Here is a 60,948-nt window from a genome sequence, read left to right as displayed (position 1 = left end):
AGGAAAAGACATGCTAAAATCATATCTTGAAATTAATGAGACTTAAAGCGGACCGTGCACCTTGTAATAAAAGGTTGGATGGCCATCGGTCATAGATGATCTAATTGCATGATGTTGTTAAGGACAGGAGAGCGCTACAGGCAAAAAGAAGCAAGCAAGCAAGATGCAATAACAGTCATGAGATTCCTGCATTGCAGGGGGTTGGGCTGGATGACCCTTGGGGGCCCCAACTCTATAATTCTGTGTTAACTCTACAACTGTGCAGTTTGCTTTTGTGGTGTGGAGAAACACACTCTCCCCGCACTCAGGGACGTTCTCCTCTTCACTGTGGCTTCACTGTGGTAACAACAACTAAGAGCCTCGGAAAAAGCCTAGCTAAATCGGGTCGAGAAGCCCAAGAAGGAAAAGGACTGCCCTCATTTCATATCTGAACTGACGAGGACCACCCAACACCTTTCGGAGCTAAGCGCGGAGTAAACAGCCCACGGCTTCCCTGCCCTCTCGGGATTTCGCGCCTTTTCGATAATTGCCTCTCGGTTGCCAAGCCAACGCGCGGGGCTGGGCTTCGACCTGCTAGGGCTGCTGCTGCTGCTGCTGCTGCAGCAGCCGCCACTTCCCCTCCGGATGCGTCCCCGCCCGCCCCCCACCCTCCGGCCGCGCTGCCTCGCAGCTCATCCTCCTCCGCGCGAGGGACGTTTCCCCCCAGCGCCTCGCCTCCGTGCACAATGACCAGCGGCCAGGAGTGCGGGCAGGTGCAGGCCAGGTGAGCCCGGGGCCCAGCGCGCGGGAAGCAGGCGGCGACGGCGAGGCGAGGGTACCTCGGCGAGGCTCGAGTGGCACCAGCGCCGAGCCCTCGCTCGTTCGTTTCGGCGCCTAAGGTCGCCGACCCCGCGCGCGAGGAGAGCGGCTTGGAGCGCGCGCGCGCTTCCTCACGTCTCCGGCCCCTGGACGCGGCGGCTGAGGGAGCACGCGGCGCTCGGCGCGATAACAACAACAACAATGAAGGGCGCCATTGCATAAGCCGAGGAGGATAATAAGTCCTGGCACTGAGGGGAAGGGAGGATGGCGGGAACGTTTCCACACCGTCGCCAAGGATGGGGGAAATGAGGCGTGGGGGGCATGAATCGATCCCTTCACTCGAGGGGCGGTGTTCTGTGGTTCTTTGTGCCTTTCCCTCTTCTTCACGGAGGCAAGGGAAGTCTCTCCCCCCCGACCCCATGCTCGGCTCCCCTCTCCCCACAACCGCGGGGCGCGTCTCTTTCTTCTGAGGGAAGGCGCTGGCGGGGCGCGCGCGCCCTTGAAGCGCCTTTGGGAGAGGCAGAGTGGAAGATGGAGACGAAGGCTGCGCGCAATGGTCGTCCCCGGGGCCGGTGATTTCGCCTTGTTCCTCCGTGATCCGGAGGCAGGGCTGGGCACGGGGAGAGGGCCGCGTTTGCTGACTGGTAGGTAGTCAAAGCGAGGGTAGGGTAGTCAAACCGAAACGGAATACAGAAGAGCTCGCCAGGGGCAATGGAGAGTGAGATGATAAACCAGAGCCTGGAGAGCTCAGTTGGTTAGAGCGTGGTGCTGAGAACAGCAAGGTTGCGGGTTCGATTCCTTGCAGATTACTGAAGTTGCACTGACTAGAGGATCCTCGGGGACCCTTCCAACTCTATGATTGTATGGTACTACTCACCTATGATTCTAAGTGTGTTGTGGTGTAAGTAGGTTTCAAGGGACCCGCACAGAGACAAAGAAATATCCACATCACCTATTTGCACTCTCTCTCTGTGGGAAAAGTGAAATGACGGTTGGCGATCCTTTAGGAAAAGGGATCAGAAGCAAAGTTTGCATAGTGCCACTTAACAAATCCAGGATGTGACCCCTACCTGCCGGAATGGTAGGTGCCATTCTGATCCACTGCACCTCAAAATGGATATTGTAGACAGAAAAAGTTACCCAAGATGATCTCTCTGCAGAAAAGTTGCAAAGTTTGGGCACCTAGGGGTTATAAAAAAGGCAAGAAAGGTGGGAGCATGATAGAGGTGCATAAAATTATGCATTGTGTAGGGAAATTGGATGGGGAGAAGTTTCTGTCTTTCATGATACTAGAACCCTGGGCCATCCGCTGAAGAAGCCAATTAGTGGGAGATTCAGGATAAACAAATGGAAGTACAGTGGTCCCTCGGGTTAAGAACTTAATTCGTTCTGGAGGTCTGTTCTTAACCTGAAACTGTTCTTAACCTGAAGCACCACTTTAGCTAATGGGGCCTCCCACTGCTGCCGCGCCGCTGGAGCACGATTCCTGTTCTCATCCTGAAGCAAAGTTCTTAACTTGAGGTAATATTTGTGGGTTAGTGGAGTCTGTAACCTTAACGGTATGTAACCTGAAGTGTATGTAACCCGAGGTACCACTGTACTCATTTGCACAGTATTTGCATAGCTGGGATGTTAGAGGAGGGCTAGTACTTTTGGTGGGGGGACATGTCATTTTCCTTCTGGGGTAGTTAGTCCACCTGCACAGGAAAAACTTTAAGAACTTGAAATGTGCTACTTAAATACTAAGTATTATCCACTATAATCTCCAATAATAGGAGAATCAGCAGTAAAGGTAAAGGTTTTTCCTTTACCTAATAGGAGAATATTGGAATACTGTAGTGCCTTCCTTTAGAGAAATCCTTTATACAGCTTCAGATTCAGCACTTAAGGTGCAAGTAAAGAAATAGGTCCATACCAGCAGTCAGGATGCTTTTCAGCTCTTTACTGAAGTGCCTGAAGGCAACATCTCTTTCCCTGCTCCCAAAATAACCATACACGGTTTCTTAGGCTAGACCTCTGTTCTAGGTCTGTAAATTTTTTGACCCACATATTCTGCAACTTTTAATTCAAGCAGCTGAGATTGTATTGCTTGAGAAGAGTGATACTTTCAATATTACTAATAAGCGGAACAGAAGAAATATAAGTAAAAGCAAATGGTGGGTATGAGACAGTAAATACTGCTTAAATACTGTATGGCAGTGTTTCCCAACCTTGGGCCTCCAGCTGTTTTTGGACTACAACTCCCATCATCCCTAGCTAGCAAGACCAGTGGTCAGGGATGATGGGAATTGTAGTTCAAATACAGCTGGAGGCCCAAGGTTGAGAAACACTGCTGTATGGCACTATTATATCCTTTGTTCTGCTGTTATATTTCAGTGAAAGGGCGAGTAAGGCTGGATCTAGACACATCAAAGAAGCAATTCAGTTAAATGAATTGTAAACTTCATACAGTGGTATCTTGGGTTACAGATGCTTCAGGTTACAGACACTTCAGGTTACAGACTCTGCTAACCCATAAATAGTACCTCAGGTTAAGAACTTTGCTTCAGGATGAGAACAGAAATCGTGCTTCAGCGGCACGGCGGCAGTGGGAGGCCCCATTAGCTAAAGTGGTACCTCAGGTTAAGAAAAGTTTCAGGTTAAGAATGGACCTCCAGAACGAATTAAGTTCTTAACCCGAGGTACCACTGTACAGGAAAATCCCATTGGTGAAAAATGGAACTCCACAGCACCATCTGGTGTCACAGTGTTATAACGCATATAAAGTGCTTTATATTTACGAATGTAGCTGAATCCTAAGACAGAAGTGTGTAAAATTATGCATGGCATGGAGGAAGTGGTAAGGTGTTAAGTGGTACATCAGCTGCTGAAATAAATATATAAATAAAACAAGCCATAATAAAATCTGTTAGTGTTTAATGCACCACTTCCCTCTTCTCATCCCTGATCACCTGATGTGCCACTATTTCAAATCTTACATTCTTTGCTGGTGCACTTGAACACAGGAAACAATGGTTTGCAATTAAACAAGGATCCCAAACCATGGTTTGAGCCAAGCTTAAAAGCAAATGTAATTTGGTCGAGCATGTGGTTTTGGATTGGATTTGCTGGGAATCTTGAATTATGGTGCATGGAGGAAAGGAAGGAGCCTGAGGATTGGTTATGCAAGGATTGTTAAATATATGGCTCGAAGTTACATCTGAATGCACTTAGTTATACGCATGGTTCACACCCTGTTTTGTCTCACAGAGTGATCACTTTTGCTACCTTGTCAGAGAGAGAAACTTCTAGAGACAAGATAGAAAAACACTGAGAAAAAGACAGCCACATCCATCTCACACAAGGCTGCTCAGCCAAGTACCCATTCAGAGAGAATTGTTTCAAGAGAAAAGTCTGAGGAGATTGTGCAAAAACATATACCTCATTGCCCCTGACAAAGATTCTTATCAAAAACACATTGAGCTTTTCATGGCCTCATTAACTGGCTTTACTGATGCTTTCTGTATATACAATCATACCTCGGGTTGAAGTTGCTTCAGGTTGAGCGCTTTTGGGTTGCGCTCCGCGGCGACCCGGAAGTAACGGAATGCGTTACTTCCGGGTTTTGCCTCATGTGCAGACGGTCAAAATGACGTCATGCATGGAAGTGGCGAATTGCGAGACGCGTGAACGCGGGTTGCGTTTGCTTCAGGATGCGAACAGGGCTCCGGAACGGATCCTGTTCGTATCCAGAGGTACCACTGTATAGTATATATATTTTAAACTTTTCCAATTTTTGAATGATAAGAAAGTGTTTTAATTGTGGAGAAAGAAGTTGTTCCTTAGCAATTAAAAAAGCATGAATAGGTTTGTCCTCTGAAGCTACACCCCCTGCCCCCAGTAATTTGGGGCCTATTCTTTTTTGTGTGTGTTTTACGCCTCTAGTTTTTCCTCTCCAACTGGAAAGATTAAAAGCTTACTGTTTCTTTTACATTTATGATCCTCATAAAATCATTAGATACTGCCATGAGTCAGAGTTAGGTCATTATCAAGCATGTCATTCTGTGTATCTCTTTGTAATACACAGAGGGCTGACAACTCAGGTTTCAAACCACATACTTCAGTATTATCTCACTTTGGAAGCAATCCTATGCACAAGAAGCTGGTGAAAAGCAAGCAGACATAAAGCCATCGCAGAGCTAAACCCGGTTCAGCAGTAGTGCTGCTCCTCCTCCTCCTCTGCCTAAGCCTGGCAGAGGCAAGAAAATAGTGTTCTCCACCAGGTTGCCAGGTCCTGTGACTGGGCTGAATGGGCCTAGGAACATTTATGGTCCTACCTCCACCATGCTGCTGGAATGCCTCTCTTTTGGGACTTATATCAAGCTCAGCTCAGCCAGCTTCAGCATATCACTAGCTGAGCCACAGAATGCCAGCTGAGCTGGAGATCTGCTCACCCTGGCAGACATTGCCACCTTATCTGCCAGTTTTTGACCCTACTCTTGTAAGCCTCTTCTGTTCATTCGATACAGAGGTTTTGTGCAAGAGCAGTCTTGATTGACACTTCCATATTGACAATAAAGTTTATTTGTTATCATTTTTGTTTATTAAATCACTTACGTAGTTGTAGATTGTGCTGGCTTCCCATACGTAGGATAGATCCCTTAAGATTGTATTCAACTGAGGCTTACTCAGAGTATACTCATTAGAAATAATGCACCTAATGTAATCGGGTTCATTAATTTCAGTGGGTCTTCTCTGACGAAAACATAGTTGAATACTGCTATATTCAATAGAAAAACAAACAACATTCAACAGCATCCTTTTCTTTTTGTAAGTGTGCTTTTATTATTTCTGGATTAAGCTGTAGACAGATCTGTGGTTTGCAACACTGTTGTCTAAGTGGATAAATAATTTGAATAAATATTTTGCAGTTTTGTAAAATGGTGTTATTTTATAATGAATTAAAAAATTATGTGTGTGTGGGGGGGGAGAAATGAAATTCAAACACAACATAACCATAATTCTGGTGCACACATTGTCTTTCATTTGTTATCTCATGCAAGCAGTCACATAAACAGTTAACTGGCATAGAAGGAAAACAAAAGCGTGCAAGGCACTCTTAAGTTTGTATCATTATTTGCAGATGGAAAGCTTAGTCATAAGTCTCAAACGGTTCATAGAGTTGACTATCAGACTTTCAGGTAAATGTGATCAGCTATCAGTTTTTCTGAAGATTATTGTTTCCCTAGCAGTGTTAGGAAACAGAGATATGAAAGATCGGAGCTAAATGGCACCTTACTCCTAGCAGAACATCTAGATGCGCTTTTTAAATAACAAGAATACAAAGCTGAAAATGAAAAGCCAACAAGATGCCTATGGGAAACCAGCAAGCAGGTCCCATTCACAAGAGCACTATCCCTCCCCACAGTTTCCAGCAATGGGCATTCAGAAACATACTTGTCTCTGACCGTGGAGGCAGAGTATAGCTATCATGACTAGTAGCCACTGAGAATTGTACCCTCCATGAATTTGTCTAATCCTCTTGAAAAGCCAGTATATCTGAATATAATTTATACTATATTCAGATGTATCTGAATAGCAGTTTAGCTGAATATCGTAGAACTATCTGTCTTAAACATTCTCTGATTGTCAGCTCTTAACTTTGTTCTTCTGAGGCTGTGACTGTGTATTTTTATACCCAACACTTTTATTTAATGGATGGTTTATTTAATGGATTGATATTTTGTAATCTGCCCCCCCCACCTGAATAAGTATCAGCAGGAAACCATGCACAGAACTACAAAACTAGATATACCTTTAGTTTAAAATCGCCACCTGCATGAACATTTAATATTTGTGACAACACATTTTGAGAGAATTACATTCAAGCTAAGACAAAGGTTTCGTTGTTTCATTTTTAATCAGTGCTATAATGCTTATTGATGTTTTGGAGAAAACAAACAAACAAGGCACTCAAAATGACAGGTCTTCTTTTGCCCTACCCTTCACTACTGTTTTCTTCTTTGGTTTCCTAGGAAAGAAAATACCATTTCTCTGTGTCTGTTTTGTGGCTAGATAGCTTTATTTTTTCAGTTGCAGTGGCTGTTTTGTTGCAAAACCCAAAATGACTTGGTGATAAAACTTCAGGCATGAGCAACAGAAACCCAAGATGCAGTGTGTGTTTAAATGTGTAGAGATGTGGAAGAAAAGGCACACTGAAATAAAAATAGCAATTTTAAAAAGCCACAATTAAAAGGATTAAGCAGCATATTAAGGAAGTAATTCTAAGAATGGGAACCTGGCTTAAAGTACATACGGCATATCGAGACTCCGTTCAGGAGCAGGGCTACAGCTGGCTAAGCTGGTCTATGCCTGGCAGAGGGAAAGCAAGCCTTTAAAATAGAGTTTGATCTACAGCACACTTTTTGTGTTATGCTGGGCTGCCAGGTCATGTGACAGAGCTAAACAGAGTTAGCCCTTGCCTGATTTTGTCCCCGCCACTTCCTTAGAACACCCATATTTGAGGGCTTATGCTGGTGTAAGTTGACCCTTTTCCTTAAAAAAAAAGAAAAAGTTTTGCTGAAGGAATAGGATGCATGTGGCCATTCGGGAAAGGGTGGGGTGGGGTGTAATGTTTACACTCTGGCTCAGAGTATATCTACATCAGCATTTTTGCCAGTGACATCTGCACCATGAAAGCTGAACCAGAATATTCAAGTAGCATCCCAGTACAGTCACAATCCTGGTTTAGATGATTACAGAGATCTTATAAATTTGGGGTTATTTATTCCTACTCATTTGGAGGAGGGTGAAGTGGCTATAAGCTTAGAGAGAGTCAGTAGAGTGAAAGAGAGAGAGAGAGACTTGCTTTGTTGGAGGCAGAGTCCTGGGTGTTATGTACTGAAGTTCTCACCCTGGGCCAGCAGGGGGATACTGTAGATAGTTTTCACTCAGGTCCACATATGCAAATAAGGGATTGAAAGTGACGTTCAGTGATTGGATAGTTACAGAAAGTGGTTACTCTTGCATTGTAGTGGAGCTCTATATAAGCAGGCTGGCTGAACCCTTCAGTTCAGTTCTGTTCTGGCCTGTGAATAAACAGGAGCTGTTTGAAGAATCGCTGTGTCGTCTGATATGTTCACCTACAACTTAACACTGGGCACCTGAGGTGGACCCCAAAATGGTGCCTCCTTCCCCATCAGGAACGAAGGATCGTCGGGGAAAAGCTATAGTGGAACTCTGGAAGAGGGAGAAAGAAAGATCAACACTGGGATCTGCTACCCCAGTGGACCCTCTTGCCTGAGGCTTCACTTCACCAGGCTTCAAGGGCAGGCCCTTGTCGCACACTGATTCCTCAATCAGCAGGATTGATGTACAAAGCCTTGTATTGATGCTGCTGAGCTTTGACTCTCTGTTCTAGTCATGCTAGCGCAGAAACAGGACTGTGGAGGGGATAAGGGGTAGTAAATATAAGAATCCTGCACATTCACTCTCCTAAACAGACAACTTATTCATAGACTTCTCTTGTTAATATGGTTGTTACAGTATAGCTTTATGTGATGGACAACACAGAAATGGTTAATGAATGAATGTATTCACTATTATGTTTGTGACTCAGTTGAACAATTATTTTATGCTTCAAAAATGCTATAGGAGAGCTCATATTTTAGTTCTGCAGTAACAAAAAAAAATGGTTACATGTTCTTTATTTTCCAGTGAATCTGAAGTTTCAGCTTTGGATGATAAAGGTAACTAATTTTTGAAAGCCTATCATTTCCCCCCTAGTAGATTTGTTTCAAAGAATCATTAATTCTGTTGAAATAGATGTGGATCATGTAATATCATGGTTGTATTAAATGCTGCACCAATGTCAGGTCTCTGAAACGTTTTATTTTGTTTTTCTAATGTTTTATCACTGTTGTTCTTCCTGCAGAGCTCTGTTATGTATTCTTATAAATATATTTGAAATTAAGCAGTAATTTTTGAGACAGTCTATTCTATAGTAATCCTGTTAATTCCTGAAGTAATACTTCTGAAGTTAATGGTCCCATGATTGCAAACAGTGGATTTGTGGTCAACATTTTACATTGATGCTTCACTGGAACTTTAAAAAGTCACCACTGCCTTTTAAACAAGAAACATTTATGTTTGTTGTGGGTTGACTTTCATGGAGGAAGGGCTGTAGCTCAGTGGCACAACATCTGCTTTACATGCAGAAGGTTACAGGTTCAGTGCCCAGCACGCCTGTGAATATTCCCTGTCTGAAACCATGGCTTACAGTGCAATTCTATACATGACTATTCTGAATCCCATTTCCCTGGAATTGACTCCTAGGTAAATAGATATAGGATTGCGGCCCAATCTTATGCATGCTTTCTCAGAAGTAAGTGTCAATTTAGATAAGTGTAATTCCAGTTCTTGGCAATTTTTGCAGCTTCCGTTTTTAATATTTTCCATCCCGTACTATTTCCAAAGTAATATGTGAATGTTTAAAGAGAATTATGCACAAAATACTGAAACTCCGCTTTTAAAAAAGCAATTACTTACTTTTAAGATGTAGTCTTGGGGCTGCCTTAAAAATGTTTTTCTTCTTTGTTAGAACAGTTAATATATGCATACATGCATGAAGCTGCCATAAATTACAGTTGCTGCAGCGGAAGTCTGAAAGTATGGCAGCTAAAATACACCTGGGTTGTGACTGGAGCTAACAACATATGTTGTCCCATTGTAATGCTGCCTCGTTGCTCTTCTATTGTTTTCTGATTACGTGCGCTGCTCTGGAAAAAAAATTAAATGACAGGGTGGCATGTACTCTTTCGAAACAGGCAAGCAAACAAACAAACAAACAAATTAAAAATATTGATTTCCCTTTTACTTTATGTAGACAAAGATTACAAGGATTTAGCAAGGATTAAGACCCAAGTTTAATATGTACTAAACTAAAAGTTGAGCTAATCACATATCAAGTTACTACTGTGCATTGCAGAATAATAGCCAAGTTGACTTCCTCCTGAAAACACTAAGGATATGCCTTGAGGCTAATTACTCAGGCCCAGGTTCTTCCCCTTCAACTTTCTTTTGAATGTTGCCTTGAGCAGCAGACTTATTCCCAGGGCAGCAAAGAGGAACGATGCCTTGATCAGCTAATTCTTATGAATGGAAGGTACTTGCTTAGAGGTCTGCGACTGCAATTATTTTGGGGATAGGGGCAAAACGTTGAGCTGGAATCATTCCCAGTGTTACACAACTGGCCCATGAGTCTGTGGAATAAACTTCATTTATTCCCTTGTGTTTGGGAAAAGGTGGGGAAAGACACTGAGTGCTGAATTCCCAACTGATATTTTATCTCCTCAAAACAGATAGTAGCAGTTCTAAAGATGAAGATTCTGCTCAGGAAAACAACTTGGGTAAATATGCTCATAATGATATACCAAATACATGTGTGTTTTAACAGAAGTTGGAAAATGCTACCAATAATCTAAAAAGCTGAGCAAACACAGAATAAATTCAATATTACAAAAAACCCCAACAGTCTAGATTTAAGTACATAAATACAAAGCAAAGCAAGAGTTAACTGACACTGATACTGGGCTTCCTGCTGGAGGTGGTCCTCTCACCAGGCTAGATGACATAACAGCTGCCGCTAGTATCCTTGCTTGCAGCAGCAAAAATGTTGGAGAGGCCAATGATAGTCTCTTCCCCAGCCTCCTGGAAGTACCAGTTGCTGGTGCAGGTCTTATTCTACAACCTCTTTCAGAAGAGCTGCTACAATACTTTTTGCAAAGCGGCACTACAGTGTATTGGGGTTGTGTTACAGTATAACAGGGGTGCCCAAACTTTTTTCAAAGAGGGCCAGATGTGATGAAGTGAATGTGCCTGGGGGCCGACCAAAGTTTTTGACCTTTTTTTTAGGGTTGAAGTTGTTGAACTTTTTTAACGGTTTTACCCCAAAGTTGTTGAGCTATTTCTAGGATTGAACTTGTTGACCTTTTTTTAGGATTTGAGCCCAATAAATAAACTGCCCCAGGGGGGCTGGATTAGATCCCCAAAACAGACTTTGGACATGCCTGCAGATCAAACAGACTTTGGACATGCCTGCAGATCAAACTATTATTATTACTATTATTATTATTATTATTATTATTATTATTATTATTAGTGTTATTAGTATTAGTATGTGTTGTGGTCTTAACTGCACCATTTAAAAATTAAAGCTTAATGTTAAATCATTGTTTCAAAATTGCCAAGGCTAAATAAATTTTCATTTTGTCAAGGTAACGACAGTTCCCAAAGCGACTCAGAAAGCAGCTCTGAAAGCAAATCTGGTCAGTAATTGAATCATACCTATTCTATATATTAACAGTGAATTTATTTTCTAGTGTGAATCTTTATATAGCTGAAACAGCACCATTCACATATGAGAGGAACATATTAAAGGTCAGAGGGAACCCCCAGGAAAGAACACTCACCCCCCTCAACAATTGTCCAATGGCATCCCTGCCACACCATCCCCTACTGGATGGGGGGAGAGAAATGGAATGGATGATACCAGACAACAGCAGCTACCTGGCTGGCTGGAACCTTGGTGGGAGCACCCCATGCTGCAACACTTTGTTGTAGATCACACTTGTTTATATTCCCTTAATGTCTCTTTAAAATACATCTTAAATTATTGAAATGACAGCCACCAGATCTGAATTTAAGCCACCTGCTTGCCTTTTGCTGGGCATTCCTTTTGCTGCATTTTGTGCGTGCGTGGCTATTTATCAGTAAAGAGAAAAAGGGGGAAGAAGGCAAACGCGACATTGTATTTGTTAAATATTGGTGTTTAGCTGGTAGTCACAGCAACAGCAGGCCATAAATATGCTTAGAAGTTGGCAACAAATGTGGCAAAACAGGATGACCAGGAAAACAATGGGAGGAAATGGCTCCCCACAATAACTGGCAAATGTATTTTGTTGTTAATATCCCTGCACTTATTTATATTTTAAACAAATGGACACTGCAGTTTATGTTTAATGAGGCCTTTTCATTTACATTTACAGAGACAGATGAGGCAGATCTAAATGAACCAAGTGAGTGTTTTTTAAAAAATTTTATCCTTAGCTATATTACTTTGAGAAAGATCTATAAGAGGATTCTTGCAAGGTAGTAAAAGCCATGTGCATAGATTACAGTGAGTGACTTTTGAGTGTTTATGTTAAGTGGGACATGAAGTAGTTTATTCTTATTGAAAATTTAGCTGAGACCATTGTATATGGCCATTATTGAATGTACAAAAAATTCGAAGAATACCCTTTAATAAAGCACTATGGCTCTACAGTTAAATACATGGCAAGATTAAGGAAAGATGGAGGACCTCAGTGCTACTAGCCATGATGTCTAAACAGAATATAAAGTATACATATAAAGTGTAATATAAAGTATACATTTAAAGACAATTAAAATTCATTCAAACATAATTAACAGGAAACTAAAATATCATATTTTTTTTTATAAAAAACACTACAGAGGAGGTCAGTTGCAGAATGCACATTTAGCAGAGCAAAGTTAACAAAAAAAAATCTTAAACATTTCAAAAGAAAGTCAAATATAAGAGGCACATTTGAAACAGAATAACCAGCAAAAGAATAAAATATTCTCGTAAATATAGAACATATCTGCTGCTGTAGCTGCAAATCCTGCCAATAGTGGTTCATGGCGGGGGCTTTGGATGCTCATGTTCAGTGAGCTGGGTCTCCACAAAAAAACAACCAAGGCCAGGCTTCCTCAACCTTGGCCGTCCAGAGATTTTGAGACTACAATTCCCATCATCCCTGACCACTGGTCCTGCTAGCTAGGGATCATGGGAGTTGTAGGCCAAAAACACCTGGACTGCCAAGGTTGAAGAAGCCTGACCAAGAAAGTCTCTGGCCTCTTCAGCAGCCTCAGCTTTTATAGCTGGAGTCAATCTGGGTCCTGCCCTCCCAGGCTAGGTCGAAAAAGGCCTGCAAGGCAGGAGCAGGTCTTTCAGGACTCACAGCCACCTTGGATGAGCAGAAGCACTTTAGCCTGGTGAGGTGTAATTAATGATGCCAGGTTCCACTGTTAGGGGAAAAGATAACATATACTAATAGTAATGCTGCAAGAAGAAGCACTATACAGTATTATCAAATATGAATAGTGAAGCTTCATCCCTGTGGCACAAGCAGATTTGCACAGATTTTTGCCCAGAATGTTGAAAGATGTATGATGAATAAGAAGTGTAATATGATAAAATATGAATTTTAAAACAAAAGGAGCCTTCAAATAGCCACGGTGTCATTCAGAATGTCATCTTTAGATATCTGCGGAGAAGTCTTGCTTCAGTTTATGATTCATTCCAAAAAATTATGTACAGAAACAAATCAAAGATGCAGGATTTTTTTTTGTTTATAGATGAGGAACTGAAAATGAAAGAAGAACCACCGTTGCATTGTGTTGAATCAGGTATAATACTTTTCTTTAAAAAATAACATGGATCTGACAGGAGGAAGGGTTCTAGTTTTCCCTCAAATGTGATTTTAAGCATTTTTTCAATTCATCGTAGACAGAGTTCCAATTTTTTAAAATTTTGTTACACCCCCACCACATATGTAACATCGTTCCTTCCTCATTGTTATGCCTCCAGCATTTGTTTGATTTCGATTTATACATTTTTGCCAGTTTACTAGGGGTCATATACCACCTATATAACATTTTAAAATAATTCTCTTTAATTGTGTAACATGCCGTGAACTTGATATCCTTTTGCCAGAACCTTTTCCAGTGTTCCATCTGTATTGGGTAACCAAAATCCATTGCTCATTTTACCATTGCCTCTTTTATCTCCTCATCTTTTAGCTCCCAATCCAATAATACTTTGTAAGTCTTTGATAAAAATTTCCTATTATTTTCTAGTAATTCTTTTTCTATTTCTGAGATTTCTTTTTGGAATCCGATTTTAATGTCTGATTTAAACACCTCATTCAATTGATGGGACTGAAACCAATCTGTGCATAACTGTCTAATTCCCTCGAACTTTTTAAAATTTAAGCCGACCCCTTTCTTCCTCCTGGGAATTATGAATATCAACATCCCCAAGCGGAAAAAAAGAAAGTATTTTTATACGGCACAACAGTGACGAGAATGCTAATAGCAAAGAGGAAGAGTGCCAACTCACAAATTTTGTGAATATTTAGAGTTAGCAAGAATGACGGAGGTAATTAGAGGCCAAACTACCCACCCAAAAAGATTGGCTATGTGTAAGAGATTACATGAAAAAAACATTGTTCTCAAGCTATATCCTGGTTATGTTTTGACTAAATCTTGTAAAGAGTATAATGGAAAGAGAAAGAATTGGGAGAATTAAATGAAATAAAGAGTAAATAACACAGTAAGAAAAAGATTTGTAAAAGGAAAACTGTAGTGAAATCATGGGTTGAAAAAGATTTGAATGGGAAGATGTATAATGTATTAAGTTAAGAATTTATGCTGTAGAGAAATCAAGAATATATGTATATGTACAATTTATACTCAATAAAAATCATAACAGGAAAAAACATGTATCTGACAATTTAAACTATTTTCAGTTTAAGAAACTTCTCTCTTTCCATTTAGAGGTTAATACCCATCGACACTGTGAACGCTGTAAGATCCCACAAGTAGGTGGTTTTTTTTAATCCAGATATGGACTAGTGTTAAAAGTCGTTTCATAAATCCAATACTAATATCCTACTAATTCACTTTTCCCATTTTTATTTTAATATAAAGAACCAGCATGAACAAGTAGCTCCCAGAAAGCTTTCTAGAGGTCGATTCTGGTAAGTTTTGGTCAATATAATTGAAAATTACATCCTAAAAAATGTCTTTGTATTATTATTATTATTTTGCATGATTACACAGTGCACAGACATATATTTGGCAAATCCGAATGCACACTTGTCTACTATTGTGCACTAAAGGAAGTGGAAGAGCAGAATGGGACCTACAGGGTGGAAATAAATGTTGCATTCTTCCAGTCGTTCTGTCTCTGCAAGCACAACAACTTTCCAAACGAAGCAGTCCTCCTTTCTCCCCGTGCCTGTGTGCTGTTCTGGGGGTACCCCTCACCTCCTCCGCAGAGCAAACTTTGGAGGGTACACGAGAAGAGGAAGGGGAGCATGACATCATTTTGATAATCTGCACATGCGCGAGCGGTGAAACCCGGAAGTAACGTGCTCCGTTACTTCCGGGTTGCCACGGAGCGCAACTTGAACGCGCTCAACCCGAAGCACATTCAACCCGAGGTATGACTGTATATAAATGTATTTTTCACATGTATTTGGAAGGACAAGAAAATGCAGAGGAAGCACATGCATATATTTGTCAGCATTGCCTTGAGCCAGTACCACCAACTGGACTCATGCACTTCAGCCCCGACTGAGCTAGGCGAGCTGGGTAGCACTTCCAGAGACCACCTTCTGGACAGGAACAGGTCAAAGTGCTGTGGACTCACAGCTTAGAGTTGTGAGCACCGGATTCACTCCAACAAGAAGACAGTCGTCGCACAGCAGAGTATAGCAGAGTATAAACGACTCGGAGAGCAGCTCTGTAGAATATCTTCTTTATTCTATCTACAACTATTATACAACTATATACAGAGCTTAATGAGGTCTAAGCATAAATGAATGCTGCACTACACTGAGTCTCTGCAGCTGCTCTTAGCAGCAACCTTATCTGTACACACAATCTCTAACACTCAGTCTCTCTCCGACGCACTGACTGACTGACTGACTCTTTGATGTGGTGCTGGAGCAGAATAAGTAGAGAGCAGAACACTGCTCCTCCTCTCTGGAGAATCAGCAGACTCATCAGGAGATTCTTGGATATGGGAGGGGTGAAATCTCCTCAATATTATCCCTGTTTGTCAGAGTCGTCCGCGACTGGACTTAACGGTCAGGGTTCCCTTCACCTTTATGCTGTATCACGTACTGAAAACTACACTTTATGTATCACATACGCAGGTTGAAGTTGGACGATGAAGGAATTTATCAGTGTACAATCACTGGGTTGATCTTCGAAGTAACCAAAGCCGCAGTCATTGAGTATTCCCTTTTGTCTTGGACCAAGTATGCTGCTTACCTTAAAGACCCCTGGATTGTCGTGGGCCCCATATTTGATGTCAAGTGCAAATCACCCTCTGTTCTTACGTCCATTCAGTTTCCACACGCCCTCTGCCTGAATGGTAAGAGTTGCTCAGTGAATTTGTCTATCTGCTGGGGCACTTACTCTGCTTTTAGGAAGCGTTAAAAAGCGTTCGATGTTTCTCTGCAGACCATTCCTCTGACATGACCTTCAACGTGTTCCATTTCAAAAGCAACGGCCCAGAATTTGAGCGTTCTGCTGATCACTCAACCACACATGTCAAATGGCGCGTGAGCTCCCTGTCCCCTGTGGGCCCAGTTATTGAGAAATACGATCCAGTGTGTTACCACGGGGTTGTTATTTTATACAAAGTTGTCAATGACCACCCTTCCTTGAAATTCCATGTGTATGTAGCTGGCAACAACAGCTCATTTATAAAGGTAAGATCAACTTTTGGGCGATGTCTAAATCAGTTTCTTTGCTGCCAGCATGGCATTTTCCTGTACAGTGGATGCTCGGGTTGCGAATGTGAACCATGCGGGATGCACGTTCGCAACCCGCAGAGTTCGGAACCTGCAGCTGCGCGTCTGCTCATGCGCGGGTTGCGATTCGGCGCTTCTGCGCATGTGCGACCACCAAAACCCATAAGTAACCCGCTCCAGTATTTCTGGGTTTCGGTGGTCCGTAACCTGAAAAAACGCAACCTGAAGCATCTGTAACCCGAGGTATGACTGTATTCCAGTGCCCACTGGAGCTGTCAACTCATGAAATAAAAAGTTCTAGCAAGTAAGAAGGACCTGGTGGCCGTTCAGGAGGCGAAGTAGGTCAAGGTGGAACTTGCAGACCCTTGAGGGAAGAGCCTATAGGAACACTGGATTCAATTGGACACTGGATGAGGAAAGAAGGCTGTCATTCAACCCCTCCTATCTGGCAGCTAGAGCCCCAGATCTCAAAAACCCACTTCCCCTCCCCAGTGAGTTGGGGGTGTGTGCAGCCAGGAGAACCATTAGGGTTCCAGTTGCTACAACAGGATATTCAACTGAGTACTGCAGAAATTGCTTGGTGAATCATCCTAGTAATTGTCGTAAGAATCACATGATTGTTGTATTTAATTTGTTAGAAAGCGAGGGAGGGAACCACAATTTCTCAGTAGAGGAAAGAAGTTTAATATATAGACAAAATCTCCAACAAGTCTATGTAGGTCTTTGATTTCTTGACTTAGGCAATCATGATTTTTAAAAAAGATCTGTTTTAATTTTAGGATGTGTCAAAAACCATACAGCGCTCTTCCAATAGATTCATTAAAATTGAGAAACCCCCTTGTCATAAATTACTCCAAGTTGGGAAGAAATACAAATTAACTAGTGTCCCAGAAGCTGACATAAACCCTGAGGTATGTTCTTTATTCTTCTATAATCGGATTGTCAAGATGCATGTCCTTGTATAAAAGATGATGATAATTGTCATTTGTGCAGTGTTCCTGACACGTTGTGACATTGTATACATGCATTATATAAAAGCTTAGCTAGGAAAACAAACTTTTTGCTTTGACAAATGGGTTTTCAATATTCTGATATTCACTTTCTAGGAAATGGAGTTTGTTGATGACTCTACGCTAGCACAGAAACATTTCTTTGAGGTATATTTAGAACATCCAACAGAACTTGTGTTATCTTTGATGGATGTAGAGTCAGAAGAAACTGTGTGGAAAGCAAAGCTACGAGAATGTGAGTTTTCCTTAGACACAATTCAGTACACAGTATGTGCACTTAACAGTGTTTGATTTATTTGGGACTTCACTGATGTTTAAATCTGTTTCAATTTTTGTACAGTATATTGCATGTTGTTTTTCTTATTTGCATTTTTCTGATGTGGTAGAAAGCGGGGTATAATTTTTAAAAGCGAACAAATAACCTGATTTACAGTTCAGTCTCATGTACCACTCCCAAGTAAATGTGCATAGAGCCTCAATAATGAATTGCAGCCAACATATTTGGCCACAGTCCAAATGAGACTATGCATATTCCGGTCACGGTCCCACTCACAAACATAGAGGGTTTTTTTCCTTCTTCTGATAAGAAAGCTGCCCTCCAAAACATTGCAGAACTAGAGAAATTGGGTTCTGTGAAACAGCAGATTCAAGAAAAAGAATATTGGGCAAAAATATGGCATGTGATGAAAGTACGCTGCCGTTAATACAGCCTACTTTCTCCCTCAATCACTAAACTTGGGAAGAGTTTAGAGACTAGTCTGAGGTATGAGTTTAAGGGAGCAACTCTGCAAAAAAGAAAAGTGGAAGCATATATTGCTATTTCTGTTTTCTATCAACAACAAATAAAAATATCAGTGGGAGGATATTATTTTGAATAGGCAAATGCTTTAGATATACAATTTTTTAAAGCATTGTTTAATTTGTTTCCTCCCTCATTGTGTACATTTCCCATCTTTCTAAATTATATAACCAATACAGCGGCACCTTAGTAATCAAACAGCTTGGCTCCCAAACAAATAGGCTCCCGAATGCCACAAACCCAGAAGTAAATGTTTCAGTTTTCAAACGTTTCTCAGAAGCCAAACGTCCAACGCGGCTTCTGCTTGAGTGCAGGAAGTTGCTGCAGCCAATCGGAAGCTGCACCTTGGTTGTCAAACGGTTTCAGGAGTCAAACTGACTCCCAGAATGGATTAAGTTCAAGAACCAAGGTACCAGTGTATAAAAATTTAAATGTATCTGTGCAATTATTTGCCAAATTGACACTCATGCTCCAGCATTCTGTTTACTCCTTCAGTAGCTGAAAGATGCAGCATGAGTGGAGCAAAAAGCACTTTACTCTCATTTTACTGTCATTTGGTTCTCATGCAATGGCAGTTATTACCACATCATTTAATTCCCCCAACAGAATCCAGTTTCAGTCAAGAGCAAGCTTCCAGATTCCTATTTTTCTGTAATCGCTACTATCCAAAGCAGGCACCCCCAACCTTCGGTCCTCCAGATGTTTTGGACTACAGTTCCCATCATCCCTGACCACTGGCCTGCTAGCTAGGGTTCATGGGAGTTGTAGGCAAAAACATCTGGAGGGCCGCAGGCTGGGGATGCCTGATCCAAAGCTATCAAAACAGTTCACCATGAATAGTATGGACTCGCACATGAGCCAGTATGGTGTAGTGGTTAAGAGCGGTAGTTTCGTAATCTGGTGAACCATGTTCACGTCTCTGCTCCTCCACATGCAGCTGCTGGGTGACCTTGGGCCAGTCACACTTCTCTGAAGTCTCTCAGCCCCACTCACCTCACAGAGTGTTTGTTGTGGGGGAGGAAGGGAAAGGAGATTGTTAGCTGCTTTGAGACTCCTTTGAGTAGTGATAAAGCGGGATATCAAATCCAAACTCTTCTTCTTCTATGGATGATGCATTTTCAAATTACTGAATTTACACGTACAGATAGGTAGCCGTGTTGGTCTGCCATAGTCAAAACAAAAAAAATTCCTTCCAGTAGCACCTTAAAGACCAACTAAGTCAGTTCTTGGTATGAGCTTTCGTGTGCATGCACACTTCTTCAGATACACATGTGTATCTGAAGAAGTGTGCATGCACACGAAAGCTCATACCAAGAACTGACTTAGTTGGTCTTTAAGGTGCTACTGGAAGGATTTTTTTTTGTTTTGAATTTACACGTATGATGATGCTTCTCTCCAAATCCAAATCTCCAGGTGATAGGTCCCACCAGCTTCATAGGTTAATTAGCTGTCTGTTCAGGATGGACAGCTCCTACGGTTCTCAACAGAAACCCTCCCATAATTACTTGCATGCTATGCTAAGCATACCAAGCTGCAGAAGGCAGTCTCTAGGCATAGGGGCACTGACCACCTGATTTTTTTCCTGATGCCATGTGACCAAATGGTTTTGAATGTCCTCCAAAAGCCCTACATGACCTTCTGTTTGGGTTTGCAGAGAGTGTCACTTTTAAGGTTGGGCATTCTTTTTTTAAAAACTTGTCACTTATTTATAATACAGTCAGTGAGATGCAGCTTCTTTTGTGGCTAAAATCCACGGAGCAAAGATAATTGTAAAAAGTCCTTTGATTTATTTTATTTGTGCTTTACTGAGAAGCGGGGGGAACAGATTAATACTTCTTCTTTGTGAGAATTGTGGCATATTCGTTTGCACTGCCAATTACGCGATACAGCAGGCCTTAATTTTCTTTTGAAAACATTTCTATTTAACAGGTGACTGGATCCTACACAACCAGAATAACAATAAGCAGAAAAGATCCACTAACAGTAAGTTATTATAAAGGAGTATTCATGAAACAATCAGCTGGGAACTTCTCCTGTACAATGTACAGCTCCCAATTGACTTATGACTTGTGCAGAAGTTTCCAGTGGGGCTGTTAAATATATTTGCTTAGTTCTTCAGGATTCCACTACATGACTAGTGGACAACTAGTGCACAAGTTGCTGATTTCCCTTTCCTCCATCTGTAGCTTAGATTCAAGCCCACATATTCTTATTTAGAAAGCACAACAACTTACGTATTTTGAAACTATGTCCTTTGCCATGTATTCCTTAGGCACGAGACGACGGAAATCCAGCACCAGTCTTTCAGAAGATGAGCTTTGTAACAAACGGCTAAAAGCCATCAATGCTTCAGGTAAAGGATTTTGTGAAATTAAAGAAGATTAGCATCAAGCCATGTTCTAAGCCTTTCATACTGCAAGGTATTAATGTTACATTTTACTTAACCTGGGTGTAACTACAATTCCAGCTGGAAAACTCATGCATTTGTATTTGCACAAAGATTCTGAACACCTAATTTGAATGCAGCTATCTATATGAAAGCATAAATTTAACCTGTATATTACCGTGTCTTTAGGAATCCACTAGAGGGAGTTCTTCGATCATTTCAATACATTTTAACAAACCATATTTTTAAAAAAGTTACGTTGATTAGTATACCAAGGTTTGAAATAGATAAAGAACTAGTTGGCACAGGAACAAAATCAACCATTTAACTCCAGTAGAAAATTGCTCATGATGCCAAAGGTAGTAAGAAGCTGTTGCCATCATAATACGGTTCTCCATAGATAGGATGTACCTATTTTTGTGGATTTGCGGTATCAAAAAGCCTTGAAAAAGAGCTTATAGGAAAACAGAATGCTAGAAAAGTGGGTGATGAGAGAGATGGCTTATTTTGAACACAATGCGACCACACTTGGAATACTGTTAAAAGGTAAAGGTACCCCTGGCCATTAGGTCCAGTCGTGGACAACTCTGGGGTTGTGGCGCTCATCTTGCTTTATTAGCCGAGGGAGCCGGCGTACAGCTTCCGGGTCATGTGGCCAACATGATTAAGCTACTTCTGGCGAACCAGAGCAGCACACGGAAACGCCGTTTACCTTCCCACCGGAGCGGTACCTATTTATCTACTTGCACTTTGACATTCTTTGGAACTGCTCGGTTGGCAGGAGCAGGGACTGAGCAATGAGAGCTTACTCCGTCGCGGGGATTCGAAGTGCTGACCTTCTGATTGGCAAGTCCTAGGCTCTGTGGTTTAACCCACACCTCCACCCACGTTCCTGGAATACTGCTACCTCACCTCAAAAAGGATATTGTAGACCAGGAGAAGGTCCAGAAAAGGCCAACAAAAATTATGGAGGTTACAAGATTTGGGGCTTTTTAGTTTAGAGAAAAGGCAAGTGAGATAAAGTGTACATAATTACACACAGTGTAGAGAAAGTGGGTACAGAAAGGTTTTTTTTCCTGTCTTGTAATACTAAAACCTGGGGACATCCAAGGATGCTGAATGTTGGAAGAGTCAGGCCAGACAAAAGATTTCTTCACACAAGTACTTCTTTCCACGGTTCAACTAAGGAATGTGCTCCCACAAGCAGCAGTGATGGCCACCAGTGTCACTTAAAAGAGGATTAGACAAATTTATGGAGAATAAGGCTATAAATGATTACCAGCCATGCTGGCTATGTTGTACCGCAGGTGGCGCTGTGGTCTAAACTACTGAGCCTCTTGGGCTTGCCAATCAGAAGGTCAGAGGTTCAAATCCCTTCGACGGGGTGAGCTCCCATTGCTCTGTCCCAGCTCCTGCCAGCCTAGCAGTTTGAAAGCACACCAGTGCAAGTAGATAAATAGGTACCGCTGTGGCAGGAAGGTAAACAGTGTTTCTGTGTGCTCTGGTTTCCGTCACGGTGTTCCATTGCGCCAGAAGTGATTTAGTTATGCTGGCCACATGACCTGGAAAGCCATCTGTGGACAAACGCCAGCTCCCTCGGCCTGAAAGTGAGATGAGTGTCACACCCCATAGTTGCCTTTGACTGGACTTAACCATCCAGGGGTGCTTTACCTTTTACCTTTACCTGTTGTACCTCTGGTGGGAAGCAGTATGTTTCTGGAAATGCAGGACAGTGCTGTTGCAGTCAGGTCCTGCTTGTAAGCTTCTCATGGACTTGTCCACTATGAGAACAGAAGGCTGACCTAGATGGGTTCTTGCCTTATCCAACAGGCCTTTCTCACGTTATTGTGCAACATGTATCTAAATAACCAGAGAAATTGAAAAGGGGGAAAGAAAGCAAACTCATTATCCTAAACACATTGTGACACTGAAAATTACCAAAAAGTTATACAAGTCTAAATGATGGTGATGTTGTAAGCCACTTTGAACAGCGTGAAGGTGGCATACAAATCAAATTATGTATGTATATGTTGCAGGCCTGGCATGTTCATTCTCTTTGTGTTTCCTGATCTGATAATTTTGTGTGTGTGTGTGTGTAAGTCTCTTCCAAACAAAAGTCAGTGATTAGCTGCCCCTGCCTAGGATGGGAAGGAACACCCCAAGTTATATTTGAATGCTCTCCTTTCTTCTTCAAGAATAGAAATAGATCGTAATTTTAAAATATCCATTCCTCCCCCCTCAGGCCAAGTAAAAGCAATAACAACATAACATATTTGTATTCTTCTGCTTTTAGATGGAACGAAAGCTTCAGCAGTACTAACTGATCAGCAGCTGATGATTCTTGCAAAGAAGATGGGTAAAAACTGGAAAGTAATTGGCATTGAATGCCTTAGCTTGTCCATCGAAGACATCCAGCAGATTGAGGCAAAGGAAGAAGATGTGAATATGTATAAATGCATGATGTTGCGGAAATGGAGGGATTCAGAACAGAATAATGGAACTGCCCGCAGTTTATATGACTGTCTTAATGGCCAGGCATCCCATGATGTGCTAGAAATTCTGACAGGTAAATATCAACACTCTTTATACTTTGCGTATGATGTTTCAGATATTTAGGGTGAAGCAGAATATTTTTAGGATAGCAGAAGTGGTTTCCAAGGCTGGATATAGACACATCAAAAAAACATTTCAGAAAAACGTGTTGTAAACCTCAGAGTGGGAAATCACATTGGCAAAAGATGGGACTCCAAAGCACTTTTTCTTTACTAATGTAGCTGAGTCCATAGTGCCTTCACTTTATGGAAAACGCATCACATATATTTTAATGGCCTGGGGCAAGCTGTGGGAGTGGTAGATCCTGCAAATTTCCAGCATGTTAAGAGAACAGATGTTTACGGCAGTCACTTGGGGAGTGTCTCTTCCATAACCACCATCCCTTCAACTTCCGGAGCAGTTTTGCAATTGATTTAAAATAAATGTATTTATGATATGCCGAAGGATGGACACACATGTGGCCTATGTGGCCTATGCCACATGTGGACCTGAACTTTGTTACTGCTGTAAGAGGCAATAACTGTTTGTTACGCCACACTTAAATTCTAAGCAATTCCTTAATTCTCATTTATTTTTGTTTTACAGGTTTTTTAAGAGCAGATGCAAAGTCATGAGGAAACAGCTTGAAAAAGAAGAAACATCAGGAATGTTCTTCCATGTACATTTTCCAAAAAAAGATGAAAAGGAACTTCATCGTGCTCTGCAAACTGTTTTAATCTCTGGAGGGTTTCCATGAAATGACAAAGATAGGCCAGTTGTGGAAACAGAAGAAAGAAAGAAGAAAAGCATGTGGAACTGTGAACTCATGCAAATGCTTAGCTACTTGTTGCTTTTTTACACATGACTTCCCAACCTGCCCTGCTGTCAGAGATTCGGCCTTCATGCATCTTTTACCCGTGCAAGGAGAATTAATGCCTTCCAAAACCCTCTCAGGTCTCCTTGGGTTGCACTGCCTGGATTAACTGGGATCTTCGCTATCTTGTATTCCACGTTCATACCAGAGTTCAGGGACGGACTGTGGTCTTTCACATTTCAGCGGTCAAAATTCACTGCCCTCTGCCTGTCACCTGCCATTCTGCTCAATTCACTGTGTCATAGCTGCGATGCCCTGTGGCTCCCCGAGGCTTGGAATTCTCTTGCGGCAGAACTGGTTGTGCTGCCCTAAATCCATCTCTGCAGCGTTATTCATCAGACACACACCTGAGAAGGGATTTTTCTACACCCCCTTTGTGAAGATACAAACAGGTTTGTCTTTTCACTCCCCATGGGTGCAATTGTACACACTGTGGTTCTTCATGCTTTCCCTCTGCAGCATTCCTGCTATAGACTTTCAAGGTCCCTTGCTGAAGGGAATGAGAAGAGACTGAAAGCTTCCACTTAGACATATTATGTATAGTGGTACCTCAGGTTAAGGGACGCAGGTGGCGCTGTGGGTTAAACCACAGAGCCTAGGACTTGCCGATCAGAAGGTCGGCGGTTCGAATCCCCGCGATGGGGTGAGCTCCCGTTGCTTGGTCCCTGCTCCTGCCAACCTAGCAGTTCGAAAGCACCTCAAAGTGCAAGTAGATAAATAGGTACCACTCCAGTGGGAAGGTAAACGGCGTTTCCGTGTGCTGCTCTGGCTCGCCAGAAGTGGCTTAGTCATGCTGGCCACATGACCCGGCAGCTGTACGCTGGCTCTCTTGGCCAGTAAAGCGAGATGAGCGCCACAACCTCAGAGTCAGTCACGACTGGACCTAATGGTCAGGGGTCCCTTTACCTTTACCTTACCTTGGGTTAAGAACTTAATTCGTTCTGGAGGTCCGTTCTTAACCTGAAACTGTTCTTAACCTGAGGTACCACTTTAGCTAATGGGGCCTCCTGCTGCCGCCTCGCGATTTCTGTTCTCATCCTGAAGCAAAGTTCTTAACCCGAGGTACTATTTCTGGGTTGGCGGAGTCTGTAACCTGAAGCGTCTGTAACCCAAGTTACCACTGTATAATGCTTTGAGCCACATTGAAGTCATCAGGTGGTTTTGAAACTGCGCACCGCGCAAACATAGGGCACCTCAGAACCTTAGCAGGAGTTGCTCAGTGACAAAAGTGTTAATGACAAAAAGCTCTCTGATGAGCAACTTGATTACAGTTTCTAGTCTTCTGCAATGTGTAACTGTGGGGCATGTGGGGCACGCTTTCAGGTATATGTGGACTGACAGGCACAACAGACCTCACAGTCAGCTCCAGGTGTTTTTTGTTGTTGTTGAGGGGAGCTTGGCAAAATACATGTTCTCCAACATGTCAAGCTATCGAAAAAATTATGTACCAAGAAAAGCGGGATTCTGAGACCTTTATACGCAATCATTCAAACATAGCAAATTTGCTTAGATTCTATTTAGCTGTTTTATATAAGCTGGTTTTATTAGCCATAGGGTGGTGATGGGTAAGCAAGCAGCGCAGGTCACAGAAGCCCTACCCTGAGAAAGACACGAAATATCCAACCATTTCTCTGGCGTCTGACATTTTAGCAGATGTTCCTTGCAAACTATATTTTCTATAGCAATGGGGACTAGAAACTTACCTTTCTGTAAAGAGTGAGACTCTCAGGAAGATGAGTATTCTGCATTCAACACCACACTTTTTTTATTTAAAAAATGCTCTTGTTGAATTATGGTGTACGTACAACCTTGCTCTTTGTCTAAGAGCTTTCTAATACCGTATTGGCCTGAACATAAGCCTCACTTTTTCCCCACATTCCAACCATGAAAAGTTAAAGTGCAGCTTATATTTGCGACCTTGCTGCGGGCAAAACAGCGACAGAAGTGCGGCAAAACAGTGCGCGCCCCACACATAGACCCCCATCCTCTCTCCCAAGGAGGGGAAGGGAGAGAGCGAGGAAGGGGAAAGGCGGCCGGCAACGCAGCGCGGCCCCCCCTCCCCCGCCCAGTATGCAGCCAGGAGCTGCGAGGAATGGAGCGGCTTATATTCGGGTACTTTTTCTTTCCCCCTCCTCCAGTTTTAAAGGTGCAACTTATATTTTGGTGCAGCTTGTATTCGGGCCAATACGGTAATACTTGATAGTAGATTCATCATCCCCAGTAAAGTGGCAATACTGTTGTTGTTTTTAAAGGATGCAAAACGCTGTGAATCAAGTTTTAGATCCTCAAGGAGTCATGTAGTATCAAACTCTACTGCGCTTGGGACACATCATGTAGCATAAAACCAGCATCCACACACTGCCTGTGTCCTTTTAGAAGGGCAGAGTAGCTCTAATCATTGTAAAACCATTTTACAGTTCAGCATTGGCACTACGGGAAGATTTTGCATCTCTCTGGGAATGTAATTTACATGTCGCTCCCCCCCAAAGGTCACCCATTTCTTACGTGGTACATTTCTGTGCTGTACATATTTCCTAGGAAACAGACTTGACTGTATGTTGTGTTAATCCTTTTTTTAAAAAAATAAAATAAAAATTGTGTCAATCCTTTTTTATTTAATGGAAATGAAATGGTGAAACCAGTTTTGCCTTATTAATGACCTTGGACCAATTAGGCTGAAATCTAAGTACTGTAACTGTTCAATTAGAGCTGTCATAAAAAACATCTTTAGCAACAACAAATGGCTGGATGGTTTTTCCATCCAACCTAATGAAATAATGTCATTTGATAGTAAGAGTGTTGAAAACCACACTTGTGTTTTCAATAAATGTCTCGCTGCCAAATCCCTGTTATGGAAAATGGCGGTTTGCAGACCATAGTTTGCTGGCTCTGGCCTTCTCACAGTTCCTGGTAGTGTCGTAGAATCATGGAACGGTAGAGTTGGAAGGGACCCTGAGGCTCAACTAGCTTGACCCCCTGCAATGCAGGAATATGCAGCTGACCTGTATGGGGATTGAACCTGCAACCTTGGTGTTGTCAGGACCATGCTCTAACCAACTGACCTTTTAAACCAACTACCACCCTACGAAGGGACGTGGGTGGCACTGTGGTCTCAACCACTGAGCCTCTTGGGCTTGCTGGTTGGAAGGTCGGCAGTTCGAATCCCTGTGACGGGGTGAGCTCCCGTTGCTCGGTCCCTGCTCCTACCAACCTTGCAGTTCGAAAGCACGTCAGGTGCAAGTAGATAAATAGGTACGCTTTGGCGGGAAGGTAAATGGCGTTTCCATGTGCTGCTCTGGTTCACCAGAAGCGGCTTAGTCATGCTGGCCACATGACCCAGTTCCCTCGGCCAATAAAGCGAGATGAGCGCCGCAACCCCAGAGTCGTCCGTGACTGGACCTAATGGTCAGGGGTCCCTTGACCTTTACCACCCTCAGAAGTGTATAAAGTAGCTGTCAGGGAGGGGGCTTTCTTAGTAGCAGTCCCTAAGTTGTGGAACTCCACAGATTCGAACCTAGGATCTTCATTGCACAGAGTTTGCTGCATACTGGAAACACAACCCTTTATCCCGCCCTTTGACAGCATAAAGTTTTGTTTTCTTTCCTTGTTGAAATGAAATCATAACGAAAAGGAAAAATAAAATGAAGGAATAACATTGCTCCGATATAATTTAAACAATCATTTATTTGGCCATAAATATAAATAAGTTTTTAAATACATTATATAAATTACTCATAAATTACTTATAAAGATAGCTTATTGATAAATATGGCTACGTGCTGCTTCCACTACGGGAGGCCGCAATGCTTCTGAATGGCAGTTGGTGGAATCCACAGGACAGCAGAGTGCTCATGTGCTTGAATCCTGCTTGCTGCTTTTTCCTGCAGGCATCTTGTTGGCCACTGTGAGAACAGGATGCTGGACTAGATGGGTCTCTGGCCTGATCCAACGGGCTCTTCTTAATTGGACAGCACCATAAGTGCGCAGAACGCTTGACACTATTAGCAAAAAAACCAACCCCACCCAAAAAACAACAGACCTCTGTGTCCTGAATTTCTTACTTCTAAAGAAATTAGTTTAAGGTGCAATATGACCAGATTTTTAACCCGGGAGGGGACAAAGAAAAAAAGTGGAATTCTTCGTAAGTATTTTGTTTTTCTGCAACATATTTTCCCTACAGAGACTTATGAAAGCAAGGCTGAAATCCTAGACCATTTACTTGGGAGTGAGTCCAACCAAGCTCAATGGGACTCACTTCTGAGTAGACATGTATAGGATTGCATTATAAATCCCTGACATTTTATTTAAGAAGGCACTTGGTTGCAATCTACACAGCAAGTAGCCACCTGACTGGCAAAGGAATGCATGTACCGTATTTTTCGCTCTATAACACGCACCCGACCATAACACGCACGTAGTTTTTAGAGGAGGAAAATCTGTAGGCATGCCACCCGTAGGCATTCCCTCCATAACACACACAGACATTTCCCCTTACTTTTTAGGAGGAAAAAAGTGAGTGTTATGGTGCAAAAAATACGGTAGATTCTCAGCCTGCTGCTGAATTATGAGGATTTCATTTGGGAAGGGGTTTTCCTACCAAAAAAAAATGCCAATTGATTCTGGGGCATTTCCCTACTTCCTCTAGCATATGTGATGCAGCACACTGGTTTCAGCATGCAGATCTCTTATCATGCACACATGTCGTGGTGGATTTTGCTCTCTACTTGTGGTGCATCATAAACCAGATTATGCATGACAATCTGTTATGGGTGCTGCTAATCCTGTTTCATTGCACTGTTTTGGAATAGATGAAGTGTATTTGAGCTGTTTCTATCTATGATTCTATTCTCCCCACCACCTCCCTTTAAAAAAACTAAAATATTTGAGGATCAGTATTACATTTGCATTTCTAGAGTCTTCCCATAGAGGTGGCTCAAGGTTCTGTCTATGGTCTGAGTGAGCTGCTGCAAGGTTAGAAGAATTTCGCATTCCTTCATCTCCATTTCAAATGTCTTCCTGGAAGGTTGTTGTGGTGAGGGTGGTGGCTGCTCAGTGATGTGCTGGCTGGCTTTCAAAGCCTATAAAAGATGCACAATCAAAATAAAAGATGAATGCAAGGGACACATTCACACATTAATTATTATTATTATTATTATTATTATTATTATTATTATTATTAATTCCCCACCCATCTGGCTGGGTTTCCCCAGCCACTCTGGGCGGCTTCCAACAAAACACTAAAATACAATAACCTAATGCAGTACCTAATTGTTTTAAACAGTATAAAATTTATGAAATTGAAACAGAAAAGCATGCTACCATGAGGGGGAATGGAATGGAAGAGTAAGAGTCAAAGTTATGTTAAGATCTAGAAAGCCACAGGTTCTCCATTGCTGTTTGTAACTGCTTAGAATATCAGACATGCTAATTGCAATGAATCATCAGTGTTTGTTGACATCATAATCCATCCTTCTGGATACACACACACACACGCCCATGAAAAGTAAAGATTTGAGTTTAATGCAACTATAGGTATTTTCTGTCTGATTAAATCAGTTGGTCTGACTATTACATCTTTCATGAAGTTTATGAAAGAGTTACGGAATTCAGTAAAATTACAGGATTCAAAGAAGGCAAAGCAATATTAATAATAGTTGATATATATATATCTACCTGCATCATAATGCTGACAGCATGAAAAAGATCTGAAGAATTAAAATCCTTGATTTCTGCCATATAGTGTTTCAGAATTTTATAGATGGTGTCCATGCATGCAGTCTGCAAGAAAACACAACAATAAAGATATAAGCAAAGGTTCTGGAAGATTCCTTTACACAAAACAAATAAACTTGCTGCCATCTGAGGATGGAAATTTACCTGATCAACAGCATCATTTTCTCCTGAGGGACAGAGTCCAGGCTGAAATCAAAAATGGAAGATGAGAAGCATTAATTTCACTGCAACCATAAATTTGGCTAACCCATTGCATTTGTTAGAAAGTACTTATTATAATACCTTCAGTGAACTTCCTCCCATACAGGCCTTCTGGATCTTCTCTTCATTCTTAGGATTTTCAGGAACGTTATATTCCACTGTACAATTAAATTGCTTCTATAAAAGTGAAGAGAATATCAATTGAATCAGTACAGTTACTGGGTGCAATGGGAATTGTGTTGAAGACCTTGCATCACTGCTTGGTCATGGCTACTGACAAATATCCAGAGAGCACAGAGAGCCTAGGCTTTCAAAGAAAAGGTACTTCTGTTTCCCATGCTTGTTTGCTTAGAGGTTCAGCCTGCAACATCTCCCCCACCCCCTTTGGGGGCATGATAGTTTTCACATCTGTAATATGCACTATGAAGAGTGACATATGAGCTATGCTGTACACCTTGCAAACAAGTGTGGGAACCTCTATCTGAACCTCTGAAACTGCTCACAAAGAAAATGCTGCCCTTACTTTCAAACTGAGTTGGTTCTAACAGTGTAACCCTACGTATGTCCCACTGTGAGGCGTACTAGTGATTGGGTTTAGGATTGCAGCCATTCTTTTTTCTTTCTATGGAACTTTCAGAGAAATCATTCCAACTCACTGTGCTTTCTATTAAGTATTTAGCTTAAAAATGCATGAGAGAATGTTACAATAGCACTCAAGAATATGAACCTGCTGCGGTACAGCAGGTTGACCCAGTTATTCCAGCAGTTGCCATCATCACCAGATTGGCATGGCAATGACTCATTCTGTTGCATGGTTCAGAAATCAGGGAGGGAACATAGTAGGTATTTGTTTCTGAATGTGTGAGAGAAGGCAAGGAGTCTATACTTATATCTCTGCTAACACTGCAGATTATTCATTGATCCCCACCACTGTCTCTTATTTCCGGAGTTCAGAGGTGAGTGCCAGTCCTTCAGGCAGCTAAAAACAACCCAAGGAGGACTGAGAATGTTCAGAAGGTATGGAGCACTGACTAACTGTTGGGTGCAGGAACTGTTATGGAAAGCTGGAAGACAATATGGCTGGAACTCAACATTTTGTAGCATTTTGTTGCACGTTCCACTTGTAATATTCCACGGTCTTTTCACCTATTGCACTGTTTGGTCCTTCCACCTTTTCTGAGACAGGAGATGCTCTTTCACAGGTTCAGTTCCCATAAGGAGGAAAAAACTGAAGGCATAACAGTGTTTGAGCAATAAGTATTTACAAATATTTTAAGTGCAGCGGGACAAAGAACATACAGGTCCCTAGACAGAGAGTGCTTCAAATCAGCTGCAGGATGGGTTTTGCTGCCCCCACCCTGGCAGGTAGGTGTGGTCTGTATTCTGAACTCAAGGAACAAGTCAGGATCAAGGCAAAGTAGCTCTAAGCCATGCAAAAGCCTAGAGAGATGCAATGAATTCCAGCCATGGCTGTGGCTGCAAAGGAAGAATCAGGAACGTACCTAGAGGGTCTCCTGGTTCCTCCTTTTGAATTCGGAGTTGCTATTTTACCAGTCAGGTGATAACCAACCAGGCAAGTGTGGTTTGGGCCAAACCACATTGCAAGCCAAATGGGGAAGACTGGCAGTCCTAATCAGGCCCAGGAGCTGAAGTTTCCCCACCATTGCTGCAAAGGAATAGGTGGACTATGTCCTCAGTTCTCTGCTGACAGGTGGCCTCAGTGGGCAAGAAGCACCTATCCCCAGCTATAGCTGTTTCTGGACTGGAATAGCCCTAGTCCATGTCCTGATAAAAGAGGCCAATTTACCCAAACCACAGCCACCTGTCCATCAACTGACATCACTTGTGACATAAGCTGATGGGTGGGAGTATTGGCTGAGGGGGGCTGTTCCTAGCAGGGAACAGGTGCTCAAGGGTGTCATGGACTGGCCAAGACAGGACAATGCAGATGGACAATTGACCAAGCACTTGGGAAAGGGCCCTGGCTGGATGTGGGGACCTCTGCCAGGAGTGGAGGAATCTGCAAGCAAGGATCCTGGAGAGGCCACTCCCTTGTGTCTCATCTGTTGTTGCTACAGGAGCCATGAATTCTGCCTTCCTCTCCATCCCTGACTCCCATGCCAAGCTTGTCAGAGCCACTCTCTGATATGCTCACCTTGGCACGTCCGATATTGGGAGTAGCTCTGCCCAGAGGCTGTTGTTTCTTTTTTTAAAAAATTATTTTTATTAACAGGCCAATCACATCACATTATCCAAATCACATTAGTTCCAAATTATACAGCCAAATTTTAAATTTTGTTGGGGGTACCCATACATCAAGCTCCACACGAGTCCAAAACTCCAAACGAGTCCAAACATCACTTATATTACTGCTTTAATTAGACAGTTCTATCCAGTTCAATCTAGATAGTCTCTTCTTGTTATCGTATATTCCTTTCTTTGCGATCTCTGATAATTTTCACAAGCAGATTGAAAACAGGCATCCTCTGTGTGGGTTTTGTACTCTTCAAAGATCATATCACTCAGGGACAGGCTCTGTTCAACGCTTCCATAAAAAATTAATCTTCGATCTGTCCTTTACTTTTCTCAGGCTTGCCAAATAAATCAAATGAATCAGGAGGCTCTGTCAGGTCAAGCTTGCGTTCCAACATTCCTTCTCTTTCGAACGATCCTGATTCTCCTCCCCCTGTCCTTTCTCCGGCAAGCCTGTCTTGGCGAGACGCCATTTTTTAACTGTGTCATAAATTTTTTCCTCTTTCTCACCGTTCACCAATCCTCCTGTTATAATCCATCCCACACAGTTCTTGAATTCCTGCTTGTGATTAATAAAAATGCAACAATCTTATTTCTATCTGGGGTGAAGGTTTCTATCTGGGGTGAAGGGTTATTAATATCACAGTGTGCAAAGAAAAAAAAAGTTTTTTCCTCCACCCCCCCTTCATTCCAAACATACAGTCTCCTAGTAGTGATTCATCAGAAGATTTACTTATCCATCCGTCACTCCCAGTCACAGAGATCCATAAATAAGCAGTCTTATCCTCGAACATTACTTGATGTATGTGCTTCAGCTTCATTCCAATCATTTGTTTCCAATTATAATTCCGAGCTGAAGCTAACCAGCACGTGCTAATTGGAATCGGCATCAGGAAGATCTGACTTCACCGAGGGCTCGTGCCAAGTGTTCGGCACCCCCATCTCTCGGATCAGGGGGTGCATTGTGAACACCGCTGGCAAGGCAGCACCCCCCGTCTCCTGGGGGGGAGGAAGACTGCATACTTCCCATAGCAGCCCCTTAATTACCTCGTATGGGTCAGAGAGATGTTATTGTCGGCCATCTTCCAACGCGCCACCTGGTGCCCCCCCCCCAGAGGCTGTTGTTTCACCTGTTCCAGCCACCTCTCAGGAGGCAAACACCTCCCCTGTCACGTAGGCCCAGGAGGAATCAAAAGAGAAGGAAACAGAGTATAGGGAGAGATTGCAGAAACGCTTTCAGCCTTAAGGTGAGCTCACTCCATTCCTATAAAGTGGTGCCTCGGGTTAAGAACTTAATTTATTCTGGAGGTCCGTTCTTAACCTGAAACTGTTCTTAACCTGAGGTACCACTTTAGCTAATGGGGCCTCCTGCTGCTGCCGTGCCGCCGGAGCACGATTTCTGTTTTCATCCTGATGCAAAGTTCTTAACCTGAGGTACTATTTCTGAGTTAGTGGAGTCTGTAACCTGAAGCTTTTGTAACCTGAAGCGTCTGTAACCTGAAGAGTCTGTAACCCGAGGTACCACTGTATACAGGATAGACAAGGTGTGTGACAGCATCGGATCAACATCCAGAGCTGTAGCTGTATTTAGGACTAACCATGCATATTGCCTGAAGTGCCGTAAGACAGAAATTTGCATATGCACTAGAGTGATATAGGGATTAAAGCAGGCTTCCTCAACCTCAGCCCTCCAGATGTTTTGAGACTACAACTCCCATCATCCCTGACCACTGGTCCTGCTAGCTAGGTATCATGGGAGTCGTAGGCCAAAAACATCTGGAGGGCCGAGGTTGAGGAAGCCTGGATGAAAGCCTTTATAAAGAACTCTCCATGAAGCCTTCAGCAACTAGGAGCCAGGAAAGCAGCCAAAGCAGCAGGATTAAACCCTTGCTTGGCAGATGTCATGCTGTTCAGTTCGGCTGCATCCTGCTCAATTCAGCTGCATGCACCTGTACCGTGTTGGGGACGAAGCACAGACAGCCAAAAGCAAGCCAAGACAAGTACTATTGACTGAGCAAGGGAGAAGTCTCTTTGGCAATCACCTGCAAAAAGCAGGTTTCTCCCTTCTTTTGGCAGATTGGCTGTAAGAGAGATGTCTCTCAGATCACACACAATGTCTGTAAAATATAATGGGTCTTGCCAGCCTGAAGTGGAGGGGGGAGGGGGGGAGGTGGCAGAAAGAAAGCAGTCTGTAAAAAGTTTTGCAATGTCAGTGCCAGGGAGCATATGAGGGCTAATTCATATGCACACATATTATCACTTGCAAACTGCTTTCTGCAGCTCCACTGAAACTGTCCTCAGCCCAACCAAAACCACTGGCACTCTCCTCATCTTTCTTGACTCCCTGCTACTTGTAACACCTTGAGCTCTTAGCTGTTCTCTTTCTCCCAAATCACTCATTCAACATTTCTGTAGGAAATACTTTCTCGGCTTTCCCCCTCTTTTACGAGTTAAAACTTTTTAACTTTTTCAGCAGGGGGCCAGTCCACTGTCCCTTAGACCTTGTGGGGGGCCGGACTATTTTTTTGGGGGGGGGGGAATGAACGAATTCCTATGCCCCACAAATAACCCAAAGATGCATTTTAAATCAAAGAACACATTCTACTCATGTAAAAACACGATGATTCCTGAACTGTCCTCGGGCCGGATTTAGAAGGTGATTGGGCTGGATCCGGCCCCTGGGACTTAGTTTGCCTACCTATGAGTTAAACTCTATAACGCTCTTTATGTACTCATTGTACAAGATCACTTCTAGTCTGTCTGCATTTTGCAGGAAGGACTCAGGCACCTGCCAGAAATTTAGGTTTGTGCAATTGAAATGGATCAAAATGCTTGTGTCCCCCTGCTGCAATACATCCAACTTTAAAACAAATGAACAGTGAAACACGCTGAAAATTAATTAATTAATAGGAACACGTATAACCACTGTGTAAGGAAACCAAGGAAATTCACTGTCGTATAACCTCCCCACAAACAAATCAGAACAAGTGCTCATTATAGACTGCACACAGTTTAATCTCTGTGTACGCTTTCGGCAAGCAAATCAGGATGAATGCCAATGCCAATGCTAATAATGTTATGTTCTTCTAAGAAATAATGCTATACCTGGAGCTGATGCAGCGCCGTATCAGCTGCGTCCATCAGATGCGAGGAAAGAACCAGGCAATCGCTTAAATTGGCTGCCAGGCCTTTGGTGGCTTGTCCTTTGGTGTGAAGATGATAAGCCAATGAGCTGGGCAGGCTTAGGCAGATAAAAGCTACCAGGAACCAGCAACCTGGAACAAAGTCAAGAGCCACATATAGGAAATGGAGGTCACAAAGATCCCTCTGACTTGGCAAATTACTTCCAACCCTTTTTTCAGTTTCCTGTGCAACATCTTTCTGTCTATATCAGAAGCATAAAATAAAGAGAGAGAGAGAAAATAGTCCCAAACTCTCCCCTGCCCCCTGTCACCATATACAGATACTGCAGTAGCATTACAAAATTTGTGCATTCATTGATAAAGTCCCAAACTTACTTAATATATAAAGACCATGTTTAGCTATTGCAGCAGGCGATATTGCAAATATATCAATAAAATCAATAAAAAATAAATTATTGATTAAAAATCAATAAAAATTCTGAGCATGCTATATTATACTGTGGCTTGCATACAAAACAGGATTATAAGACCGCAGTACATAAAGTCATTAAAAACACTAGGATATCTTGGAAGAATCACACCATTGTTCTTTTTAGAAGTTTAAAGCAAAACTTGGACCAATGTTCATAGTCCTTGTTTTGTCATCCTATTCAGGAATGCTGAAGCAGGGAGGATCACAAGGTTTTCTTTGGGGGGGGGGGAGGAGCGTAGGTGAGTAATCTGCAGATCATTTGTAATGGGCTGGGTTGTAATAACTCCTGCCTTCAAAAAGAAACAAAATCCTAAAGGTGCTAATCCCATCTCTTCCCCTAAGGGTGTGTTCTGAATGCACCAGGCAGCAGTATTTCACAACAAAGTACAGCATACACAAACATTTTGGATAACCTGATGTGAAGACAAATTCCAAATTCAGCACTGGAAACAGCCTAATGAAAGTGCTAGTGACGTGCTGTTTTTACTGGAATTATCTGTATGTTTTTAATAGTTATTTTCTATTTATTTTTTTGTAAATTCTATTAATGTGTAATTGTTTTTTAAATGACTCCCCCTATGGTTTTAGCACTTCCTATTGTCTCCCAAGACAGACATATGCCAACAAAAACAATTTTTATCTTAAGCCATATAAAAACTAATAATAATAAATTGCACAATTTTAAATCCACACATACACCAACATATTCTACCCCAAAAATCCAACTAAACAAGGTGACTTGGCAGTAGTTAATCTCAAACACACTGCTGTACCAGAGAATAATAAACATCACTTTAAACAATGCTCCTTTTTGCAAATCAGCACAGCTCTGCAGGATATAACCCTTACTTCAAGTGTCACAACTGACCTCTGGAAGCACCACGGGGCATGCTGGCTCCTCCCCAGTGGGGAGACGTCAGTGACTCAGTCTTGGCAAGACAGAGGGATGAAGGGAAGAGGAAAAATAGGCCTTAATTTATGCCCAAGGCTCTTGATGTTTACAGAGCCAAGGCTTGCCCTTGGAGCATAGAGAGTTAAGAATAGACAAGGATGCCCCAAAGGAGAAGTCGGGGATTGGCTTTCCAGAGCCTTTACCATTTAATCCCCGCTATCTCTTCCCATGGGGATGCGGGTGGCGCTGTGGGTTAAACAACAGAGCCTAGGACTTGCTGATCAGAAGGTCGACTGTTTGAATCCCCGCGACAGGGTGAGCTCCCGTTGCTCGGTCCCTGCTCCTGCCCACCTAGCAGTTCGAAAGCACGTCAAAGTGCAAGTAGATAAATAGGTGAAGGGAAGGTAAACGGTGTTTCCGTGCACTGCTCTGGTTCACCAGAAGCGGCTTAGTCCTGCTGGCCACATGAACTGGAAGCTGAACACCGGCTCCCTCGGCCAATAAAGCAAGATGAGCACCGCAACCCCAGAGCCGTCTGTGACTGGACCTAACGGTCAGGGGTTCCTTTACCTTATCTCTTCCCATAAGACAAGGCTTGCTGGATCAGACCAGGGTGCCCCATCTATCCCAGCATCCTCTTCTCACAGTGGCCAACCGGATGTCCACAGGAAGCCCACAAAGAGGATCTGAGCGCAAAGGCGTTCCCCTTGCAGCTGGAATTCAGAAGACAGTGGAGCAGCGTTTCCAAAACTTGGGTCTCCAGCTGTTTTGGGACTACAGTTCCCATCATTCCTGACCACTGGTTTTGCTCGGGATGGGAGTTCTAGTCCAAAAGCAGCCGGAGAGCCAAGTTTGCTTGCTTTTTGGAAACACTGCATTGGACGCTGAGTACACCTGCTGCGATGTTTGAAATTGAGCGCTGGGCGTAAGAGAGAAACTTTTATCCGGCTCTTTGAAAGAGGGAGATAACACCGAAGAGCTTAAACTTCAGACAACTCCTCTCGGTAGCTAAGCAACTTCCTCGCTCCTCTTCTGGCTCAGCACCAGACCCCCGACTCGTCGCGCTCTAGCCCCGCCGCGATTTGCATATCGGACGTGATTGGCTGAAACGGGGTCCGCTAAAGACCACTCACCTGGAGAAGCGGGTCCGGCGCTGCTGCTCTTGCGCATCTTGGCTGCTCTTTCCAAACTGCTGGCTGGAGGTGTTGCTTCGAAAGGGGCGCCAATCGTCTTGCTGCCGTCTCCGCTGCCTGCGGCAGCCTTTATAAGCCAGCGCGTTGGAAATGGATTTTCCCCTTTTTCTCTTTCTCCCTCAGCTTCGGCTGACTCATCGGTAGAACTTCACCTTCATTCATTTTTCTGGGTGGGAATTTTGCGCGGCTTTCCGCGCCACCCGCTGCGTAGGCTTTTCTTCCAAACAATCCCGAAGGTGCGAAAAGAAATAAATAAATTTCGTTTGTTATCAGTTCCAAGTATCGCTGGAATTGATTGAGAGATGGAAGGAGAGAGCTTCCCGCAGCAAGTCGAATATGCTGCCATGCCCAAAGGCAATATTTGACGACAGGGCGTTTCGCAGAGCTGTTTCTTTGGGACTCATGGCATGTTCGATGCGACTTGGGCTGTGTGTATACGCTATGTAACTTTACTGTGGCCAGATTTCTTTTAGGAGGAAAATAATAATAATAATAATAATAATAATAATAATAATAATAATAATAATGTCTTTATTGTCATTGTACAACCTGTATACAATGAAATTAACCGAGCCTCCCTCCCTCCCACAAACACTCAGTCTCATTGCACTCTGTGTGCTTGTCGCACAACAGACACCAATCCCGAAAGTCACATTGAAAATGTGTTTTCAATGGGCTTTAAAAACCTAAGTGTGCAAAGGATTGCAGCCTGATAGTGTGAGCCTATGCAGATCACAAAATCATAGAATTGGAGAGCTGGGAGGGACCCGGAGGTCAATCCAACCCTCTTCAAAGCAGAATAAATATATACTCAGAAGGAAGCCTCAATTGAGTTTGATGGGACTTACTCTGAGGAAACTGTATGTAGGATCAAAAGCATATTATTAGAGAAGTTAGGCACAGGTTGCATCCAGACAATCTCTTTATTGAGCATTTATCCTGATTTGTTTGCACAAAGTTTGCAAGGACATCATGCAGCTTCCCATCAAGCGTTATCTCACACAATTTCCAGTGCATTTCCCCCATCACTTACTCTACTCCATTGAAGAAAAAAAGGGGGGGAATCAGGTTAGTTGTGCAAGAGCACTGAATTCACTTCAATTGTGAAAACTGAATTTGTGGATATGTGATTGGATCCCAGTACTGAAGTGGAAAAGCAACCTTCAGTGGCACCATAGAGCCACCACAGGCATTGCTTGCATGCATTGCTGTGGGATCTGGCTGTCTCCCTCTGGATGGTGTGATGGTTATATAGTCTCTGGGTACCTGTCCATTCCATCTGGAAGTTGGCCCAATCCTAACCAGGTGTGCTACACCTTTTGCCATCTCACAATTACATACCTGGCAGTATTCTCCATTTATCTCAATGAGGAGGATTGTATTGCCCAAAAGAGATGGATGCAAGCTGGTTCCCCCAACCCAGGTTTTTCTGTAACATGCTATTGAGTCAATAATAGTGAGCTAGTGGTGGATTTATCTAGACTATCCACACATTGTTCCTCTTCACTTGTTATTCTGCAATGTGTTCCTGCATTTTTGCCAGCTGGAGTGGCACTCTTGCACCAGAATGTAACAAAAGCTAGACACTGACCTGGAACATTCATGAAAAGTTATCGGGCTTTTATCCTCAATTAAGAACATTCATACATAAACAGAAATAGCACAAGAGAAGCTTGAGGCAGTTTTAAGGCCAAACCACATGCCATGTGGGAGATCTGTGATTTATAGACACACATTCCAATTTGAATGGAGCAGCAGCAGTGGGGTGTGTGTGTGTGTGTATGTGTGTGTATGCGCAAATAATCCTTCCTATCTCATCCCATTTCCTGTATCTAAAATGCCCTGCAGCTGCTGTAAGCCACAGTGAGGAAATGTAGGTATGATGAAATAGACATCTGTATCTTGCATGCTAAAGGCATAAAACCAGTTTTGGTTGGAACAATTAAGATCCCCCCCACCTTGGTTTTACAGTTAAATGTACATTAAATGTGCACTTACTGTTTTAATTTTGTAGTCTGCTTTTTTATTTTTTTTGTACACACAGTGGATTTCTTTTTTTAATGGTGGGCAGTTCATAAATTCTATAAATAAATAAAACTCCCTTTCCCCCATATATTTTGAAGGTGATGAGTTTACAGTGTGCTGTTTAGGTGTATTAATTGAAAGATGTATTAATACTGTTTTTAGATGTATTAACTGCTGTAAATTTATTAACTGAAATGAAAAAAAAAAGGAATGCAAAATTGTCTATCTCCAGCTGGGAAGGCTAGATAGATAGATAGATAGATAGATAGATAAATTTATTGTCAGTTTGATTCAGCATGCTTGAGGATTTGGTAAAAAAAAGGGAGTAGCATCTACTAATCTTTCTATCTTTTTAAATTTGTATCAGTGCAATATGGAAATGCTACACTTTTCACAATGCAAATTCATACTCAGAATTGGAGTCACGTTGTGTGATGTGGCCATTGGCATGTTGTGTGAAAATGTATAAAATCCCAATGTTGTCCTTGAACCATACATTAAAGGTAAAGGTAAAGGGACCCCTGACTATTAGGTCCAGTCGTGGCCGACTCTGGCATTGCAGTGCTAATCTCGCTTTATTGGCCGAGGGAGCCGGCGTACAGCTTCCGGGTCATGTGGCCAGCATGACTAAGCCACTTCTGGCGAACCAGAGCAGCGCATGGAAACACTGTTTACCTTCCCGCCGGAGTGGTACCTTGCACTTTGACGTGCTTTCAAACTGCCAGGTTGGCAGGAGCAGGGACCGAGCAACAGGAGCTCACCCCATTGCAGGGATTTGAACCGCCGACCTTCTGATCAGCAAGTCCTAGGCTCTGTGGTTTAACCCACAGCACCACACATTGAAAACATACATTTCAGTTCCACTTGATTGTGGGTACGCAGGTGGCGCTGTGGGTTAAAGCCTCAGCACCTAGGGCTTGCCGATCGAAAGGTCGGCGGTTCGAATCCCTGCGGCGGGGTGCGCTCCCGCTGCTCGGTCCCAGCGCCTGCCAACCTAGCAGTTCGAAAGCACCTCCGGGTGCAAGTAGATAAATAGGGACCGCTTACCAGCGGGAAGGTAAACGGCGTTTCCGTGTGCGGCTCTGGCTCGCCAGAGCAGCGATGTCACGCTGGCCACGTGACCCGGAAGTGTCTCCGGACAGCGCTGGCCCCTGGCCTCTTGAGTGAGATGGGCGCACAACCCCAGAGTCTGTCAAGACTGGCCCGTACGGGCAGGGGTACCTTTACCTTTACCTTTTTATGACAGGGCTAGGAAGAGAGTTAATTCCTAAATTATCTTGAATTGTGAGGACTGATTTTTCCGCTTCAAATATATGTATATCGTGGCAACAAAGCGAGTTATGTGGTTTTAACTTATCTATTTACCTGTTCAGTGTTAGTGGGCCAGATAGCTGTACAATGCACTACAATTTGACAATGAAATACCAACTTTAGTACACATGTTCAGGATGCAATTCAACGTTTTAAAGTCATACAGCAAGGCTCACTTTGATAAGCTGCAGCACAGAGTTCCCAACTAAACCCTGTAGGGTGGTCAAACGTGGCAGGGCTTGCTATCAAATTCAGAACTTACCATTACCCTGTCACTTCCCCTGTCACTGGTGGGGAAATCCAATCTTTACTGCAGAATCAGAGCAAATGTCAATTGGGTTTTATCCTGATTGATATATGCTTCAATTTATTGCTTAAGAGTGGTTTCCTGGGGGAAGTGGGAGGGCAAGGGCAAAACCACGCAGACCAATAAACATTAGGAAGAACTTCCTGACAGTAAGAGCTGTTCGACAGTGGAATTTGCTGCCAAGGAGTGTGGTGGAGTCTCCTTCTTTGGAGGTCTTTAAGCAGAGGCTTGACAACCATATGTCAGGAGTGCTCTGATGGTGTTTCCTGCTTGGCAGGGGGTTGGACGTGATGGCCCTTGTGGTCTCTTCCAACTCTATGATTCTATGATTCAATGCCTAGGAAGCTTAGGACAAGTGGGAAACTACTTGCACCTGTGCTTTCTTGGCTTGGGGCAAGCACAGGTCTGGATGAGCCCTTAGTCAGCTGATTGGTGCTTGCAGCAAGCGTCTCTTGCCAATTGGGAGCATACATTAAGGCTATCAGTTGCTCCATTGCATACAATGCAGGGAGAACAGCTTCATAGGCCAAATTAGGACTCTCATGAGATCTAATTGGTCCATGAGCAGGTGGCACTAAAACATGTAAAGCAGTATCTCACTACTGCTAACAACCTCCTTAAATCTTTCTAATTGACATCACTGGTATTTTAACTCTTGATGCACTGTGCATGTCAAAAGGTAGCATCAGAAGTGAGACTTATCAACCATTGTGATAGTATATATGATCAGCTGCTGCTTATATGTTCATCAGATATAAGTAACGGACACTCCTAAATTCTTAACTATGAGACAAACAAGCAAGGAAGATGCAGGTTGGCACAGTTTCAATTCATCTACTACAAGTAGTAGAAATGGGGAAGTCCCCAATTATCATTCATTTCATAACACTTTTGGAGTTCAGTGGGTTTGCATTCTGTCCACATCAGGCAGTAGGATTCAACATCAGTGAAAATGAATTTGAGAGGACATGAATAACCAGGTAGATCTCTATGAGAGATAACCTGACTGGCTCCATGTTGTCTTGGGCTTTCTGCGTCAATTCCCAAACCTTAAACTTGGCCTTGCAGCAAATTAGCAGCTAGTGAAGTTCTTCCAATTAAAAAAAACCACCCATAAAATTGCAAACTACAGAGACAATTAGGTAAGAGCCTGGTAGTAAATTGGCAGCCAATGACATCTTTCCAGTTAGGAATTAAAAAAGCCATAAAGGCACAAATTACTGGTGCTATTAGGTAACCATCAGCGACAAAACTGCAGCAGCACCCAAGATAATCTGCCACTACCAAAAGCCAAGCCTTCATCATACCATCAAAAATGAGCAAGGATTGGGTCAGTTGGGTTTCCTGGTAGAAAGCATTACAAGGATACTGCTCCCAATCACAACTTTTTGCCCACAGCAAATAGCAGCCATTGGAGCCCCCAGTCTGGATTTTGAATACATCAGTGGTCAAGGGTTAAATATCTCCCTTCCGCTCATGGTGCTTCTCCATTCTGGATTGGTTCCTCCAATGGCTGCTATGTTGTAAAAATATCAACCTACCAGTATACCAGGGTCAGTCATGAGCTTAATGTCATGAACTTAATCTAGCTAGATCCTTTTCAAGCCATGCACCAAGGTTTTGAAAGGCCGCAAGGAAAGATGTTCTCCTTTGGAAGATGTTCTTCCAATTCTATGATTCTATGGACCTCCTCTTATTTATTGAATATATATATATATGTATTGGTCAAAACACCACAGGGTGGTTTACAACATAGAACACTAATGTCAGTACATAATATCTATACCACAGGCTTCTAGTGCTGCCAATAGCAGATGATTTTCAAGCCTAATTGCTGGGGTGGGTGTTGAATCTCCAAGGTCAGGAGGGAAATGGGACATGCAGCTTCTGGAATGCGGCCTGTGCACTGAAAAATATTCGCTGCCTCTGAACTAGAGAACGTTTAAGTAATTCAATTATATCCCTGCTGTCACAGTCTTTCGCTTCTGCCAAGCCGCAGAATAATTCATTTTTCCAATTGGTAGAAGTCTCTCCAAGACATGGGAATAAGTTTCAAATTTTTAGGGCACTTCATCGATATTGTCGCAAGAGAAGCCAACCAATCCCTGGAGACAATGATAGAAACCATTGTTTAACCTGCAATGGGCTCTAATGTAACTAACTTTTAATTAATAAGGTGGTAATTCCCTGCTCTGATTTAATTAATTGCAGCAAAGGGCTCCACTGAAAGAGCAAAGGAAAACAGTGAAGGGGAATTGCTCCAATGACTAATCCTCCCAGCAGCAAATGGTAAGGAACTATATCTACAAACTTAATCAAAGTTCTAGGTGTGACTGCAGTCATGTAAAGGCCCAGTTCATGTGTGACACTAACTAAGCCAAATGATGGATTAGCACTGATGCTCAAGCATGCTGGCACCAGGAGAGGTCCTCTTTCTGTCCTCCTCCTTCTGCAAACTAAAGCTGTGGTTTGATTTAGTATGCTAAGACATGAACCTACCCAGGTTCATTATTTGGCTCACTCTAGACCAGGCATAGCCAAACTCGGCCCTCCTGATGTTTGGGGACTACAACTCCCATGATCCCTAGCTAGCAGGACCAGTGGTCAGAGATGATGGGAATTGTAGTCCCAAAACACCTGGCGGGCCGAGTTTGCCTATGCCTGCTCTAGACAAACCATGAGCTGTACCCAAGGTTTGTTCTATGTTTGTGGTTTGTCTGGAAGAGACCAATCATGAACCTGAGTTTCGATGACATTGTTGGCCAAACTATGGCTTAGTTCAAGGTAACAGAGTGACAGTAGACCCGGAGGAGGGACAAATGCTCTCTGCTCCAGGAACCCACACATTCACACTAAGTCATGGTCTAGCTTAGTGTTACATGCAAACTAAGCCTTAAGTATTCCTAAAACTGCAAGGGTGATATGCATTTTTAAAAATTTTATCTTTAGAATGACCACAACAGGCCTACAATATTATTTCACCCCTTATATACCCAACTGATCGCTGTGCTCTGTGGACGAAGATCAGATATCATCTCATCTATATAAAGTGGATCTTGAGCAGGGGCGCCGACTTATAAAAAATATTGGGGGGGCCCATACCCACTTATAAAAATATGGGGGGGGGCCAAGACCTCCAAACCGCTGCTGCTGGGGGAATGAAAGGGGCGAGCCCCGGGCTGCCCCGACCTTAAGTGAACCTGTGAGGGCCCGCCCTTTGCGGCAGCCGATTGGCTGCCGCCATGGGCGGTGAATATTAATGAGCTAGGGGGAATCCCCGCTTCTCCAGCCCCGCGAGATTGTTGATGGGTCGAGAGCCCGCAACCCCACCCCCTCTCTAGATCGGGAGTGGCTTTGTTTTAACTCATTACTGAATGTATTTTAAAAGGTAACTATCGTCAAACAAGGAAAATAAAAAATACCAACATAATTTTGTGATTTTACAAAGCATAATATAACTAATAATTTTCTTAAATTATTGGGGGGTAGAGCCCCCCCAAACGAATTTTTGAGGGGGCTCGGGCCCCCTCAGGCCCCATGGAGTCGGCGCCTATGATCTTGAGCATGGGAGCACATGCCCTTTGGAATATCCTTCTGTTACGTATCAGATGGGCACCATCTCTATTGTAGTTTTGGGGCTTATTGAAGGCCTTCCTTTTTAAGGAGGTCATTTAAGTGGATTTTTTAAATATCCCAGTCAGAATCTGTATTGACTTGTGTGTCTGTGTGTGTGTATCTATATATGCACATGCAATGGTTGTAGTAGTTTTTATTTTTGTTTTAAATTGTTGCATTGTTTTGAGATACTTTCTAGGAAGTGATTCATAAATGGAATGAAATAAACAAATACATCATAAATAACCCCCTGTGTATTGGGAATCTCCATCTTAGCTTTTACTAAGGGACCAATCAGGGAAAGTTTTAAATACAGCAGGAAAATTATTTTCATTTTTGGTGTGCTTGTTTAATCTACCAAGGTCCACAAGAAAAATGAAGATGCAATAGCAGTCCACAGTGAACCTCAGCTTATCCATGCGACTGACACATGCTATAGGCAGGAAAAGCTATGTTAGCAATCAAAAGCACACTATTGGGTCTTTTTCCTTCCATTTTCCCCCCAAAGGAACTTAGTGTAACATATATGGTGGATCTTATTTTATACTCACAAGAAACCGGTGAGGTCATTTAAGCTGAGAGACCATGACTGTCCCAAGGAAAATTTCAGCCAGGCTCCCCCTCCCAAATCTATAGTTGGCATTAAAGTTCATGAGAAGTTCTTGCACAGAAAGACCCAAACCCAGTGCTATTTTTCTAGAAAAAGAGGTGCTGGGACTCACATAAACACTTCTCTTGTTCTCTTGTTCTCAGTGCCCACCTGAGAGGTGCCAGAACTGAGTTCCGGTGAGTCCCATCTGGGGGGAAAAAAAAGCCCTACCCAAACCATTCATTTTTTATAAGTCCCATTAAACTCAATGGTGTTTTGCCATCTTAGGGGATTCATGGCTACAGGACCTTGTGATATCAATTAGGACAAAGCACAAGCCTTTAAAAAGAAACAAAAAAAACCAAATCCCTGAATAGCAGTTGTGGGGACTCCTGGATCAGACTAGGATTATGGTTCAATCTCAATGAACTCTTTATTGGCTGCCTGGGCTCAGTGGTGGAGGAAGGGGGGGTGCAGTGGGCGTGGGCCGCCCCAGGTGTCATCACTGGGTGTGTGTGTGACAAAATGCCAAAATGTGAGTTTAAAAAATGTTTTTCAAAAAAAAAAGGGCTCACGAAATGTCAACAAACGCAATGAAATGTGGATGGCACTGTGCGCCACACCAGGGGCCAGCACTTACCTTGGGGCCTGCAACATGCGCAAGCCACTCCTGGGAGTGATGTGGTGGCTTGGGCGCCTGCAGGATCCGCGCTGCCTGAAATGGCATCTTAGAGCTTGTGTCTGCCCACTGCCTCTCCCTCAGCCACCCTACAGATGAGAGGAAGGCTGCAACGAGGCTCCAAGCAATGTGCCCCGCCTCCTCCTGCAGTATGTGTATACCACACCGGTACCCGAGCGGCTAGCTATGTTGCTGCCTGGGCTTCCTGACCTGAAAAAGCCTCATTGCTTCACCACATCTTACCCTGCGCTTAAGAAGAAGCCAAGGAGGCCGAGCTTTGAACGTCTGAGATTGGTGGACTTGCTTGTTTTGTTTTTAAGGGATGTCCTCCCTTCTAACTTTCCACCAATGACCTTTCCCTTCAGATTCTGACTAAACACCAGGAAGACCTTCCTGACAGTAAAAAGCTGTTTGATAGTGGAATGAACTCTGAAGAGAGGTGCTGGACTCTGTTTTAAAGCAGAGACTGGATGGCCATCTGTCATGTATGCTCTAGTTGAGATTCCTACACGCAGGGGGTTGGACTAGATGACCGGGTGTGTGTGTTGCTTTTCAACTCTACAATCATATGATTCTATGAATTGTGCTCATAGCCATGTAAGTCTGTAATGGGGGGGGGGGGGAGGCAGAAAGAAAATGCTGGAACTATCTAATGTAGATGCACTGGGATTTAGCTACAGTTAAAGAAGTTATCAGAGGAGAGCAGATTCATGGAAGGAGGTTTGCTTCTGTGCTTGTGGTCAAACTGATCTTCATATTTTTGATGAGATAGGGTTCACACCAATGGCCCCCTCCATTCAAGAACAAATAGGTCTGGATTAATAAGGTGGGGAGGGGGTTTTCCTTTTTAGCATTCTTATCTGGTATGACCAGCTAATATACTAAGGGACTTTGTGGCAATCTTAGCCTTGGTATTTAAGCCTTTGACTGAGTGGATATAATGTCACAGAATGCTCCTGATCACACTCTGCTGGATAATGAAACTGGAAGCATCATTGCAGACAGCATGCGAGAAAGTGGGAAGGAACTGAGAAGTCTGTTTGGCTGTGACTAAAACCTCAGACTAGATCTAGGAATAGATGACATGTGCTTGTGATGTAAAGAGTGTAAGTGAGAAGGAAATCGAAAGGACCGAGGATGCATACACAATATACATTTAAAGCACACAGTCACCCCCCCAAATCCTGGGAACAGGAGCTTGTTAAGGGTGCTGGGTGTGATGGAAGGATGCTTGACCTAACTTTTCTTTTGTTCCTTTTGACGGAACAAGGCACTGATCTTGCTTGCATTACAGTATGGTATCAGCCTCTCTGTGACCTTCCTGACTCTGGTCAAGTATCGATAAGTCATCTGTGATGCTGGGAAATCTCCCAGAGTAGCAATTATCAAAGAACACACTTCTCTCCAGATACTGGGACCAGGGTATAATTTATGACATCTTGGAATTAGTAAGATAAAACTTGCTGACTCTAAACAAAGGAACCTGCACCAGGCATCTCACGTACACAAAACGATAATTATTAGGTATATCTGACAGGGAAGTTACCAACTCTTGCTTCCAAAGAAATGTTTATTGCACCCTTTCCACTTTACACCAGATTTTGGGAGATCCAAAATCCCATTTAAGATTTTGAGTGGTTCAACCAGCCCATTGTGGCCCCAACCATTTCCCACCTTCTCAACACCTTTTTCAAGAACAACTGTAGCCCTCCATAGGACATCAAACCAAAGAAGGGGCAAGATATCTATTGCATAATTATATGTTGTGGAGAGCCTAACTTTCATGGTATAGAGGTCTTGATCTGAGCTGTGGGTCCTGAGTTCATTCTGTTGGGGGATTGCTTTAGGGGAGAGCTGGGAAAAGGTATAATTTTGCTTCTTTCGCTATCTTCTGAGTCTGTACCAAACGTTATGCTCACCCACTTTTGCCATTACTACAGTTTAGCACAGGGGTCTGCAACCTTTAAGACAAAAAGAGCCACTTGGACCCGTTTCCGAAGAAAAAAACCTGGGAGCCGCAAAACCATTGCGACATTTAAAGCATGCGCGCCGCTGCCCTCCAATCTGACAGCGGCCGGGAAGGTGACATTGGGACGGTGCGTGACTAACACACGCACTGCCCCCATGCTTCATCACAGCCAGTACAGCGCCCGCCACAGTGGGGAGTGGGCCTCCTCCCCTCGCGCCTCCTCCCCTTGCTAGTATCCGCCCCGGAGCTGCGGCAAAGGTGTAAAAGAACCACATGTGGCTCCGGAGCCGCGGGTTGCAGACCCCTGGTTTAGGAGGAATGTGAATGTATTGGTTAGGTACAGCTGTGGTATTTATGCTGCCTGAACCTATTATTGTGAAACTGATCTATGTATGCATCCTTTCTTGTGATAAATAATACAGTGGTACCTCGGGTTAAGTACTTAATTCGTTCCAGAGGTCCGTTCTTAACCTGAAACTGTTCTTAACCTGAAGCACCACTTTAGCTAATGGGGCCTCCTGCTGCTGCCGCGCCGCCGCTGGGTGATTTCTGTTCTCATCCTGAAGCAAAGTTCTTAACCTGAAGCACTATTTGTGGGTTAGCGGAGTCTGTAACCTGAAGCGTATGTAACCTGAAGTGTATGTAACCAGAGGTACCACTGTATTATTATTATTATTATTATTATTATTATTATTATTATTATTATTATTATCACACAAGACTACTAATTTATTATTTATATGCTGCCCATCTGACTGGGTTGCCCCTGCTACTTTGGGCGGCTTCCAATAAATTATAAAACCACCATAAAACTACAAGGTGTGTCCACAGCCCTGTCTAGTCCTGTTGTACTGGATGAGTTTCGGTTGGTAAGGCTCAAGGATACCCTTAAGTAATATTTCTTGGAACCTGGACCTCTACCCCAAAATCCTGCCTTAATGGCACCACAATTTCTGACTGTTTCCTAGCTGTTTCTCTATTGATCTGACATCATGAATGGCCCTGACAACATTCCATCCCATAGAAAATAACTGGAATAATTCCTTTCCATCCAAAATCCCCCCCACAAAATCCTGGAAAGTCTTTAAGAAGCTATACTCATATCTGTTTAGTGATCACTTTCACTTCTTTTGAGAGAATGGTCTCCTACGCCAGACTAATCACCACAGCTAGAGTCTCAATATCTTTAGCCAAAGTGTGGGAAATCTACAGGGAAATGGGAAAATCATAGAAAGTCAGCAAGCAACTCTATTTTCGTTAACCACAGCACCTTTATCAGAAATCAGTAACTAAGACAATAATACAAATCAGAAAGTGATGAAAGATAGCCAATATGAATAAGTAATGAACGTGATCATCTTTCCAATGAAATCAATAGCAAAACTGCAATTTGTTTCAACCCATATCTTTACTGCCACTGGATACTGAAGAATTATCATTCTACAATATATTGGAAATAATGTACATATGCAATAATAGTAATAAAAAAATTGGAAAATTACAATGGTAAATACAACTTGCATTATTTCAAGGAATGTCTATGTCTAAAAGGATGCTTTAAACTCTTCTTTGTCCCCCACCCCAATGCATAAAGAGGAGGGGCAGGGCTGAATTCTCTCTCTCTGACTTAATTTACTTATATTAAACTAAGAGTGTTTATATTTTCTAAAAGTGAGTCTCACCTGAAGGCTTACTTCTGAGTAAATATGCATAGGACTGCACTGCTAATTTTTGTGATTTACCAGGGATTAGGCGCAAAGAACAGGGATTGTCTTTAGTAAACAGAAATAGTTGTGCCTAATGCTTTCTTGCATAGCCTGTGTTAAGGTTACCAGACATCCCTGTTTCCCGTGGACAGTCCACGGATTTATAAATCAGTCCCCAGACAAAATCCATTGAAGTTGAAAAGTGTCCCCGGATTCATTGAAAAAAATCTGGTAACCTTAGCCTACGTGATATGGGAGTTAGAGGTTGGAAAACAGGAAATGGGTGGATTATTTTCTAGCCAGCATATAGAAACATCTGCACCAAAAGTGCTCGTGTAGTCTGTGTCAATTATTTAATCTCTGCCAGTTCGGATGCACGTCTTCTCTGGTGCATCTTTAATCCAGAGTGACATCTGGAGTACAGAAAACTGTTTCACGATCACTTACAAGAGAATATAGTAACAGTGACCTAATAACAAAATACATATTTTAGCGCCGGTGGGAGGAGACCTCTGCCTCTGTGGAACTGACGCTTTGATGAAAACTCTCAACTGGTTTTACTGTAGATATGTCAGGTGCTTTTGTGATATCCCAGGGCTTCTGGAGCAACCTGCTTTGGCTTAGGAACCCTCAGAGGACACCAACTTTATTTTGGAAGAGTCACAAATTATTCCAAAGTGGCCTAGAAATGTAACTTATGTATACTTATAGTATTATTTCACACTAATATCTCTCTCTCCTTTTTATCCCATATTTTTTTCTTCTGTCACTTTATTTTTGTAACTGAAATTCTTCTAATAAAATAATAGGAGCTAGGAAGACAAGTAATATCTGAGAGGTGGTTTAGTGAGTGAGAGCAGGTAGCGGAAGTTATAGGTCTGGATAGGCACCCCATGATTGTAACTGACTGATACCGTTTATGAAACCACACACTTGTTAAATTGGAACATAAACTTCTGTTTATTTATTGCAGTTTAACCCTGACTGGACTCAGTATTTTACCAGGTAGGGCCTGGGTGGTGGAAGCGAGAAATAAAGTGGTGGCACAGGGATCAATAGATGGTGAAATGGTGAAATGTCCGGGGACCCTGTGTGAACGCCACAGGGAGTTGAAAAGGAGAGGATTTGGAGAGATGGGTTTTAGGTTGGGAGATAGGTAGGGAGATAGGGAGTGAGATGAGAGAGAGTCAGTTTTGGGTAGAAACATCCACTCTAAGGAATATATCACAAGCTACAGAAAGGATTTTCTGAGCTTAGTGTGAAGGACATTGTGTGGCGTCCTGTGAGAGTAATAGGCCAGGAATTAACTGAGAGGCTGAGGCTGAGCTAAGAGAAGTAGAAGCTTTAAAGAGACAGTCTACTTAGGTCTCATTCCAGTCAGGAGGGGAGAGATTCTGCTACAAAAAGAGAAGACTCCCAAACCAGTTAAGAGGGGTGTGGTGATCCCTTGGGTCTGTTACTTGGAGTACCTCAGGAGTAGGGTTGTCTAAGGGGTGTGTAACTGACAGGAAGTATCACCTTGTTTAAGAACCACAAAGTATTAAGCGGCAACAGCTGTGCAACAACCGAGAAAGAACTGAAGTGAAATAACTGGAAATAAAGTCCATAACATCAGTTAGATTCAGTATAAATATTATTAGGTTACCTGAAATAACATTACAACCTGAAGTAGCCTTTGTTTTACCCACTTTGTCATAAACTTCCTTTGTTCAATAAAATCTTTCTTGTTTATTTGACCAAATCCTGCCTGAGACTCCAAATCATTAAGTTTTCCCTCACACAAGTCCCCCACTAGATAATCTGGGGTAATTTGTAAAAATTCATGTAATTGGTGTGCTGTGAGGTGGTTGCACTATATTTAAGTGAGGGCAGGACCAACGGCATCAGGGGGAAAAGTGCCATTGTGACGTCGCAGCCGGCACCAGGCTTTTGTATCAATATGTAAGATATATATGTTGCAGAATTTTTATACTGCTTAATTGTAGAAACCTCTACATTGTAAAAACTACTTAACTGTAAAAACATATATATATTGTGTATGCATCTGTGTATATAGGAATATGTGTATACATGTGATATCATGCACGGAGACACACACAATATTCAAAAATGCAGCCTGGAAATCAGAAAATCTCTCTCTCTCTCTCTCTCTCTCTCTCTCTCTCTCTCTCTCACACACACACACACACACACACACACACACACACACAGTACTACAGTAGCAGGGAGCTGGTGTTTTTAAGAGTCAAGCTATGCAAGAGAACAGTAAATAGCCAGAGACACTTGCTGTATGACTAATGCTTGATGTACTCATGGCAAGTCATGCATGCAGAATGTGCATTAAAAATGCTTTCGTGGGAAGAGGCAGGGGGAGGGGAAGCTGCAGCCACACATCTTGCTTCCTGAGAAGCGGAACCTTGCAATATGCAATATGGAGTTACAACACTGAACGGGTTCCATGAAACTTAAATGTTCACGGAGAACTTCCAGTTGCATGTTGAGCAGGCAGAATATACTGTGGTGTTGCTTTTGTTACAAAACTAATAGTATAAGTTACATTGGTCCTGGTTCTAGTTTCACGTAGATACCATTCTGTTGCAATGTAAATTTGTAACTGGTCATTTTTGACTGTCAAATCAGATCAAACCCAGCTTTGCACAGATGAGATGTGACTTTCAAAACAACTCTGGTATTCACACACTATAATACTTCTACCTGGCAAAGGCGGATAGATAAAACACTATTTGGGGATGCTAAAGGTAAAGGTAAAGGGACCCCTGACCATTAGGTGCAGTTGTGGCTGACTCTGGGGTTGCGGCGCTCATCTTGCTTTATTGGCCAAGGGAGCCGGTGTACAGCTTCTGGGTCATGTGGCCAGCATGACTAAGCCGCTTCTGGCGAACCAGAGCAGCACACGGAAACGCCGTTTATCTTCCTGCCAGAGCAGTACCTATTTATCTACTTGCACTTCATGCTTTTGAACTGCTAGGTTGGCAGGAGCAGGGACCAAGCAACAGGAGCTCACCCCGTCATGGGGATTTGAACTGCCAACCTTCTGATCAGCAAGCCCTAGGCTCTGTGGTTTAACCCACAGCGCCACCCTGCTGGTACATGAGAACAAAAAATGCAATGGCAATCAGCTTCCATTTCACCCGTTTGTAACCTTCTCCATTTTCACAGGGGAGCAATTCTCGTTCCCAAAATTATGGTTGGCAGACCTGTTCAGCTCCTCCTTTTTCAGCTTCACTGTAGGACAAAGATACACATTTTATGATGTTTAAATAGTTTTCTTATTCATGGCCCTGGTATTCTTTTTATAAGTTGGCAGTTTATAAATATTTTTATGAACAAGCAGACATATATGTTAATGGTTCATTATATTCTGCACTCATTAGCCTGAATGTAAGACAATCAGACCCCTTTATAAATTGTATAACACATCCTTCAATGCCTGAAAAATTCACCAACATTTTGGTGATACAGGGATTTATTGAACTTTATTTATTTGATTCATCAGTTAAAATACAGGCAGTTAATTAATTACAGTTGGTTTGCAGTCCTAGAAGTAAATTTTTGCTAATTTCTGAAGCTACATGATCAGGTTTTGATGTGATCTGTTTCTCTATCCATCACACGAAAATAATTCTGTTGAAGTTAACCAGGTCAACCTTGATTTGTTACATCATGAGAACGTGTTTGTCATTTTACAGAATGTGCATTTTACAAAAGCCAACAGTTTCCTTTGTGGTTAACTAATATTTTGGAACAGGCTAAGTTCAGGAAGAAATTGAAAGCTTTTGGTGAAAAGGTATACACTGTGGTTATTTATAGTCATTTGCCAAGCTTACTTTTGACTTTATGCTGCTTCTTCTACAGGCATACATTCTGAAACAGTAGGATGTTTACAGTAACTGAATATGTTGCTATGGAAAGGAAGGTGAAAGACAGTAAGAGAAATCTCCTAAGACAGGCATGGCCAAACTTGGCCCTCCAGATGTTTTGGGACTACAATTCCCATCACCCCTGACCACTGATCCTGTTAGCTAGGGATGATGGGAGTTGTAGTCCCAAAACATCTGGAGGGCCAAGTCTGGCCACGCCTGTCCTAGGAGGAATCATTCTGATACAAAGAATCACTCTGGTCCAAATGGAAGGCTTTTTAGTTTAGAAAAACAGTGATCAAGAGGTGACAGGATAGAAGTTTATCAAATTATGCATGGCATAGAGACAGTGGATAGGGAAGAGTTTTTCTCCCTCTTGCATAAGGCTAGAACCTGTGGACATCCATTGAATCTGTTATAAGAAAAAGCTGCTCCTTTTCCCTTATGGGGTATCCAAGAGCCCATATAGAGTCCTAATGGCGGTTCCCTATCAGAAGGAGAAAATAACCAGAGAATATTTAGAAGCAAAGCAGCTAATAAGCCTGATCTTTATGAAAATTGCTGCAACAGGGTCCCCTGCTCACCCTATGCAGGGAGGGAGGAGAGGAACCCCAAGCAATGGTGTGCAAGCCCTTATACAGTGGTACCTCGGGTTACATATGCTTCAGGTTACATACGCTTCAGGTTACAGACTCCGCTAACACAGAAATATTATCTCGGGTTAAGAACTTTGCTTCAGGATGAGAACAGAAATCATGCTCTGGCAGCACGGCGGCAGCAGAAGGCCCCATTAACTAAAGTGGTGCTTCAGGTTAAGAACAGCTTCAGGTTAAGAACGGACCTCTGGAACGAATTAAGTACTTAACCCGAGGTACCACTGTATAGACTTTTGAAATTGCCCACCCTGTAGCTCAAGACCACCCCCCCAAAAACATCATACATACATCAGAGGAGGCAGTGGTCTCCAACAGAAATACATCATGGGGTGGTCTACACTGGAAATCCTGTTTGCCAGGATACCTGACAATGGTCACTGATTGCTCCACCTGGGCAGCCTGGCCATTCCTTTTGAGATGCTAAATACTTAGCTCCTGAATCCAGGTCAACTGGCTCACCCTATTCAAATACGCCCTCAAGACAGGATTTGTGAGCAAAGAGACATTGGGGAGGCTTTTTTCAAGAGATCTGATCCAGGAAAATGTTATACAGTGGTACCTCAGGTTCTGGTTACAGACTCTACTAATCCAGAAATAGTGCTTCAGGTTAGGAACTTTACTTCAAGATGAGAACAGAAATTGTGCTCTGGCGGCGCGGCGGCAGCAGGAGGCCCCATTAGCTAAAGTGGTGCTTCAAGTTAAGAACAGTTTCAGGTTAAGAACGGACCTCTGGAACGAATTAAGTACTTAACCTGAGGTACCACTCTACTACATACTTCTGTGGGTTGTACGAACTATCTGTGAGCAGGTTGCATGGAACAGAAACAGAAAAGAGAACTTCTGAATTGTTTTGGTTTGATGTCATTATGATATGTTTCTGGGCACAATATTCACAGATCGATTGCCAATGCTAGATGAATGATGCCTCAGTAATGTAATGTTTTTGTTATCTGTAATAACGTAGTTCCCTGACATTTGTATGCCTCCTCTTGCATCTTGTCCTTCCCAGTTTTAGCTTCTGTAGGTGTAGAGACCAAGAGAGCTGAGAAATGTCTTTCTTCTCACTGCTAAGGAGGAAGTGAGAACCTGTTGCTGCTGTGCCACAAGAATCACTTGGCCTATTGACTCATACTTTCTCTGCGTTGCCTGAAACCCTTTAACATGCCCCTCTGTTTCTCTCTTTTCCTTTGTCAAGCCAAATGAAAAACTTAGATCAGGATAGTTTCATCACCTTACATCAATGCAGTTCATCACCTCCTACTCCACGCCGTCTTATTCTGACCAGTGAATGGAAGGTATTTTTCTGGGATTACTTTTTTTAATTAAAAAAAACCAATTGTTTCCATTTTATTTCCCCTGCCCCAATTTCCCCTCCCACTGTTATCAATGGGAGAGAGAGAAAATTCCTAGGTTAACTTCAGGGCTGTCAATTTATTTCTGCTCTTTTCAGGAGTGTGTCAGAGGAAAAGGAGGCTTTTGAATCTGCAAATGAACCACCTGTAAACAGAGGAAGTCCATCTGGCCCAGCATTGTTGACAATGGCAGCAACTCACTAGGGCAGGGGTCAGCAAACTTTTTCAGCCATGGGCCAGTCCACCAACCCTTAGAGCATGTGGGGGGCCGGACTATATATTTTTTTGGGGGGGAATGAACGAATTTCTATGCCCCACAAATAACCCAGAGATGCATTTTAAATAAAATGGCACAGTCTACTCATGTAAAAACACGCTGATTCCTGGACCATCCGCAGGCCGGATTGAGAAGGCGATTGGGCTGCATCCAGTCCACGGGCCTTAGGTTGCCCACCCCTGCACTAGGGTTTTAGGCAGGAGACATTCCCACTCCAGATAGAGCTCTGGACCTTCTGCATGGTTCTACCATTGAACTATGACCCTTTCCAACATAGGAAGAGCTGATTTACACCGAGTCAAACCATTGGTACATCCAGTATTGTGGACACAGTTTCAGGCAGTAGATACTCCCAGCCCTACCTGGAGGATTGAACCAGGGAGCTTCTGCATGCAAAGCTGATGACCCAGCACTTAGCTATGGTTGTTCTGCATGCCTCTTTCAAGCTGTACTGTCAATGAGACACTACTGGTGGCATATCTATGCTCACCAAAATGTTTGAAGATTCTTCTGAAGTCCTAAGTGTAGCACTACCAGGAGGGCTGTTCTCCTCCATTTGCACTTCATCCTAAGTCCCTTCGGCTGCCCTTTGGGCAGTTTTTAGGAATGTAGACTTGGATCCTTTTGAACGCTCAACAAGTAATGAAAGCAGAGTGACCATCTATCCTACTTTTACAGAGCACAGTCCTCTGCTTGAAAGTGCTGTGTCTTTGAAGGCTGCCCACTCCAAATCTGGTTTAAAGATAAGGAACTATCAAAAGAGAGAGCACGGGTCTTAAATGAGGACACATTATGAGTATTTATTCATTTATATAAAGCTTACTTGCCCAAACGGCTTCTAAGCAGTTTGCAAGTATAAAACATATATATATATATATGTGTGTGTGTGTGTGTGTGTGTGTGTGTGTGTAAGTGTGTGTGTGTGTGTGTGTGTGTGTGTAAGTGTGTAAAGGGACCCCTGACTATTAGGTCCAGTCGTGGCCGACTCGGGGGTTGCGGCACTCATCTCGCTTTATTGGCTGAGGGAGCTGGCATACAGCTTCTGGGTCATGTGGCCAGCATGACTAAGCCCCTTCTGGCGAACCAGAGCAGCGCACGGAAATGCCATTTACCTTTCAAACTGCTAGGTTGGCAGGAGCAGAGACCAAGCAACGGGAGCTCACTCCGTCGCGGGGATTCGAACCGCCGACCTTCTGATCTGCAAGTCCTAGGCTCTGTGGTTTAACCCACAGCACCACCCGCGTCTATATATATATATATATATATATATATATATATATAATGCAGGTTTTGGTGTCCTCGGGTGTCTTCCCGTGTAAAAGTTGGGGTGTCTAGGCGACGTTTCGACGAGGTCTCACTCGTCATCTTCAGGCTGGTGCTTTCGGCTTCTTGTTACTGGAACAGAGCGGGATCTCAATGTTTGAGTTCCTATAAATACTGTAGAGGGGGTGTGGTGTCTAGCCTCCAATGTTCTGGGCAGAGAGGAAGTTCCCAGGCTAGTGTGCCTTTTCTTCTTTTGTTCCTTAATTACTTGAGAGATACCTTGAGTGATTTCTTGAGTGATATCCTGAGTACCACTTAGGTGGGTCATTAGGTGTGGATTAGTTGCTAAAGTCTTTGTGTCTTGACCTCTTGAACTTTGTGAAGAGTTTTCCTGAGAAGATGGCTGTATTGCACTTAGTTGTGCTTTGGCTTGGCTTCGTGTATAGGGGCGAGCTGTGGTTTTGTGGCTTGTGTCAGCCAGATCTGTGTAGGGATTGCAGGGGGGTGCAATCCCTACACAGATCTGGCTGACACAAGCCACAAAACCACAGCTCGCCCCTATACACGAAGCCAAGCCAAAGCACAACTAAGTGCAATACAGCCATCTTCTCAGGAAAACTCTTCACAAAGTTCAAGAGGTCAAGACACAAAGACTTTAGCAACTAATCCACACCTAATGACCCACCTAAGTGGTACTCAGGATATCACTCAAGAAATCACTCAAGGTATCTCTCAAGTAATTAAGGAACAAAAGAAGAAAAGGCACACTAGCCTGGGAACTTCCTCTCTGCCCAGAACATTGGAGGCTAGACACCACACCCCCTCTACAGTATTTATAGGAACTCAAACATTGAGATCCCGCTCTGTTCCAGTAACAAGAAGCCGAAAGCACCAGCCTGAAGATGACGAGTGAGACCTCGTCGAAACGTCGCCTAGACACCCCAACTTTTACACGGGAAGACACCCGAGGACACCAAAACCTGCATTCCTGTACCCGTGAAAATCTACGAAAGCATATATATATAATATATATATATATATACAATGAAATTGTTTTCTTGTATATTTTAAATATGCATGCTTATATATATATATATATGTATACATATATATATACATATATATATATATGTATGTATATATATATATATATATATGTATATATATATGCAGGTTTTGGTGTCCTCGGGTGTCTTCCCGTGTAAAAGTTGGGGTGTCTAGGCGACGTTTCGACGAGGTCTCACTCGTCATCTTCAGGCTGGTGCTTTCGGCTTCTTGTTACTGGAACAAGAACTGTAACAAGAAGCCGAAAGCACCAGCCTGAAGATGACGAGTGAGACCTCGTCGAAACGTCGCCTAGACACCCCAACTTTTACACGGGAAGACACCCGAGGACACCAAAACCTGCATTCCTGTACCCGTGAAAATCTACGAAAGCAAGTATATATATATATATATATATATTTGCTTTCGTATGCAAATATATATATATGCATGCATATTTAAAATATACAAGAAAACAATTTCATCAGAACATTAAAGCAAAAATCCATAACTAAAATGCACAACAAACAAGTCCATTAAAACAGCAAAACAATTACAATAGTGTAAGCATGCAGTCAAAACAATTAAAACAGGATGTTGAGTCAGGAGGTCGGTGGAATGCTCATTTAAACAGGTGTGTCTTCAAGAGATGATGGAATGCCAGCACTGGAAAAGCCTGCCTCTATGTTACCGCACTTATGCAACTCTAAATTTGACAGCTCCTGGGCATCTTTCCAGGGAATTCTGGGCATTTCCACTACAGTATTATGCTTCCCTCGTGTCAAACTGTTACTTGGATAGCATCAATTTAACACACTGTTATAGATTTAGGTAGGGGGGGACCACCTCCCCAAACTCTAGGAATAAATAAGTGCTAGGATTTTGATTAATTGGGATATGGATTAGAGTACAAGCTGCAGAGCTGTGCTAGACAGGGGATTCCTGGGCTGGCTTATGCAACCCAGCCTGGTTGGCTTAGTGAAGAGCACACCTGTTAACAAAAGGTGCTGATGAGCCATCGGGGAGGAATGGACTGGGGAGGGAGATGTTACTAAGATGATGGGGTGTGAATTTGAAGGGGCAGGAAAATGGAGGGTTTTTTTTAAGCAAGGGTTGCTGGGAAGAAGGAGCAGGAAGAAGAGTTGGGATCCATCTTTGGGGCAGACTAGCTGAAGAGATGCCTTGGGCCCCAGGGCTGCACTGCTGTGGGGCACAAACCTATATTTCTCATTAATTTCACATTAATGGCGCAACTCATTTGTGCAGTGATAAGCAGAACTGGAAGTCTTACTGCCTAGGGAAATGGCTCTGAAAATAGTCATCCCAGAAACCAGTGCTTTCCAAGAGCTCTTTCTTAGGCAATCTAGGAGTATAAACTTCCCAGCCCTTGCATCTTGCTAGTCAAAAATTTTTGGGGATGCCCTTTTGCTGAAGACTTGACAGTTTCCAAATCAAAATCTATTGAGTAAGAACAACAGGCTGAAGGCAAGAAATTGCTGTTAACTATGAATGATTTGCCAATGGAGCAGGGAGGTTGATGGGAGGCATTCGTGGCGAGAGGAAGCACCATAGATCAGTGGCAGAGCGCATGCTTTGAATGCAGAAAGTTGAGGCTAAAACCCCAGGATTTCCAGATATGGCTGGTAAAGACCTCCGTCTGAGATCCTGATTTGCTGCTGCCTTTCAGTATAGCAGACAATAGTCTGATTTGATATCAAAGCAGTTTCCTGTGTTCTTGCAGTTTCCATTATTGTACAGCACTTGAGGTATTGTAGGTGTTTTTATGAACAATGCAACACTATAAATTAACATCAAAATGCCAACCAGTATGTTGTTGTTGTTTAGTCATTTAGTCGTGTCTGACTCTTTGTGACCCCATGGACCAGAGCACGCCAGGCACTCCTGTTTTCCACTGCCTCCCGCAGTTTGGTCAAACTCATGTTGGTAGCTTCGAGAACACTGTCCAACCATCTCGTCCTCTGTCGTCCCCTTCTCCTTGTGCCTTCAGTCTTTCCCAACATCAGGGTCTTTTCCAGGGAGTCTTCTCTTCTCGTGAGGTGGCCAAAGTATTGGGGCCCTTAGCTTCAGGATTTGTCCTTCCAGGGAGCACTCAGGGCTGATTGCCTTAAGAATGGATAGGTTTGATCTTCTTGTAGTCCATGGGACTCTCAAGAATCTCCTCCAGCACCATAATTCAAAAGCATCCATTCTTTGGCGATCAGCCTTCTTTATGGTTCAGCTCTCACTTCCATACATCACTACTGGGGAAACCATGGCTTTAACTATAAGGACCTTTGTTGGCAAGGTGACATCTCTGCTTTTTGAGATGCTGTCTAGGTTTGTCATCGCTTTTCTCCCAAGAAGCAGGCGTCTTTTAATTACATGACTGCTGTCACCATCTGCA

At 42.9% G+C, this 60,948-nt stretch overlaps 2 protein-coding genes across 3 annotated transcripts; one reads left to right on the top strand and one right to left on the bottom strand.

Moving 5' to 3' along the window:
• Positions 1 to 555: 555 nt before the first annotated feature.
• LOC310844901 (uncharacterized protein) lies at positions 556 to 26,608 on the top strand. Of its 2 annotated transcripts, XR_014564379.1 has the most exons (17): positions 556 to 763; positions 8,494 to 8,525; positions 10,137 to 10,184; positions 11,052 to 11,102; positions 11,823 to 11,852; positions 13,195 to 13,245; positions 14,395 to 14,438; positions 14,548 to 14,597; positions 15,780 to 16,000; positions 16,090 to 16,340; positions 17,162 to 17,293; positions 17,489 to 17,627; positions 20,121 to 20,174; positions 20,464 to 20,544; positions 22,871 to 23,143; positions 23,716 to 24,668; positions 24,717 to 26,608. XR_014564379.1 is itself a non-coding variant. In XM_083739643.1 (16 exons), exons 1-16 carry the CDS (start codon positions 726 to 728, stop codon positions 23,742 to 23,744), a joined length of 1,524 nt encoding a protein of 507 aa, XP_083595769.1. In that variant the 5' UTR covers positions 566 to 725; the 3' UTR covers positions 23,745 to 24,729. The 2 variants fall into 2 exon arrangements, 1 of the variants encoding a protein (XP_083595769.1); XM_083739643.1 differs by having other exon boundaries at positions 566 to 763; positions 23,716 to 24,729.
• A 2,076-nt stretch (positions 26,609 to 28,684) lies between these two features.
• Positions 28,685 to 37,847, bottom strand: IL12A (interleukin 12A; the record flags this gene model as incomplete). Its single annotated transcript, XM_083738599.1, has 6 exons — positions 28,685 to 29,061; positions 29,657 to 29,761; positions 29,861 to 29,902; positions 29,999 to 30,094; positions 35,276 to 35,445; positions 37,811 to 37,847. 6 exons carry the CDS (start codon positions 37,845 to 37,847, stop codon positions 28,879 to 28,881), a joined length of 633 nt encoding a protein of 210 aa, XP_083594725.1. The 3' UTR covers positions 28,685 to 28,878.
• Positions 37,848 to 60,948: the final 23,101 nt, after the last annotated feature.

This window comes from Podarcis gaigeae, assembly GCF_964106915.1.
Source record: "Podarcis gaigeae genome assembly, chromosome: 5".
Lineage (NCBI taxonomy): Eukaryota > Metazoa > Chordata > Lepidosauria > Squamata > Lacertidae > Podarcis > Podarcis gaigeae.
The sequence above is the reverse complement of the archived record's forward strand: the minus strand, read 5'-3'. Positions and strand labels throughout refer to the sequence as shown.

Coding starts and splice junctions, on each gene's coding strand:
- LOC310844901 (XM_083739643.1), top strand. CDS start 726: ATGACCAGCGGCCAGGAGTGCGGGCAGGTGCAGGCCAG. Junction 8,526..10,136: donor TTCAGCTTTGGATGATAAAG/GTAACTAATTTT, acceptor TCCTCAAAACAG/ATAGTAGCAGTTCTAAAGAT. Junction 13,246..14,394: donor GTTGCATTGTGTTGAATCAG/GTATAATACTTT, acceptor CTTTCCATTTAG/AGGTTAATACCCATCGACAC.